Below are 70,871 nucleotides of genomic sequence, written 5' to 3'. Positions count from 1 at the left end.
AGAACCCCAAGATCCATGTCAGCACTGGAGAGGAATCCTCAGGTTCTGGCCCCGACTCCACACAAGGTCTTAGGCCCCGGAATCGATGGGAGCGGAATCCCGAGAGGCCCCCGAGGAACTCGGATTGGGACTGGCCTTTCCTGAGGACTCCAGAGCGGGTCCCTGAGGTCCCCGTCGTAAGTCAAGCGCACCTGCCGCAACTCGAGAAAATCCAGGAGGTTTTGCCCTCCAGGCGAGATGAGGCCCATTTCCGCTGAGGCTTCTCGAGGCTAATCACGTCTAACCACTGCAACTTCCAAAGGGTCCTTCACACCCTTTCTGCAACTCAAGCAGTTCCCCGACATACCCGTCTCCACTCGAGAGGAAGCACGTGGGGTCCCGCACACATCCAGGGGAGCCCCGTTTCCGCCTCCTAGCTCGAGATGAGGGATCCTTTCCCTGTTTCGTAGGGAAAGAATTCCCGGCGTTCCCGTCGCAACTCAAGAGGAGGCGCTCTCCACAGGAAAGGCGAGAGGAACTCCAGGGTCGTGCCACCATTCCAAGAGTCCCCCAGATGGGTCAGTCCATTCCAGAGGAACCTGTTTTCCCTGCACTGCCTTGACGTTCAAGCCGAGAATCGACTCCCACCACGTGTGCACGTGGGACAGCCCTGTGGGAAAGCCTCGTGGGAAAGCCTCGTGGGAAAGACTCGAGGGAAAACCATAGATCCTTTGATCCACGCGGCGGACTGCGTGACACTGCTGCTACCGCTCTGGAGGAAAGCGCAAGTGCATGCCCGCATTCGAGACGAGGACTGACTCCCCTGGGGAGACTCCAGAAGAACCCCAAGATCCATGTCAGCACTGGAGAGGAATCCTCAGATTCCGGCCCCGACTCCACACAAGGTCTTAGGCCCCGGAATCGACGGGAGCGGAATCCCGAGAGGCCCCCGAGGAACTCTCATGGGGACTGGCCTTTCCTGAGGCCAACAGAGCGGGTCCCTGAGGTCCCAGTCGTAAGTCGAGAGCACCTGCCGCAACTCGAGAAAATCAAGGAGGTTTTGCCCTCCAGGCGAGATGAGGCCCACTTCCGCTGAGGATTCTCGAGGCTAATCACATCTAACCACTGGAACTTCCAAAGGGTCATTCACACCCTTGCTGCAACTCAAGAAGTTCCCCGAAATAAGCATCTCCACTCGAGAGGAAGCACGTGGGGTCCCGCACACATCCAGGGGAGCCCCGTTTCCGCCTCCTAGTTCGAGATGAGGGATCCTATCCCTGTTTCGTAGGGAAAGAATTCCCGGCATTCCCGTCGCATCTCAAGAGGAGGCCCTCTCCACAGGAAAGGCGAGAGAAACTCCAGGGTCGTGCCACCATTCCAAGAGTCCCCCAGATGTGTCAGTCCATTCCAGAGGAATCTGTTTTCCCTTCACTGCCTTGACGTTCAAGCCGAGGATCGACTCCCACCACGTGTGCACGTGGGACATCCCTGGGGGAACGCCTCGTGGGAAAGCCTCGTGGGAAAGACTCGAGGGAAAACTATAGATCCTTTGATCCACGCTGTAGACTGCGTGACACTGCTCCTACCGCACTGGAGGGAAGCGCAAGTGCATGCCCGCATTCGAGACAAGGACTGACTCCCCTGGGGAGACTCCAGAAGTACCCCAAGATCCATGTCAGCACTGGAGAGGAATCCTCAGGTTCCGGCCCCGACTCCACACAAGGTCTTAGGCCCCGGCATCGACGGGAGAGGAATTCCGAGACGCCCCCGAGGAACTCGCATGGGGACTCGCCTTTCCTGAGGCCACCTGAGCGGGTCCCTGAGGTCCCCGTCGTAAGTCGAGAGCACCTGCCGCAACTCGAGAAAATCCAGGAGGTTTTGCCCTCCAGGCGAGATGAGGCCCATTTTCGCTGAGGCTTCTCGAGGCTAATCACATCTAACCACTGGAACTTCCAAAGGGTCCTTCACACCCTTGCTGCAAGTCCAGACGTTCCCCGACATACCCGTCTCCACTCGAGAGGAAGCACGTGGGGTGCCGCACACATCCAGGGGAGCCCCGTTTCCGCCTCCTAGTTCGAGATGAGGGATCCTATCCCTGTTTCGTAGGGAAAGAATTCCCGGCATTCCCGTCGCATCTCAAGAGGAGGCCCTCTCCACAAGAAAGGCGAGAGAAACTCCAGGGTCGTGCCACCATTCCAAGAGTCCCCCAGATGTGTCAGTCCATTCCAGAGGAACCTGTTTTCCCTGCACTGCCTTGACGTTCAAGCCGAGGATCGACTCCCACCACGTGTGCACGTGGGACATCCCTGGGGGAACGCCTCGTGGGAAAGCCTCGTGGGAAAGACTCGAGGGAAAACTATAGATCCTTTGATCCACGCTGTAGACTGCGTGACACTGCTCCTACCGCACTGGAGGGAAGCGCAAGTGCATGCCCGCATTCGAGACAAGGACTGACTCCCCTGGGGAGACTCCAGAAGTACCCCAAGATCCATGTCAGCACTGGAGAGGAATCCTCAGGTTCCGGCCCCGACTCCACACAAGGTCTTAGGCCCCGGCATCGACGGGAGAGGAATCCCGAGAGGCCCCCGAGGAACTCGCATGGGGACTGGCCTTTCCTGAGGCCGTCAGAGCGGTCCCTGAGGTCCCCCTCGTTTGTCGAGAGCACCTGCCGCAACTCGAGGAAATCCAGGAGGTTTTGCCCTCCAGGCGACATGAGGCCCATTTCCGCTGAGGCTTCTCGAGGCTAATCACATCTAACCACTGGAACTTCCAAAGGGTCCTTCACACCCTTGCTGCAACTCAAGAAGTTCCCCGACATACCCGTCTCCACTCGAGAGGAAGCACGTGGGGTCCCGCACACATCTAGGGGAGCCCCGTTTCCGCCTCCTAGCTCGAGATGAGGGATCCTTTCCCTGTTTCGTAGGGAAAGAATTCCCGGCGTTCCCGTCGCATCTCAAGAGGAGGCGCTCTCCACAGGAAAGGGGAGAGGAACTCCAGGGTCGTGGCACCATTCCAAGAGTCCCCCAGATGTGTCAGTCCATTCCAGAGGAACCTGTTTTCCCTGCACTGCCTTGACGTTCAAGCCGAGGATCGACTCCCACCACGTGTGCACGTGGGACAGCCCTGTGGGAAAGCCTCGTGGGAAAGCCTCGTGGGAAAGACTCGAGGGAAAACCATAGATCCTTTGATCCACGCCTCGGACTGCGTGACACTGCTGCTACTGCTCTGGAGGAAAGCGCAAGTGCATGCCCGCATTCGACACGAGGACTGACTCCCCTGGGGAGACTGCAGAAGTACCCCTAGATCCATGTCAGCACTGGAGAGGAATCCTCAGGTTCCGGCCCCGACTCCACACAAGGTCTTAGGCCCCGGCATCGACGGGAGAGGAATCCCGAGAGGCCCCCGAGGAACTCGCATGGGGACTGGCCTTTCCTGAGGCCACCAGAGCGAGTCCCTGAGGTTCCCGTCGTAAGTTGAGAGTACCTGCCGCAACTCGAGAAAATCCAGGAGGTTTTGCCCTCCAGGCGAGATGAGGCCCATTTCCGCTGAGGCTTCTTGAGGCTAATAACATCTAACCACTGGAACTTCCAAAGGGTCCTTCACACACTTGCTGCAACTCAAGAAGTTCCCCGACATACCCGTCTCCACTCGAGAGGAAGAACGTGGGGTCCTGCACACATCCAGGGGAGCCCCGTTTCCGCCTCCTAGCTCGAGATGAGGGATCCTTTCCCTGTTTCGTAGGGAAAGAATCCCCGGCGTTCCCGTCGCATCTCAAGAGGAGGCGCTCTCCACAGGAAAGGCGAGAGGAACTCCAGGGTCGTGCCATCATTCCAAGAGACCCCCAGATGTGTCAGTCCATTCCAGAGGAACCTGTTTTCGCTGCACTGCCTTGACGTTCAAGCCGAGGATCGACTCCCACCACGTGTGCACGTGGGACAGCCCTGTGGGAAAGCCTCGTGGGAAAGACTCGAGGGAAAACCATAGATCCTTTGATCCGCGCGGCGGACTGCGTGACACTGCTGCTACCGCTCTGGAGGAAAGCGCAAGTGCATGCCCGCATTCGAAACGAGCACTGACTCCCCTGGGGAGACTCCAGAAGTACCCCAAGATCCATGTCAGCACTGGAGAGGAATCCTCAGGTTCCGGCCCCGACTCCACACAAGGTCTTAGGACCCGGCATCGACGGGAGAGGAATCCCGAGAGGCCCCCAGGGAACTGGCATGGGGACTGGCCTTTCCTGAGGCCACCAGAGCGGGTCCCTGAGGTCCCCGTCGTAAGTCGAGAGCACCTGCCGCAACTCGAGAAAATCCAGGAGGTTTTGCCCTCCAGGCGAGATGAGGCCCATTTCCGGTGAGGCTTCTCGAGGCTAATGACATCTAACCACTGGAACTTCCAAACGGTCCTTCACACCCTTGCTGCAAGTCCAGAAGTTCCCCGACATACCCGTCTCCACTCGAGAGGAAGCACGAGGGTCCCGCACACATCCAGGGGAGACCGGTTTCCGCCTCCTAGCTCGAGATGAGGGATCCTTTCCCTGTTTCGTAGGGAAAGAATTCCCGGCGTTCCCGTCGCATCTCAAGAGGAGGCGCTCTCCACAGGAAAGGCGAGAGGAACTCCAGGGTCATGCCACCATTCCAAGATACCCCAGATGTGTCAGTCCATTCCAGAGGAACCTGTTTTCCCTGTACTGCCTTGACGTTCAAGCCGGGGATCGACTCCCACCACGTGTGCACGTGGGACAGCCCTGTGAGAAAGCCTCGTGGGAAAGCCTCGTGGGAAAGACTCGAGGGAAAACCATAGATCCTTTGATCCACGCGGCGGACTGCGTGACACTGTTGCTACCGCTCTGGAGGATAGCGCAAGTGCATGCCCGCATTCGAGACCAGGACTGACTCCCCTGGGGTGACTCCAGAAGTACCCCAAGATCCATGTCAGCACTGGAGAGGAATCCTCAGGTTCCGGCCCCTACTCCACACAAGGTCTTAGGCCCCGGCATCAACGGGAGAGGAATCCCGAGAGGCCTCGACGAACTCGCATGCGGACTGGCCGTTCCTGAGGCCTGCAGAGCGGGTCCCTGAGGTCCGCGTCGTAAGTCGAGAGCACCTTCCGCAACTCGAGAAAATCAAGGAGGTTTTGCCCTCCAGGCGAGATGAGGCCCATTTCCGCTGAGGCTTCTCGAGGCTAATCACATCTACCAACTGGAATTTCCAAAGGGTCCTTCACACACTTGCTGCAACTCAAGCAGTTCCGCGACATACCCGTCTCCACTAGAGAGGAAGCACGTGGGGTCCCGCACTCATACAGGGGAGCCCCGTTTCCGCCTCTTAGCTCGAGATGAGGGATCCTTTCCCTGTTTAGTAGGGAAAGAATCCCCGGCGTTCCCGTCGCATCTCAAGAGGAGGCGCTCTAAACAGGAAAGGCGAGAGGAACTCCAGGGTCGTGCCACCATTCCAAGAGACCCACAGATGTGTCAGTCCATTCCAGAGGAACCTGTTTTCGCTGCACTGCCTTGACGTTCAAGCCGAGGATCGACTCCCACCACGTGTGCACGTGGGACAGCCCTGTGGGAAAGCCTCGTGGAAAAGCCTCGTGGGAAAAACTCGAGGGAAAACCATAGATCCTTTGATCCGCGCGGCGGACTGCGTGACACTGCTGCTACCGCTCTGGAGGAAAGCACAATGCATGCCCGCATTCGAGACGAGGACTGACTCCCCTGGGGAGACTCCAGAAGTACCCCAAGATCCATGTCAGCACTGGAGAGGAATCCTCAGGTTCCGGCCCCGACTCCACACAAGGTCTTAGGCCCCGGCATCGACGGGAGAGGAATCCCGAGAGGCCCCCGAGGAACTCGCATGGGGACTCGCCTTTCCTGAGGCCACCTGAGCGGTTCCCTGAGGTCCCCGTCGTAAGTCGAGAGCACCTGCCGCAACTCGAGAAAATCCAGGAGGTTTTGCCCTCCAGGCGAGATGAGGCCCATTTCCGCTGAGGCTTCTCGAGGCTAATCACATCTAACCACTGGAACTTCCAAAGGGTCCTTCACACCCTTCCTGCAAGTCCAGACGTTCCCCTACATACCCGTCTCCACTCGAGAGGAAGCACGTGGGGTGCCGCACACATCCAGGGGAGCCCCGTTTCCGCCTCCTAGTTCGAGATGAGGGATCCTATCCCTGTTTCGTAGGGAAAGAATTCCCGGCGTTCCCGTCGCATCTCAAGAGGAGGCCATCTCCACAGGAAAGGCGAGAGGAACTCCAGGGTCGTGCCACCATTCCAAGAGTCCCCCAGATGTGTCAGTCCATTCCAGAGGAACCTGTTTTCCCTGCACTTCCTTGACGTTCAAGCCGAGGATCGACTCCCACCACGTGTGCACGTGGGACATCCCTGGGGGAACGCCTCGTGGGAAAGCCTCGTGGGAAAGACTCGAGGGAAAAACATAGATCCTTTGATCCACGCGGCGGAGTGCGTGACACTGCTGCTACCGCTCTGGAGGAAAGCGCAAGTGCATGCCCGCATTCGAGACGAGGACTGACTCCCCTGGGGAGACTCCAGAAGTACCCCTAGATCCATGTCAGCACTGGAGAGGAATCCTCAGGTTCCGGCCCCGACTCCACACAAGGTCTTAGGCCCCGGCATCGACGGGAGAGGAATCCCGAGAGGCCCCCGAGGAACTCACATGGGGACTGGCCTTTCCTGAGGCCACCAGAGCGAGTCCCTGAGGTCCCCGTCGTAAGTTGAGAGTACCTGCCGCAACTCGAGAAAATCCAGGAGGTTTTGCCCTCCAGGCGAGATGAGGCCCATTTCCGGTGAGGCTTCTCGAGGCTAATGACATCTAACCACTGGAACTTCCAAAGGGTCCTTCACACCCTTGCTGCAAGACCAGAAGTTCCCCGACATACCCGTCTGCACTCGAGAGGAAGCACGAGGGTCCCGCACACATCCAGGGGAGCCCGGTTTCCGCCTCCTAGCTCGAGATGAGGGATCCTTTCCCTGTTTCGTAGGGAAAGAATTCCCGGCGTTCCCGTCGCATCTCAAGAGGAGGCGCTCTCCACAGGAAAGGCGAGAGGAACTCCAGGGTCATGCCACCATTCCAAGATACCCCAGATGTGTCAGTCCATTCCAGAGGAACCTGTTTTCCCTGTACTGCCTAGACGTTCAAGCCGGGGATCGACTCCCACCACGTGTGCACGTGGGACAGCCCTGTGAGAAAGCCTCGTGGGAAAGCCTCGTGGGAAAGACTCGAGGGAAAAGCATAGATCCTTTGATCCATGCGGCGGACTGCGTGACACCGCTGCTACCGCTCTGGAGGAAAGCGCAAGTGCATGCCCGCATTCGAGACGAGGACTGACTCCCCTGGGGAGACTCCAGAAGTACCCCAAGATCCATGTCAGCACTGGAGAGGAATCCTCAGGTTCCGGCCCCGACTCCACACAAGGCCTTAGGCCCCGGCATCGACGGGAGAGGAATCCCGAGAGGCGCCCGAGGAACTCGCATGGGGACTGGCCTTTCCTGAGGCCACCAGAGCGGGTCCCTGAGGTCCCCGTCGTAAGTCGAGAACACCTGCCGCAACTCGAGAAAATCCAGGAGGTTTTGCCTTCCAGGCGAGATGAGGCCCATTTCCGCTGAGGCTTCTCGAGGTTAATCACATCTAGCCACTGGAACTTCCAAAGGGTCCTTCACACCCTTGCTGCAACTCAAGAAGTTCCCCGACATACCCGTCTCCAATCGAGAGGAAGCACGTGGTGTCCCGCACACATCCAGGGGAGCCCTGTTTCCGCCTCCTAGCTCGAGATGAGGGATCTTTTCCCTGTTTCGAAGGGAAAGAATTCCCGGCGTTCCCGTCGCATCTCAAGAGGAGGCGCTCTCCACAGGAAAGGCGAGAGGAACTCCAGGGTCGTGCCACCATTCCAAGAGTCCCCCAGATGTGTCAGTCCATTCCAGAGGAACCTGTTTTCCCTGCACTGCCTTGACGTTCAAGCCGAGGATCGACTCCAACCACGTGTGCACGTGGGACAGCCCTGTGGGAAAGCCTCGTTGGAAAGCCTCGTGGGAAAGACTCGAGGGAAAACCTTAGATCCTTTGATGCACGCGGCGGACTGCGTGACACTGCTGCTACTGCTCTGGAGGAAAGCGCAAGTGCATGCCCGCATTCGAGACGAGGACTGACTCCCCTGGGGTGACTCCAGAAGTACCCAAAGATCCATGTCAGCACTGGAGAGGAATCCTCAGTTTCCGGCCCCGACTCCACACAAGGTCTTAGGCCCCGGCATCGACGGGAGAGGAATCCCGAGAGGCCCCCGAGGAACTCGCATGGGGACTGGCCTTTCCTGAGGCCGTCAGAGCGGTCCCTGAGGTCCCCCTCGTTTGTCGAGAGCACCTGCCGCAACTCGAGGAAATCCAGGAGGTTTTGCCCTCCAGGCGACATGAGGCCCATTTCCGCTGAGGCTTCTCGAGGCTAATCACATCTAACCACTGGAACTTCCAAAGGGTCCTTCACACCCTTGCTGCAACTCAAGAAGTTCCCCGACATACCCGTCTCCACTCGAGAGGAAGCACGTGGGGTCCCGCACACATCTAGGGGAGCCCCGTTTCCGCCTCCTAGCTCGAGATGAGGGATCCTTTCCCTGTTTCGTAGGGAAAGAATTCCCGGCGTTCCCGTCGCATCTCAAGAGGAGGCGCTCTCCACAGGAAAGGGGAGAGGAACTCCAGGGTCGTGGCACCATTCCAAGAGTCCCCCAGATGTGTCAGTCCATTCCAGAGGAACCTGTTTTCCCTGCACTGCCTTGACGTTCAAGCCGAGGATCGACTCCCACCACGTGTGCACGTGGGACAGCCCTGTGGGAAAGCCTCGTGGGAAAGCCTCGTGGGAAAGACTCGAGGGAAAACCATAGATCCTTTGATCCACGCCTCGGACTGCGTGACACTGCTGCTACTGCTCTGGAGGAAAGCGCAAGTGCATGCCCGCATTCGACACGAGGACTGACTCCCCTGGGGAGACTGCAGAAGTACCCCTAGATCCATGTCAGCACTGGAGGGGAATCCTCAGGTTCCGGCCCCGACTCCACACAAGGTCTTAGGCCCCGGCATGGACGGGAGAGGAATCCCGAGAGGCCCCCGAGGAACTCGCATGGGGACTGGCCTTTCCTGAGGCCACCAGAGCGAGTCCCTGAGGTTCCCGTCGTAAGTTGAGAGTACCTGCCGCAACTCGAGAAAATCCAGGAGGTTTTGCCCTCCAGGCGAGATGAGGCCCATTTCCGCTGAGGCTTCTTGAGGCTAATAACATCTAACCACTGGAACTTCCAAAGGGTCCTTCACACACTTGCTGCAACTCAAGAAGTTCCCCGACATACCCGTCTCCACTCGAGAGGAAGAACGTGGGGTCCTGCACACATCCAGGGGAGCCCCGTTTCCGCCTCCTAGCTCGAGATGAGGGATCCTTTCCCTGTTTCGTAGGGAAAGAATCCCCGGCGTTCCCGTCGCATCTCAAGAGGAGGCGCTCTCCACAGGAAAGGCGAGAGGAACTCCAGGGTCGTGCCATCATTCCAAGAGACCCCCAGATGTGTCAGTCCATTCCAGAGGAACCTGTTTTCGCTGCACTGCCTTGACGTTCAAGCCGAGGATCGACTCCCACCACGTGTGCACGTGGGACAGCCCTGTGGGAAAGCCTCGTGGGAAAGACTCGAGGGAAAACCATAGATCCTTTGATCCGCGCGGCGGACTGCGTGACACTGCTGCTACCGCTCTGGAGGAAAGCGCAAGTGCATGCCCGCATTCGAAACGAGCACTGACTCCCCTGGGGAGACTCCAGAAGTACCCCAAGATCCATGTCAGCACTGGAGAGGAATCCTCAGGTTCCGGCCCCGACTCCACACAAGGTCTTAGGACCCGGCATCGACGGGAGAGGAATCCCGAGAGGCCCCCAGGGAACTGGCATGGGGACTGGCCTTTCCTGAGGCCACCAGAGCGGGTCCCTGAGGTCCCCGTCGTAAGTCGAGAGCACCTGCCGCAACTCGAGAAAATCCAGGAGGTTTTGCCCTCCAGGCGAGATGAGGCCCATTTCCGGTGAGGCTTCTCGAGGCTAATGACATCTAACCACTGGAACTTCCAAACGGTCCTTCACACCCTTGCTGCAAGTCCAGAAGTTCCCCGACATACCCGTCTCCACTCGAGAGGAAGCACGAGGGTCCCGCACACATCCAGGGGAGACCGGTTTCCGCCTCCTAGCTCGAGATGAGGGATCCTTTCCCTGTTTCGTAGGGAAAGAATTCCCGGCGTTCCCGTCGCATCTCAAGAGGAGGCGCTCTCCACAGGAAAGGCGAGAGGAACTCCAGGGTCATGCCACCATTCCAAGATACCCCAGATGTGTCAGTCCATTCCAGAGGAACCTGTTTTCCCTGTACTGCCTTGACGTTCAAGCCGGGGATCGACTCCCACCACGTGTGCACGTGGGACAGCCCTGTGAGAAAGCCTCGTGGGAAAGCCTCGTGGGAAAGACTCGAGGGAAAACCATAGATCCTTTGATCCACGCGGCGGACTGCGTGACACTGTTGCTACCGCTCTGGAGGATAGCGCAAGTGCATGCCCGCATTCGAGACCAGGACTGACTCCCCTGGGGTGACTCCAGAAGTACCCCAAGATCCATGTCAGCACTGGAGAGGAATCCTCAGGTTCCGGCCCCTACTCCACACAAGGTCTTAGGCCCCGGCATCAACGGGAGAGGAATCCCGAGAGGCCTCGACGAACTCGCATGCGGACTGGCCGTTCCTGAGGCCTGCAGAGCGGGTCCCTGAGGTCCGCGTCGTAAGTCGAGAGCACCTTCCGCAACTCGAGAAAATCAAGGAGGTTTTGCCCTCCAGGCGAGATGAGGCCCATTTCCGCTGAGGCTTCTCGAGGCTAATCACATCTACCAACTGGAATTTCCAAAGGGTCCTTCACACACTTGCTGCAACTCAAGCAGTTCCGCGACATACCCGTCTCCACTAGAGAGGAAGCACGTGGGGTCCCGCACTCATACAGGGGAGCCCCGTTTCCGCCTCTTAGCTCGAGATGAGGGATCCTTTCCCTGTTTAGTAGGGAAAGAATCCCCGGCGTTCCCGTCGCATCTCAAGAGGAGGCGCTCTAAACAGGAAAGGCGAGAGGAACTCCAGGGTCGTGCCACCATTCCAAGAGACCCACAGATGTGTCAGTCCATTCCAGAGGAACCTGTTTTCGCTGCACTGCCTTGACGTTCAAGCCGAGGATAGACTCCCACCACGTGTGCACGTGGGACAGCCCTGTGGGAAAGCCTCGTGGAAAAGCCTCGTGGGAAAAACTCGAGGGAAAACCATAGATCCTTTGATCCGCGCGGCGGACTGCGTGACACTGCTGCTACCGCTCTGGAGGAAAGCACAATGCATGCCCGCATTCGAGACGAGGACTGACTCCCCTGGGGAGACTCCAGAAGTACCCCAAGATCCATGTCAGCACTGGAGAGGAATCCTCAGGTTCCGGCCCCGACTCCACACAAGGTCTTAGGCCCCGGCATCGACGGGAGAGGAATCCCGAGAGGCCCCCGAGGAACTCGCATGGGGACTCGCCTTTCCTGAGGCCACCTGAGCGGTTCCCTGAGGTCCCCGTCGTAAGTCGAGAGCACCTGCCGCAACTCGAGAAAATCCAGGAGGTTTTGCCCTCCAGGCGAGATGAGGCCCATTTCCGCTGAGGCTTCTCGAGGCTAATCACATCTAACCACTGGAACTTCCAAAGGGTCCTTCACACCCTTCCTGCAAGTCCAGACGTTCCCCTACATACCCGTCTCCACTCGAGAGGAAGCACGTGGGGTGCCGCACACATCCAGGGGAGCCCCGTTTCCGCCTCCTAGTTCGAGATGAGGGATCCTATCCCTGTTTCGTAGGGAAAGAATTCCCGGCGTTCCCGTCGCATCTCAAGAGGAGGCCATCTCCACAGGAAAGGCGAGAGGAACTCCAGGGTCGTGCCACCATTCCAAGAGTCCCCCAGATGTGTCAGTCCATTCCAGAGGAACCTGTTTTCCCTGCACTTCCTTGACGTTCAAGCCGAGGATCGACTCCCACCACGTGTGCACGTGGGACATCCCTGGGGGAACGCCTCGTGGGAAAGCCTCGTGGGAAAGACTCGAGGGAAAAACATAGATCCTTTGATCCACGCGGCGGAGTGCGTGACACTGCTGCTACCGCTCTGGAGGAAAGCGCAAGTGCATGCCCGCATTCGAGACGAGGACTGACTCCCCTGGGGAGACTCCAGAAGTACCCCTAGATCCATGTCAGCACTGGAGAGGAATCCTCAGGTTCCGGCCCCGACTCCACACAAGGTCTTAGGCCCCGGCATCGACGGGAGAGGAATCCCGAGAGGCCCCCGAGGAACTCACATGGGGACTGGCCTTTCCTGAGGCCACCAGAGCGAGTCCCTGAGGTCCCCGTCGTAAGTTGAGAGTACCTGCCGCAACTCGAGAAAATCCAGGAGGTTTTGCCCTCCAGGCGAGATGAGGCCCATTTCCGGTGAGGCTTCTCGAGGCTAATGACATCTAACCACTGGAACTTCCAAAGGGTCCTTCACACCCTTGCTGCAAGACCAGAAGTTCCCCGACATACCCGTCTGCACTCGAGAGGAAGCACGAGGGTCCCGCACACATCCAGGGGAGCCCGGTTTCCGCCTCCTAGCTCGAGATGAGGGATCCTTTCCCTGTTTCGTAGGGAAAGAATTCCCGGCGTTCCCGTCGCATCTCAAGAGGAGGCGCTCTCCACAGGAAAGGCGAGAGGAACTCCAGGGTCATGCCACCATTCCAAGATACCCCAGATGTGTCAGTCCATTCCAGAGGAACCTGTTTTCCCTGTACTGCCTAGACGTTCAAGCCGGGGATCGACTCCCACCACGTGTGCACGTGGGACAGCCCTGTGAGAAAGCCTCGTGGGAAAGCCTCGTGGGAAAGACTCGAGGGAAAAGCATAGATCCTTTGATCCATGCGGCGGACTGCGTGACACCGCTGCTACCGCTCTGGAGGAAAGCGCAAGTGCATGCCCGCATTCGAGACGAGGACTGACTCCCCTGGGGAGACTCCAGAAGTACCCCAAGATCCATGTCAGCACTGGAGAGGAATCCTCAGGTTCCGGCCCCGACTCCACACAAGGCCTTAGGCCCCGGCATCGACGGGAGAGGAATCCCGAGAGGCGCCCGAGGAACTCGCATGGGGACTGGCCTTTCCTGAGGCCACCAGAGCGGGTCCCTGAGGTCCCCGTCGTAAGTCGAGAACACCTGCCGCAACTCGAGAAAATCCAGGAGGTTTTGCCTTCCAGGCGAGATGAGGCCCATTTCCGCTGAGGCTTCTCGAGGTTAATCACATCTAGCCACTGGAACTTCCAAAGGGTCCTTCACACCCTTGCTGCAACTCAAGAAGTTCCCCGACATACCCGTCTCCAATCGAGAGGAAGCACGTGGTGTCCCGCACACATCCAGGGGAGCCCTGTTTCCGCCTCCTAGCTCGAGATGAGGGATCTTTTCCCTGTTTCGAAGGGAAAGAATTCCCGGCGTTCCCGTCGCATCTCAAGAGGAGGCGCTCTCCACAGGAAAGGCGAGAGGAACTCCAGGGTCGTGCCACCATTCCAAGAGTCCCCCAGATGTGTCAGTCCATTCCAGAGGAACCTGTTTTCCCTGCACTGCCTTGACGTTCAAGCCGAGGATCGACTCCAACCACGTGTGCACGTGGGACAGCCCTGTGGGAAAGCCTCGTTGGAAAGCCTCGTGGGAAAGACTCGAGGGAAAACCTTAGATCCTTTGATGCACGCGGCGGACTGCGTGACACTGCTGCTACTGCTCTGGAGGAAAGCGCAAGTGCATGCCCGCATTCGAGACGAGGACTGACTCCCCTGGGGTGACTCCAGAAGTACCCAAAGATCCATGTCAGCACTGGAGAGGAATCCTCAGTTTCCGGCCCCGACTCCACACAAGGTCTTAGGCCCCGGCATCGACGGGAGAGGAATGCCGAGGGGCCCCCGAGGAACTCGCATGGGGACTGGCCTTTCCTGAGGCCACCAGAGCGGGTCCCTGAGGTCCCCGTCGTAAGTCGAGAGCACCTGCCGCAACTCGAGAAAATCCAGGAGGTTTTGCCCTCCAGGCGAGATGAGGCCCATTTCCGCTGAGGCTTTTCAAGGCTAATCACATCTAACCACTGGAACTTCCAAAGGGTCCTTCACACCCTTGCTGCAACTCAACAAGTTCCCCGACATACCCGTCTCCACTCGAGAGGAAGCACGAGGGTCCCGCACACATCCAGGGGAGCCCCGTTTCCGCCTCCTAGCTCGAAATAAGGGATCCTTTCCCTGTTTCGTAGGGAAAGAATTCCCGGCGTTCCCGTCGCATCTCAAGAGGAGTCGCTCTCCACAGGAAAGGCGAGAGGAACTCCAGGGTCGTGCCACCTTTCAAAGAGTCCCCCAGATGTGTCAGTCCATTCCAGAGGAACCTTTTTTCCCTGCACTGCCTTGACGTTGAAGCCGAGGATCGACTCCCTCCACGTATGCACATGGGACAGCCCTGTGGGAAAGCCTCGTGGGAAAGACTGGTGTGAAAGACTCGAGGGAAAACCATAGATCCTTTGATTCACGCGGCGGACTGCGTGACACTGCTGCTACCGCTCTGGAGGAAAGCGCAAGGGCATGCCCGCTTTCGAGACGAGGACAGACTCCCCTGGGGAGACTCCAGAAGTACCCCAAGATCCATGTCAGCACTGGAGAGGAATCCTCAGGTTCCGGCCCCGACTCCACACAAGGCCTTAGGCCCCAGCATCGACGGGAGAGGAATCCCGAGAGGTCCCAAAGGAACTCGCATGGGGACTGGCCTTTCCTGAGGCCACCAGAGCGGGTCCCTGAGGTCCCCGTCGTAAGTCGAAAGGACCTGCCGCAACTCGAGAAAATCCAGGAGGTTTTGCCCTCCAGGCGAGATGAGGCCCATTTCCGCTGAGGCTTCTCGAGGCTAATCACATCTAACCACTGGAACTTCCAAAGGGTCCTTCACACCCTTGCTGCAACTCAAGAAGTTCCCCGACATACCCGACTCCACTCGAGAGGAAGCACGTGGGTCCCGCACACATCCAGGGGAGCCCCGTTTCCGCCTCCTAGCTCGAGATGAGGGATCCTTTCCCTGTTTCGTAGGGAAAGAATTCCCGGCGTTCCCGTCGCATCTCAAGAGGAGGCGCTCTCCACAGGAAAGGCGAGAGGAACTCCAGGGTCGAGACACCATTCCAAGAGTCCCCCAGATGTGTCAGTCCATTCCAGAGGAACCTGTTTTCCCTGCACTGCCTTGACGTTCAAGCCGAGGATCGACTCCCACCACGTGTGCACGTGGGACAGCCCTGTGGGAAAGCCTCGTGGGAAAGCCTCGTGGGAAAGACTCGAGGGAAAACCATAGATCCTTTGATCCACGCGGCGGACTGCGTGACACTGCTGCTACCGCTCTGGAGGAAAGCGCAAGTGCATGCCCGCATTCGAGACGAGGATTGACTCCCCTGGGGAGACTCCTCAAGTAGCCCAAGATCCATGTCCGCACTGGAGAGGAATCCTCAGGTTCCGGCCCCGACTCCACACAAGGTCTTAGGCCCCGGCATCGAAGGGAGAGGAATCCCGAGAGGCTCCCGTGGAACTCGCATGGGGACTGGTTTTTCCTGAGGCCACCAGAGCGGTTCCCTGAGGTCCCCGTCGTAAGTCGAGAGCACCTGCCGCAACTCGAGAAAATCCAGGAGGTTTTGCCCTCCAGGCGAGATATGGCCCATTTCCGCTGAGGCTTCTCGAGGCCAATCACATCTAACCACTGGAACTTCCAAAGGGTCCTTCACACCATTGCTGCAACCCAAGAAGTTCCGCGACATACACGTCTCCACTAGAGAGGAAGCACGTGGGGTCCCGCACACATCCAGGGGAGCTCCGTTTCCGCCCCCTAGTTAGAGATGAGGGATCCTTTCCCTGTTTCGTAGGGAAAGAATTCCCGGCGTCCCCGTCGCATCTCAAGAGGAGGCGTTCTCCACAGGAAAGGCGAGAGGAACTCCAGGGTCGTGACACCATTCCAAGAGTCCCCCAGATGTGTCAGTCCATTCCAGAGGAACCAGTTTTCCCTGCACTGCCTTGACGTTAAAGCCGAGGATCGACTCCCACCACGTGTGCACGTGGGACAGCCCTGTGGGAAAGCCTCGTGGGAAAGCCTCGTGGGAAAGACTCGAGGGAAAACCATAGATCCTTTGATCCACGCGGCGGACTGCGTGACACTGCTGCTACCGCTCTGGAGGAAAGCGCAAGTGCATGCCCGCATTCGAGACGAGGACTGACTCCCCTGGGGAGACTCCAGAAGTACCCCAAGATCCATGTCAGCACTGGAGAGGAATCCTCAGGTTCCGGCTCCGACTCCACACAAGGTCTTAGGCCCAGGCATCGACGGGAGAGGAATCCCGAGAGGCCCCCGAGGAACTCGATGGGGACTGGCCTTTCCTGAGGCCACCAGAGCGGGTCCCTGAGGTCCCCGTCGTAAGTCGAGAGCACCTGCCGCAACTCGAGAACATCCAGGAGGTTTTGCCCTCCAGGCGAGATGAGGCCCATTTCCGCTGAGGCTTCTAGAGGCCAATCACATCTAACCACTGGAACTTCCAAAGGGTCCTTCACACCCTTGCTGCAACTCACGAAGTTCCCCGACATACCCGTCTCCACTCGAGAGGAAGCACGTGGTGTCCCGCTCACATCCAGGGGAGCCCCGTTTCCGCCTCCTAGCTCGAGATGAGGGATCCTTTCCCTGTTTCGTAGGGAAAGAATTCCCGGCGTTCCCATCACATCTCAAGAGGAGGCGCTCTCACAGGAAAGGCGAGAGGAACTCCAGGGTCGTGACACCATTCCAAGAGACCCCCAGATGTGTCACTCCATTCCAGAGGAACCGGTTTCCCTGCACTGCCTTGACGTTCAAGCCGAGGATCGACTCCCACCACGTGTGCACGTGGGACAGCCCTGTGGGAAAGCCTCGTGGGAAAGCCTCGTGGGAAAGACTCGAGGGAAAACCATAGATCCTTTGACCCACGCGGCGGACTGTGTGACACTGCTGCTACCGCTCTGGAGGAAAGCGCAAGTGCATGCCCGCTTTCGAGACGAGGACTGACTCCCCTGGGGAGACTCCAGAAGTACCCCAAGATCCATGTCAGCACTGGAGAGGAATCCTCAGGTTCCGGCCCCGACTCCACACAAGGTCTTAGGCCCCGGCATCGATGGGAGAGGAATCCCGAGAGGCCCCCGCGGAACTCGCATGGGGACTGGCCTTTCCTGAGGCCACCAGAGCGGGTCCCTGAGGTCCCCGTCGTAAGTCGAGAGCACCTGCCGCAACTCGAGAAAATCCAGGAGGTTTTGCCCTCCATGCAAGAGGAGGCCCATTTCCGCTGAGGCTTCTCAAGGCCAACCACATCTAACCACTGGAACTTCCAAAGGGTCCTTCACACCATTGCTGCAACTCAAGAAGTTCCCCGACATACCCGTCTCCACTCGAGAGGAAGCACGTGGGGTCCCGCACACATCCAGGGGAGCCCCGTTTCCGCCTTCTAGCTCGAGATGAGGGATCCTTTCCCTGTTTCGTAGGGAAAGAATTCCCGGCGTTCCCGTCGCATCTCAAGAGGAGGCGCTCTCCACAGGAAAGGCGAGAGGAACTCCAGGGTCGTGACACCATTCCAAGAGTCCCCCAGATGTGTCAATCCATTCCAGAGGAACCTGTTTTCCCTGCACTGCCTTGACGTTCAAGCCGAGGATCGACTCCCACCACGTGTGCACGGGGGACAGACCTGTGGGAAAGCCTCGTGGGAAAGCCTCGTGGGAAAGACTCGAGGGAAAACCATAGATCCTTTGATCCACGCGGCGGACTGCGTGACACTGCTGCTACCGCTCTGGAGGAAAGCGCAAGTGCGTGCCCGCATTCGAGACGAGGACTGACTCCCCTGGGGAGACTCCAGAAGTACCCCAAGATCCATGTCAGCACTGGAGAGGAATGCTCAGGTTCCGGCCCCGACTCCACAAAAGGTCTTAGGCCCCGGCATCGAAAGGAGAGGAATCCCGAGAGGCCCCCGAGGAACTCGCATGGGGACTGGCCTTTCCTGAGGCCACCAGAGCGGGTCCCTGAGGTCCCCGTCGTAAGTCGAGAGCACCTGCCGCAACTCGAGAAAATCCAGGAGGTTTTGCCCTCCAGGCGAGAGGAAGCCCATTTCCGCTGAGGCTTCTCGAGGCCAACCACATCTAACCACTGGAACTTCCAAAGGGACCTTCACACCATTGCTGCAACTCAAGAAGTTCCCCGACATACACGTCTCCACTAGAGAGGAAGCACGTGGTGTCCCGCAAACATCCAGGGGAGCCCCGTTTCCGCCTCCTAGCTCGAGATGAGGGATCCTTTCCCTGTTTCGTAGGGAAAGAATTCCCGGCGTTCCCGTCGCATCTCAAGAGGAGGCGCTCTCCACAGGAAAGGCGAGAGGAACTCCAGGGTCGAGACACCATTCCAAGAGTCCCCCAGATGTGTCAGTCCATTCCAGAGGAACCTGTTTTCCCTGCACTGCCTTGACGTTCAAGCCGAGGATCGACTCCCACCACGTGTGCACGTGGGCCAGCCCTGTGCGAAAGCCTCGTGGGAAAGCCTCGTGGGAAAGACTCGAGGGAAAACCATAGATCCTTTGATCCACGCGGCGGACTGCGTGACACTGCTGCTACCGCTCTGGAGGAAAGCGCAAGTGCATGCCCGCATTCGAGACGAGGATTGACTCCCCTGGGGAGACTCCTCAAGTAGCCCAAGATCCATGTCCGCACTGGAGAGGAATCCTCAGGTTCCGGCCCCGACTCCACACAAGGTCTTAGGCCCCGGCATCGAAGGGAGAGGAATCCCGAGAGGCTCCCGTGGAACTCGCATGGGGACTGGTTTTTCCTGAGGCCACCAGAGCGGTTCCCTGAGGTCCCCGTCGTAAGTCGAGAGCACCTGCCGCAACTCGAGAAAATCCAGGAGGTTTTGCCCTCCAGGCAAGATATGGCCCATTTCCGCTGAGGCTTCTCGAGGCCAATCACATCTAACAACTGGAACTTCCAAAGGGTCCTTCACACCATTGCTGCAACCCAAGAAGTTCCGCGACATACACGTCTCCACTCGAGAGGAAGCACGTGGGGTCCCGCACACATCCAGGGGAGCTCCGTTTCCGCCCCCTAGCTAGAGATGAGGGATCCTTTCCCTGTTTCGTAGGGAAAGAATTCCCGGCGTCCCCGTCGCATCTCAAGAGGAGGCGTTCTCCACAGGAAAGGCGAGAGGAACTCCAGGGTCGTGACACCATTCCAAGAGTCCCCCAGATGTGTCAGTCCATTCCAGAGGAACCAGTTTTCCCTGCACTGCCTTGACGTTAAAGCCGAGGATCGACTCCCACCACGTGTGCACGTGGGACAGCCCTGTGGGAAAGCCTCGTGGGAAAGCCTCGTGGGAAAGACTCGAGGGAAAACCATAGATCCTTTGATCCACGCGGCGGACTGCGTGACACTGCTGCTACCGCTCTGGAGGAAAGCGCAAGTGCATGCCCGCATTCGAGACGAGGACTGACTCCCCTGGGGAGACTCCAGAAGTACCCCAAGATCCATGTCAGCACTGTAGAGGAATCCTCAGGTTCCGGCTCCGACTCCACACAAGGTCTTAGGCCCAGGCATCGACGGGAGAGGAATCCCGAGAGGCCCCCGAGGAACTCGATGGGGACTGGCCTTTCCTGAGGCCACCAGAGCGGGTCCCTGAGGTCCCCGTCGTAAGTCGAGAGCACCTGCCGCAACTCGAGAACATCCAGGAGGTTTTGCCCTCCAGGCGAGATGAGGCCCATTTCCGCTGAGGCTTCTAGAGGCCAATCACATCTAACCACTGGAACTTCCAAAGGGTCCTTCACACCCTTGCTGCAACTCAAGAAGTTCCCCGACATACCCGTCTGCACTCGAGAGGAAGCACGTGGTGTCCCGCTCACATCCAGGGGAGCCCCGTTTCCGCCTCCTAGCTCGAGATGAGGGATCCTTTCCCTGTTTCGTAGGGAAAGAATTCCCGGCGTTCCCGTCGCATCTCAAGAGGAGGCGCTCTCCACAGGAAAGGCGAGAGGAACTCCAGGTTCATGACACCATTCCAAGAGTCCCCCAGATGTGTCAATCCATTCCAGAGGAACCTGTTTTCCCTGCACTGCCTTGACGTTCAAGCCGAGGATCGACTCCCACCACGTGTGCACGGGGGACAGACCTGTGGGAAAGCCTCGTGGGAAAGCCTCGTGGGAAAGACTCGAGGGAAAACCATAGATCCTTTGATCCACGCGGCGGACTGCGTGACACTGCTGCTACCGCTCTGGAGGAAAGCGCAAGTGCATGCCCGCATTCGAGACGAGGACTGACTCCCCTGGGGAGACTCCAGAAGTACCCGAAGATCCATGTCAGCACTGGAGAGGAATCCTCAGGTTCCGGCCCCGACTCCACACAAGGTCTTAGGCCCCGGCATCGATGGGAGAGGAATCCCGAGAGGCCCCCGCGGAACTCGCATGGGGACTGGCCTTTCCTGAGGCCACCAGAGCGGGTCCCTGAGGTCCCCGTCGTAAGTCGAGAGCACCTGCCGCAACTCGAGAAAATCCAGGAGGTTTTGCCCTCCAGGCGAGATGAGGCCCATTTCCGCTGAGGCTTCTCGAGGCTAATCACGTCTAACCACTGGAACTTCCAAAGGGTCCTTCACACCCTTGCTGCAACTCAAGAAGTTCCCCGACATACCCGACTCCACTCGAGAGGAAGCACGTGGGTCACGCACACATCCAGGGGAGCCCCGTTTCCTCCTCCTAGCTCGAGATGAGGGATCCTTTCCCTGTTTCGTAGGGAAAGAATTCCCGGCGTTCCCTTCGCATCTCAAGAGGAGGCGCTCTCACAGGAAAGGCGAGAGGAACTCCAGGGTCGTGACACCATTCCAAGAGTCCCCCAGATGTGTCACTCCATTCCAGAGGAACCGGTTTCCCTGCACTGCCTTGACGTTCAAGCCGAGGATCGACTCCCACCACGTGTGCACGTGGGTCAGCCCTGTGGGAAAGCCTCGTGGGAAAGCCTCGTGGGAAAGACTCGAGGGAAAACCATAGATCCTTTGACCCACGCGGCGGACTGTGTGACACTGCTGCTACCGCTCTGGAGGAAAGCGCAAGTGCATGCCCGCTTTCGAGACGAGGACTGACTCCCCTGGGGAGACTCCAGAAGTACCCCAAGATCCATGTCAGCACTGGAGAGGAATCCTCAGGTTCCGGCCCCGACTCCACACAAGGTCTTAGGCCCCGGCATCGAAGGGAGAGGAATCCCGAGAGGCCCCCGAGGAACTCGCATTGAGACTGGCCTTTCCTGAGGCCACCAGAGCGGGTCCCTGAGGTCCCCGTCGTAAGTCGAGAGCACCTGCCGCAACTCGAGAAAATCCAGGAGGTTTTGCCCTCCAGGCGAGATGAGGCCCCTTTCCGCTGAGGCTTCTCGAGGCCAATCACATCTAACCACTGGAACTTCCAAAGGGTCCTTCACACCATTGCTGCAACTCAAGAAGTTCCCCGACATACCCGTCTCCACTCGAGAGGAAGCACGTGGGGTCCCGCACACATCCAGGGGAGCCCCGTTTCCGCCTCCTAGCTCGAGATGAGGGATCCTTTCCCTGTTTCGTAGGGAAAGAATTCCCGGCGTTCCCGTCGCATCTCAAGAGGAGGCGCTCTCCACAGGAAAGGCGAGAGGAACTCCAGGGTCATGACACCATTCCAAGAGTCCCCCAGATGTGTCAGTCCATTCCAGAGGAACCTGTTTTCCCTGCACTGCCTTGACGTTCAAGCCGAGGATCGACTCCCACCACGTGTGCACGGGGGACAGACCTGTGGGAAAGCCTCGTGGGAAAGCCTCGTGGGAAAGACTCGAGGGAAAAAAATAGATCCTTTGATCCACGCGGCGGACTGCGTGACACTGCTGCTACCGCTCTGGAGGAAAGCGCAAGTGCATGCCCGCATTCGAGACGAGGACTGACTCCCCTGGGGAGACTCCAGAAGTACCCCAAGATCCATGTCAGCACTGGAGAGGAATCCTCAGGTTCCGGCCCCGACTCCACACAAGGTCTTAGGCCCCGGCATCTACGGGAGAGGAATCCCGAGAGGCCCCCGAGGAACTCGCATGGGGACTGGCCTTTCCTGAGGCCACCAGAGCAGGTCCCTGAGGTCCCCGTCGTAAGTCGAGAGCACCTGCCGCAACTCGAGAAAATCCAGGAGGTTTTGCCCTCCATGCAAGAGGAGGCCCATTTCCGCTGAGGCTTCTCGAGGCCAACCACATCTAACCACTGGAACTTCCAAAGGGTCCTTCACACCATTGCTGCAACTCAAGAAGTTCCCCGACATACCCGTCTCCACTCGAGAGGAAGCACGTGGGGTCCCGCACACATCCAGGGGAGCCCCGTTTCCGCCTCCTAGCTCGAGATGAGGGATCCTTTCCCTGTTTCGTAGGGAAAGAATTCCCGGCGTTCCCGTCGCATCTCAAGAGGAGGCGCTCTCCACAGGAAAGGCGAGAGGAACTCCAGGGTCGTGACACCATTCCAAGAGTCCCCCAGATGTGTCAATCCATTCCAGAGGAACCTGTTTTCCCTGCACTGCCTTGACGTTCAAGCCGAGGATCGACTCCCACCACGTGTGCACGGGGGACAGACCTGTGGGAAAGCCTCGTGGAAAAGCCTCGTGGGAAAGACTCGAGGGAAAACCATAGATCCTTTGATCCACGCGGCGGACTGCGTGACACTGCTGCTACCGCTCTGGAGGAAAGCGCAAGTGCGTGCCCGCATTCGAGACGAGGACTGACTCCCCTGGGGAGACTCCAGAAGTACCCCAAGATCCATGTCAGCACTGGAGAGGAATCCTCAGGTTCCGGCCCAGACTCCACACAAGGTCTTAGGCCCCGGCATCGAAGGGAGAGGAATCCCGAGAGGCCCCCGAGGAACTCGCATGGGGACTGGCCTTTCCTGAGGCCACCAGAGCGGGTCCCTGAGGTCCCCGTCGTAAGTCGAGAGCACCTGCCGCAACTCGAGAAAATCCAGGAGGTTTTGCCCTCCAGGCGAGAGGAGGCCCATTTCCGCTGAGGCTTCTCGAGGCCAACCACATCTAACCACTGGAACTTCCAAAGGGACCTTCAAACCATTGCTGCAACTCAAGAAGTTCCCCGACATACCCGTCTCCACTCGAGAGGAAGCACGTGGTGTCCCGCAAACATCCAGGGGAGCCCCGTTTCCGCCTCCTAGCTCGAGATGAGGGATCCTTTCCCTGTTTCGTAGGGAAAGAATTCCCGGCGTTCCCGTCGCATCTCAAGAGGAGGCGCTCTCCACAGGAAAGGCGAGAGAAACTCCAGGGTCCTGACACCATTCCAAGAGTACCCCAGATGTGTCAGTCCATTCCAGAGGAACCTGTTTTCCCTGCACTGCCTTGACGTTCAAGCCGAGGATCGACTCCCACCACGTGTGCACGTGGGACAGCCCTGTGGGAAAGCCTCGTGGGAAAGCCTCGTGGGAACGACTCGAGGGAAAACCATAGATCCTTTGACCCACGCGGCGGACTGTGTGACACTGCTGCTACCGCTCTGGAGGAAAGCTCAAGTGCATGCCCGCTTTCGAGACGAGGACTGACTCCCCTGGGGAGACTCCAGAAGTACCCCAAGATCCATGTCAGCACTGGAGAGGAATCCTCAGGTTCCAGCCCCGACTCCACACAAGGTCTTAGGCCCCGGCATCGAAGGGAGAGGAATCCCGAGAGGCCCCCGAGGAACTCGCATTGAGACTGGCCTTTCCTGAGGCCACCAGAGCGGGTCCCTGAGGTCCCCGTCGTAAGTCGAGAGCACCTGCCGCAACTCGAGAAAATCCAGGAGGTTTTGCCCTCCAGGCGAGATGAGGCCCATTTCCGCTTAGGCTTCTCGAGGCCAATCACATCTAACCACTGGAACTTCCAAAGGGTCCTTCACACCATTGCTGCAACTCAAGAAGTTCCCCGACATACCCGTCTCCACTCGAGAGGAAGCACGTGGGGTCCCGCACACATCCAGGGGAGCCCCGTTTCCGCCTCCTAGCTCGAGATGAGGGATCCTTTCCCTGTTTCGTAGGGAAAGAATTCCCGGCGTTCCCGTCGCATCTCAAGAGGAGGCGCTCTCCACAGGAAAGGCGAGAGGAACTCCAGGGTCATGCCACCATTCCAAGAGTCCCCCAGATGTGTCAGTCCATTCCAGAGGAACCTGTTTTCCCTGCACTGCCTTGACGTTCAAGCCGAGGATCGACTCCCACCACGTGTGCACGGGGTACAGACCTGTGGGAAAGCCTCGTGGGAAAGCCTCGTGGGAAAGACTCGAGGGAAAACCATAGATCCTTTGATCCACGCGGCGGACTGCGTGACACTGCTGCTACCGCTCTGGAGGAAAGCGCAAGTGCATGCCCGCATTCGAGACGAGGACTGACTCCCCTGGGGAGACTCCAGAAGTACCCCAAGATCCATGTCAGCACCGGAGAGGAATCCTCAGGTTCCGGCCCCGACTCCACACAAGGTCATAGGCCCCGGCATCGACGGGAGAGGAATCCCGAGAGGCCCCCGAGGAACTCGCATGGGGACTGGCCTTTCCTGAGGCCACCAGAGCGGGTCCCTGAGGTCCCCGTCGTAAGTCGAGAGCACCTGGCGCAACTCGAGAAAATCCAGGAGGTTTTGCCCTCCAGGCGAGAGGAGGCCCATTTCCGCTGAGGCTTCTCGAGGCCAACCACATCTAACCACTGGAACTTCCAAAGGGTCCTTCACACCATTGCTGCAACTAAAGAAGTTCCCCGACATACCCGTCTCCACTCGAGAGGAAGCACGTGGTGTCCCGCACACATCCAGGGGATCCCCGTTTCCGCCTCCTAGCTCGAGATGAGAGATCCTTTCCCTGTTTCGTATGGAAAGAATTCCCGGCGTTCCCGTCGCATCTCAAGAGGAGGCGCTCTCCACAGGAAAGGCGAGAGAAACTCCAGGGTCGTGACACCATTCCAAGAGTCCCCCAGATGTGTCAGTCCATTCCAGAGGAACCTGTTTTCCCTGCACTGCCTTGACGATCAAGCCGAGGATCGACTCCCACCACGTGTGAACGTGGGACAGCCCTGTGGGAAAGCCTCGTGGGAAAGCCTCGTGGGAAAGACTCGAGGGAAAACCATAGATCCTTTGATCCACGCGGCGGACTGCGTGACACTGCTGCTACCGCTCTGGAGGAAAGCGCAAGTGCATGCCCGCATTCGAGACGAGGACTGACTCCCCTGCGGAGACTCCAGAAGTACCCCAAGATCCATGTCAGCACTGGAGAGGAATCCTCAGTTTCCGGCCCCGACTCCACACAAGGTCTTAGGCCCAGGCATCGACGGGAGAGGAATCCCGAGAGGCCCCCGAGGAACTCACATGGGGACTGGCCTTTCCTGAGGCCACCAGAGCGGGTCCCTGAGGTCCCCGTCGTAAGTCGAGAGCACCTGCCGCAACTCGAGAAAATCCAGGAGGTTTTGCCCTCCAGGCGAGATGAGGCCCATTTCCGCTGAGGCTTCTCGAGGCCAATCACATCTAACCACTGGAACTTCCAAAGGGTCATTCACACCCTTGCTGCAACTCAAGAAGTTCCCCGACATACCTGTCTCCACTCGAGAGGAAGCACGTGGGGTCCCGCACACATCCAGGGGAGCCCCGTTTCCGCCTCCTAGCTCGAGATGAGGGATCCTTTCCCTGTTTCGTAGGGAAAGAATTCCCGGCGTTCCCGTCGCATCTCAAGAGGAGGCGCTCTACACAGGAAAGGCGAGAGGAACTCCAGGGTCATGCCACCATTCCAAGAGTCCCCCAGATGTGTCAGTCCATTCCAGAGGAACCTGTTTTCCCTGCACTGCCTTGACGTTCAAGCAGAGGATCGACTCCCACCACGTGTGCACGTGGGACAGCCCTGTGGGAAAGCCTCGTGGGAAAGCCTCGTGGGAAAGACTCGAGGGAAAACCATAGATCCTTTGATCCACGCGGCGGACTGCGTGACACTGCTGCTACCGCTCTGGAGGAAAGCGCAAGTGCATGCCCGCATTCGAGACGAGGACTGACTCCCCTGCGGAGACTCCAGAAGTACCCCAAGATCCATGTCAGCACTGGAGAGGAATCCTCAGTTTCCGGCCCCGACTCCACACAAGGTCTTAGGCCCCGGCATCGACGTGAGAGGAATCCCGAGAGGCCCCCGAGGAACTCGCATGGGGACTGGCCTTTCCTGAGGCCACCAGAGCGGGTCCCTGAGGTCCCCGTCGTAAGTCGAGAGCACCTGCCGCAACTCGAGAAAATCCAGGAGGTTTTGCCCTCCAGGCGAGATGAGGCCCATTTCCGCTGAGGCTTCTCGAGGCCAATCACATCTAACCACTGGAACTTCCAAAGGGTCCTTCACACCATTGCTGCAACTCAAGAAGTTCCCCGACATACCCGTCTCCACTCGAGAGGAAGCACGTGGGGTCCCGCACACAACCAGGGGAGCCCCGTTTCCGCCTCCTAACTCGAGATGAGGGATCCTTTCCCTGTTTCGTAGGGAAAGAATTCCCGGCGTTCCCGTCGCATCTCAAGAGGAGGCGCTCTCCACAGGAAAGGCGAGAGGAACTCCAGGGTCATGCCACCATTCCAAGAGTCCCCCAGATGTGTCAGTCCATTCCAGAGGAACCTGTTTTCCCTGCACTGCCTTGACGTTCAAGCAGAGGATCGACTCCCACCACGTGTGCACGTGGGACAGCCCTGTGGGAAAGCCTCGTGGGAAAGCCTCGTGGGAAAGACTCGAGGGAAAACCATAGATCCTTTGATCCACGCGGCGGACTGCATGACACTGCTGCTACCGCTCTGGAGGAAAGCGCAAGTGCATGCCCGCATTCGAGACGAGGACTGACTCCCCTGGGGAGACTCCAGAAGTACCCCAAGATCCATGTCAGCACTGGAGAGGAATCCTCAGGTTCCGGCCCCGACTCCACACAAGGTCTTAGGCCCAGGCATCGACGGGAGAGGAATCCCGAGAGGCCCCCGAGGAACTCGCATGGGGACTGGCCTTTCCTGAGGCCACCAGAGCGGGTCCCTGAGGTCCCCGTCGTAAGTCGAGAGCACCAGCCGCAACTCGAGAAAATCCAGGAGGTTTTGCCCTCCAGGCGAGATGAGGCCCATTTCCGCTGAGGCTTCTCGAGGCCAATCACATCTAACCACTGGAACTTCCAAAGGGTCCTTCACACCCTTGCTGCAACTCAAGAAGTTCCCCGACATACCCGTCTCCACTAGAGAGGAAGCACGTGGTGTCCCGCACACATCCAGGGGAGCCCCGTTTCCGCCTCCTAGCTCGAGATGAGGGATCCTTTCCCTGTTTCGTAGGGAAAGAATTCCCGGCGTTCCCGTCGCATCTCAAGAGGAGGCGCTCTCCACAGGAAAGGCGAGAGGAACTCCAGGGTCGTGCCACCATTCCAAGAGTCCCCCAGATGTGTCCGTCCATTCCAGAGGAACCTGTTTTCCCTGCACTGCTTTGACGTTCAAGCCGAGGATCGACTCCCACCACGTGTGCACGTGGGACAGCCCTGTGGGAAAGCCTCGTTGGAAAGCCTCGTGGGAAAGACTCGAGGGAAAACCATAGATCCTTTGATCCACGCGGCGGACTGCGTGACACTGCTACTACCGCTCTGGAGGAAAGCGCAAGTGCATGCCCGCATTCGAGACGAGGACTGACTCCCCTGGGGAGACTCCAGAAGTACCCCAAGATCCATGTCAGCACTGGAGAGGAATCCTCAGGTTCCGGCCCCGACTCCACACAAGGTCTTAGGCCCCGGCATCGACGGGAGAGGAATCCCGAGAGGCCCCCGAAGAACTCGCATGGGGACTGGCCTTTCCTGAGGCCACCAGAGCGGGTCCCTGAGGTCCCCGTCGTAAGTCGAGAGCACCTGCCGCAACTCGAGAAAATCCAGGAGGTTTTGCCCTCCAGGCGAGATGAGGCCCATTTCCGCTGAGGCTTCTCGAGGCCAATCACATCTAACCACTGGAACTTCCAAAGGCTCCTTCACACCATTGCTGCAACTCAAGAAGTTCCCCGACATACCCGTCTCCACTCGAGAGGAAGCACGTGGGGTCCTGCACACATCCAGGGGAGCCCCGTTTCCGCCTCCTAGCTCGAGATGAGGGATCCTTTCCCTGTTTCCTAGGGAAAGAATTCCCGGCGTTCCGGTCGCATCTCAAGAGGAGGCGCTCTCCACAGGAAAGGCGAGAGGAACTCCAGGGTCGTGACACCATTCCAAGAGTCCCCCAGATGTGTCAGTGCATTCCAGAGGAACCTGTTTTCCCTGCACTGCCTTGACGTTCAAGCCGAGGATCGACTCCCACCACGTGTGCACGGGGGACAGCCCTGTGGGAAAGCCTCGTGGGAAAGCCTCGTGGGAAAGACTCGAGGGAAAACCATAGATCCTTTGATCCACGCGGCGGACTGCGTGACACTGCTGCTACCGCTCTGGAGGAAAGCGCAAGTGCATGCCCGCATTCAAGACGAGGACTGACTCCCCTGGGGAGACTCCAGAAGTACCCCAAGATCCATGTCAGCACTGGAGAGGAATCCTCAGGTTCCGGCCCCGACTCCACACAAGGTCTTAGGCCCCGGCATCGACGGGAGAGGAATCCCGAGAGGCCCCCGAGGAACTCGAATGGGGACTGGCCTTTCCTGAGGCCACCAGAGCGGGTCCCTGAGGTCCCCGTCGTAAGTCGAGAGCACCTGCCGCAACTCGAGAAAATCCAGGATGTTTTGCCCTCCAGGCGAGATGAGCCCATTTCCCCTGAGGCTTGTCGAGGCTAATCACATCTAACCACTGGAACTTCCAAAGGGTCCTTCACACCATTGCTGCAACTCAAGCAGTTCCGCGACATACCCGTCTCCACTCTAGAGGAAGCACGTGGGGTCCCGCACACATCCAGGGGAGCCCCGTTTCCGCCTCCTAGCTCGAGATGAGGGATCCTTTCCTTGTTTCGTAGGGAAAGAATTCCCGGCGTTCCCGTCGCATCTCAAGAGGAGGCGCTCTCCACAGGAAAGGCGAGAGGAACTTCAGGGTCATTCCACCATTCCAAGAGTCCCCCAGATGTGTCAGTCCATTCCAGAGGAACCTGTTTTCCCTGCACTGCCTTGACGTTCAAGCCGAGGATCGACTCCAACCACGTGTGCACGAGGGACAGCCCTGTGGGAAAGCCTCGTGGGAAAGACTCGAGGGAAAACCACAGATCCTTTGATCCACGCGGCGGACTGCGTGACACTGCTGCTACCACTCTGGAGGAAAGCGCAAGTGCATGCCCGCATTCGAGACGAGGACTGACTCCCCTGGGGAGACTCCAGAAGTACCCCAAGATCCATGTCAGCACTGGAGAGGAATCCTCAGGTTCTGGCCCCGACTCCACACGAGGTCTTAGGCCCCGGCATCAACGGGAGAGGAATCCCGAGAGGCCCCCGAGGAACTCTCATGCGGGCTGGCCTTTCCTGAGGCCTCCAGAGCGGGTCCCTGAGGTCCCCGTCGTAAGTCGAGAGCACCTGCCGCAAGTCGAAAAAATCCACGAGGTTTGCCCTCCAGGTGAGATGAGGCCCATTTCCGCTGAGGCTTCTCGAGGCTAATCATATCTAACCACTGGAACTTCCAAAGGGTCCTTCACACCCTTGCTGCAACTCAAGAAGTTCCGCGACATACCAGTCTCCACTCGAGAGGAAGCACGTGGTGTCCCGCACACATCCAGGGAAGCCCCGTTTCCGCCTCCTAGCTCGAGATGAGGGATCCTTTCCCTGTTTCGTAGGGAAAGAATTCCCGGCGTTCCCGTCGCATCTCAAGAGGAGGCGCTCTCCACAGGAAAGGCGAGAGGAACTCCAGAGTCGTGCCACCATTCCAAGAGTCCCCCAGATGGGTCAGTCCATTCCAGAGGAACCTGTTTTCCCTGCACTGCCTTGTCGTTCAGCCGACGATCGACTCCCACCACGTGTGCACGTGGGACAGGCCTGTGGGAAAGCCTCGTGGGAAAGCCTCGTGGGAAAGTCTCGAGGTAAAACCATAGATCCTTTGATCCACGCGGCGGACTGCGTGACACTGCTGCTACTGCTCTGGAGGAAAGCGCAAGTGCATGCCCGCATTCGAGACGAGGATTGACTCCCCTGGGGAGACTCCAGAAGTACCCCAAGATCCATGTCAGCACTGGAGAGGAATCCTCAGGTTCCGGCCCCGACCCCACACAAGGTCTTAGGCCCCGGCATCGACGGGAGAGGAATCCCGAGAGGCCCCCGAGGAACTCGCATGGGGACTGGCCTTTCCTGAGGCCACCAGAGCGCGTCCCTGAGGTCCCCGTCGTAACTCGAGAGCACCTGCCGCAACTCGAGAAAATCCAGGAGGTTTTGCCCTCCAGGCGAGATGAGGCCCATTTCCGCTGAGGCTTCTCGAGGCTAATCACATCTGATCACTGGAACTTCCAAAGGGTCCTTCACACCCTTGCTGCAACTCAAGATGTTCCCCGAGATAACCGTATCCACTCGAGAGGAAGCACGTGGGGTCCCGCACATATCCAGGGGAGCCCCGTTTCAGCCTCCTAGCTCGAGATGAGGGATCCTTTCCCTGTTTCGTAGGGAAAGAATTCCCGGCGTTCCCGTCGCATCTCAAGAGGAGGCGCTCTCCACAGGAAAGGCGAGAGGAACTCCAGGGTCGTGCCACCATTCCAAGAGTCCCCCAGATGTGTCAGTCCATTCCAGAGGAACCTGTTTTCCCTGCACTGCCTTGACGTTCAAGCCGAGGATCGACTCCCACCACGTGTGCACGTGGAACAGCCCTGTGGGGAAGCCTCGTCGGAAAGCCTCGTGGGAAAGACTCGAGTGAAAACCATAGATCCTTTGATCCACGCGGCGGACTGTGTGACACTTCTGCTACCGCTCTGGAGGAAAGCACAAGTGCATGCCCGCATTCGAGACGAGGACTGACTCCCCTGGGGAGACTCCAGAAGTACCCCAAGATCCATGTCAGCACTGGAGAGGAATCCTCAGGTTCCGGCCCCGACTCCACACAAGGTCTTAGGCCCCGGCATCGACGGGAGAGGAATCCCGAGAGGCCCCCGAGGAACTCGCATGGGGACTGGCCTTTCCTGAGGCCACCAGAGCGGGTCCCTGAGGTCCCCGTCGTAAGTCGAGAGCACCTGCCTCAAATCGAGAAAATCCAGGAGGTTTTGCCCTCCAGGCGAGATGAGGCCCATTTCCGCTGAGGCTTCTCGAGGCTAATCACATCTAACCACTGGAACTTTCAAAGGGTCCTTCACACCCTTGCTGCAACTCAAGAAGTTCCCCGACATACCCGTCTCCACTCGAGAGGAAGCAAGAGGGTCCCGCACACATCCAGGGGAGCCCCGTTTCCGCCTCCTAGCTCGAGATGAGGGATCCTTTCCCTGTTTCGTAGGGAAAGAATTCCCAGCGTTCCCGTCGCATCTCAAGAGGAGGCGCTCTCCACAGGAAAGGCGAGAGGAACTCCAGGGTCGTGCCACCATTCCACGAGTCCCCCAGATGTGTCAGTCCATTCCAGAGGAACCTGTTTTCCCTGCACTGCCTTGACGTTCAAGCCGAGGATCGACTCCCACCACGTGTGCACGTGGGACAGCCCTGTGGGAAAGCCTCGTGGGAAAGCCTCGTGGGAAAGACTCGAGGGAAAACCAAGGATCCTTTGATCCACGCGGCGGACTGCGTGACACTGCTGCTACCGCTCTGTAGGGAAGCGCAAGTGCATGCCCGCATTCGAGACGAGGACTGACTCCCCTGGGGAGACTCCAGGAGTACCCCAAGATCCATGTCAGCACTGGAGAGGAATCCTCAGGTTCCGGCCCCGACTCCACACAAGGTCTTAGGCCCCGGCATCGACGGGAGAGGAATCCCGAGAGGCCCCCGAGGAACTCGCATGGGGACTGGCCTTTCCTGAGGCCACCAGAACGGGTCCCTGAGGTTCCAGTCGTAAGTCGAGAGCACCTGCCGCAACTCGAGAAAATCCAGGAGGTTTTGCCCTCCAGGCGAGATGAGGCCCATTTCCGCTGAGGCTTCTCGAGGCTAATCATATCTAACCACTGGAACTTCCAAAGGGTCCTTCACACCCTTGCTGCAACTCAGGAAGTTCCCCGACATACCCGTCTCCACTCGAGAGGAAGCACGTGGGGTCCCGCAAACATCCAGGGGAGCCCCGTTTCCGCCTCCTAGCTCGAGATGAGGGATCCTTTCCCTGTTTCGTAGGGAAAGAATTCCCAGCGTTCCCGTCGCATCTCAAGAGGAGGCGCTCTCCACAGGAAAGGCGAGAGGAACTCCAGGGTCGTGCCACCATTCCAAGAGTCCCCCAGATGTGTAGGTCCATTCCAGAGGAACCTGTTTTCCCTGCACTGCTTTGACGTTCAAGCCGAGGATCGACTCCCACCACGTGTGCACGTGGGACAGCCCTGTAGGAAAGCCTCGTGGGAAAGCCTCGTGGGAAAGACTCGAGGGAAAACCATAGATCCTTTGATCCACGCGGCGGACTGCGTGATACTGCTACTACCGCTCTGGAGGAAAACGCAAGTGCATGCCCGCATTCGAGACGAGGACTGACTCCCCTGGGGAGACTCCAGAAGTACCCCAAGATCCATGTCAGCACTGGAGAGGAATCCTCAGGTTCCGGCCCCGACTCCACACAAGGTCTTAGGCCCCGGCATCGACGGGAGAGGAATCCCGAGAGGCCCCCGAGGAACTCGCATGGGGACTGGCCTTTCCTGAGGCCACCAGAGCGGGTCCCTGAGGTCCCCGTCGTAAGTCGAGAGCACCTGCCGCAACTCGAGAAAATCCAGGAGGTTTTGCCCTCCAGGCGAGATGAGGCCCATTTCCGCTGAGGCTTCTCGAGGCGAATCACATCTAACCACTGGAACTTCCAAAGGGTCCTTCACACCATTGCTGCAACTCAAGAAGTTCCCCGACATACCCGTCTCCACTCGAGAGGAAGCACGTGGGGTCCTGCACACATCCAGTGGAGCCCCGTTTCCGCCTCCTAGCTCGAGATGAGGGATCCTTTCCCTGTTTCGTAGGGAAAGAATTCCCGGCGTTCCCGTCGCATCTCAAGAGGAGGCGCTCTCCACAGGAAAGGCGAGAGGAACTCCAGGGTCGTGACACCATTCCAAGAGTCCCCCAGATGTGTCAGTGCATTCCAGAGGAACCTGTTTTCCCTGCACTGCCTTGACGTTCAAGCCGAGGATCGACTCCCACCACGTGTGCACGGGGGACAGCCTGTGGGAAAGCCTCGTGGGAAAGCCTCGTGGGAAAGACTCGAGGGAAAACCATAGATCCTTTGATGCACGCGGCGGACTGCGTGACACTGCTGCTACCGCTCTGGAGGAAAGCGCAAGTGCATGCCCGCATTCAAGACGAGGACTGACTCCCCTGGGGAGACTCCAGAAGTACCCCAAGATCCATGTCAGCACTGGAGAGGAATCCTCAGGTTCCGGCCCCGACTCCACACAAGGTCTTAGGCCCCGGCATCGACGGGAGAGGAATCCCGAGAGGCCCCCGAGGAACTCGCATGGGGACTGGCCTTTCCTGAGGCCACCAGAGCGGGTCCCTGAGGTCCCCGTCCTAAGTCGAGAGCACCTGCCGCAACTCGAGAAAATCCAGGAGGTTTTGCCCTCCAGGCGAGATGAGGCCCATTTCCGCTGAGGCTTCTCGAGGCCAATCAAATCTAACCACTGGACCTTCCAAAGGGTCCTTCACACCCTTGCTGCAACTCAAGAAGTTCCCCGACATACCCGTCTGCACTCGAGAGGAAGCACGTGGTGTCCCGCACACATAAAGGGGAGCCCCGTTTCCACCTCCTAGCACGAGATGAGGGATCCTTTCCCTGTTTCGTAGGGACAGAATTCCCGGCGTTCCCGTCGCATCTCAAGAGGAGGCGCTCTCCACAGGAAAGGCGAGAGGAACTCCAGGGTCGTGACACCATTCCAAGAGTCCCCCAGATGTGTCAGTCCATTCCAGAGGAACCTGTTTTCCCTGCACTGCCTTGACGTTCAAGCCGAGGATCGACTCCCACCACGTGTGCACGTGGGACAGCCCTGTGGGAAAGCCTCGTGGGAAAGCCTCGTGGGAAAGACTCGAGGGAAAACCATAGATCCTTTGATCCACGCGGCGGACTGCGTGACACTGCTGCTACCGCTCTGGAGGAAAGCGCAAGTGCATGCCCGCATTCGAGACGAGGACTGACTCCCCTGCGGAGACTCCAGAAGTACCCCAAGATCCATGTCAGCACTGGAGAGGAATCCTCAGGTTCCGGCCCCGACTCCACACAAGGTCTTAGGCCCTGGCATCAACGGGAGAGGAATCCCGAGAGGCCCCCGAGGAACTCGCATGGGGACTGGCCTTTCCTGAGGCCACCAGAGCGGGTCCCTGAGGTCCCCGTCGTAAGTCGAGAGCACCTGCCGCAACTCGAGAAAATCCAGGAGGTTTTGCCCTCCAGGCGAGATGAGGCCCATTTCCGCTGAGGCTTCTCGAGGCCAATCACATCTAACCACTGGACCTTCCAAAGGATCCTTCACACCCTTGCTGCAACTCAAGAAGTTCCCCGACATACCCGTCTGCACTCGAGAGGAAGCACGTGGTGTCCCGCACACATCCAGGGGAGCCCCGTTTCCGCCTCCTAGCACGAGATGAGGGATCCTTTCCCTGTTTCGTAGGGAAAGAATTCCCAGCGTTCCCGTCGCATCTCAAGAGGAGGCGCACTCCACAGGAAAGGCGAGAGGAACTCCAGGGTCGTGCCACCATTCCAAGAGTCCCCCTGATGTGTCAGTCCATTCCAGAGGAACCTGTTTTCCCTGCACTGCCTTGACGTTCAAGCCGAGGATCGACTCCCACCACGTGTGCACGTGGGACAGCCCTGTGGGAAAGCCTCGTGGGAAAGCCTCGTGGGAAAGACTCGAGGGAAAACCATAGATCCTTTGATCCACGCGGCGGACTGCGTGACACTGCTGCTACCGCTCTGGAGGAAAGCGCAAGTGCATGCCCGCATTCGAGACGAGGACTGACTCCCCTGCGGAGACTCCAGAAGTACCCCAAGATCCATGTCAGCACTGGAGAGGAATCCTCAGGTTCCGGCCCCGACTCCACACAAGGTCTTAGGCCCCGGCATCGACGGGAGAGGAATCCCGAGAGGCCCCCGAGGAACTCGCATGGGGACTGCCCTTTCCTGAGGCCACCAGAGCGGGTCCCTGAGGTCCCCGTCGTAAGTCGAGAGCACCTGCCGCAACTCGAGAAAATCCAGGAGGTTTTGCCCTCCAGGCGAGATGAGGCCCATTTCCGCTGAGGCTTCTCGAGGCCAATCACATCTAACCACTGGACCTTCCAAAGGGTCCTTCACACCCTTGCTGCAACTCAAGAAGTTCCCCGACATACCCGTCTGCACTCGAGAGGAAGCACGTGGTGTCCCGCACACACCCAGGGGAGCCCCGTTTCCGCCTCCTAGCACGAGATGAGGGATCCTTTCCCTGTTTCGTAGGGAAAGAATTCCCGGCGTTCCCGTCGCATCTCAAGAGGAGGCGCACTCCACAGGAAAGGCGAAAGGAACTCCAGGGTCGTGCCACCATTCCAAGAGTCCCCCAGATGTGTCAGTCCATTCCAGAGGAACCTGTTTTCCCTGCACTGCCTTGACGTTCAAGCCGAGGATCGACTCCCACCACGTGTGCACGTGGGACAGCCCTGTGGGAAAGCCTCGTGGGAAAGCCTCGTGGGAAAGACTCGAGGGAAAACCATAGATCCTTTGATCCACGCGGCGGACTGCGTGACACTGCTGCTACCGCTCTGGAGGAAAGCGCAAGTGCATGCCCGCATTCGAGACGAGGACTGACTCCCCTGGGGAGACTCCAGAAGTACCCGAAGATCCATGTCAGCACTGGAGAGGAATCCTCAGGTTCCGGCCCCGACTCCACACAAGGTCTTAGGCCCCAGCATCGAAGGGATAGGGATCCTGAGAGGCCCCCGAGGAACTCACATGGGGACTGGGCTTTCCTGAGGCCACCAGAGCGGGTCCCTGAGGTCCCCGTCGTAATCGAGAGCACCTGCCGCAACTCGAGAAAATCCAGGAGGTTTTGCCCTCCAGGCGAGATGAGGCCCATTTCCGCTGAGGCTTCTCGAGGCCAATCACATCTAACCACTGGAACTTCCAAAGGGTCCTTCACACCATTGCTGCAACTCAAGAAGTTCCCCGACATACCCGTCTCCACTCGAGAGGAAGCACGTGGGGTCCCGCACACATCCAGGGGAGCCCCGTTTCCGCCTCCTAGCTCGAGATGAGGGATCCTTTCCCTGTTTCGTAGGGAAAGAATTCCCGGCGTTCCCGTCGCATCTCAAGAGGAGGCGCTCTCCACAGGAAAGGCGAGAGGAACTCCAGGGTCGTGCCACCATTCCAAGAGTCGCCCAGATGTGTCAGTCCATTCCAGAGGAACCTGTTTTCCCTGCACTGCCTTGACGTTCAAGCCGAGGATCGACTCCCACCACGTGTGCACGTGGGACAGCCCTGTGGGAAAGCCTCGTGGGAAAGCCTCGTGGGAAAGACTCGAGGGAAAACCATAGATCCTTTGATCCACGCGGCGGACTGCGTGACACTGCTGCTACCGCTCTGGAGGAAAGCGCTAGTGCATGCCCGCATTCGAGACGAGGACTGACTCCCCTGGGGAGACTCCAGAAGTACCCCAAGATCCATGTCAGCACTGGAGAGGAATCCTCAGGTTCCGGCCCCGACTCCACACAAGGTCTTAGGCCCCGGCATCGACGGGAGAGGAATCCCGAGAGGCCCCCGAGGAACTCGCATGGGGACTGGCCTTTCCTGAGGCCACCAGAGCGGGTCCCTGAGGTCCCCGTCGTAAGTCGAGAGCACCTGCCCCAACTCGAGAAAATCCAGGAGGTTTTGCCCTCCAGGCGAGATGAGGCCCATTTCCGCTGTGGCTTCTCGAGGCCAATCACATCTAACCACTGGAACTTCCAAAGGGTCCTTCACACCCTTGCTGCAACTCAAGAAGTTCCCCGACATACCCGTCTCCACTCGAGAGGAAGCACGTGGGGTCCCGCACACATCCAGGGGAGCCCCGTTTCCGCCTCCTAGCTCGAGATGAGGGATCCTATCCCTGTTTCGTAGGGAAAGAATTCCCGGCGTTCCCGTCGCATCTCAAGAGGAGGCGCTCTCCACAGGAAAGGCGAGAGGAACTCCAGGGTCATGCCACCATTCCAAGAGTCCCCCAGATGTGTCAGTCCATTCCAGAGGAACCTGTTTTCCCTGCACTGCCTTGACGTTCAAGGAGAGGATCGACTCCCACCACGTGTGCACGTGGGACAGCCCTGTGGGAAACCCTCGTGGGAAAGCCTCGTGGGAAAGACTCGAGGGAAAACCATAGATCCTTTGATCCACGCGGCGGACTGCGTGACACTGCTGCTACCGCTCTGGAGGAAAGCGCAAGTGCATGCCCGCATTCGAGACGAGGACTGACTCCCCTGCGGAGACTCCAGAAGTACCCCAAGATCCATGTCAGCACTGGAGAGGAATCCTCAGGTTCCGGCCCCGACTCCACACAAGGTCTTAGGCCCCGGCATCGACGGGAGAGCAATCCCGAGAGGCCCCCGAGGAACTGGCATGGGGACTGGCCTTTCCTGAGGCCACCAGAGCGCGTCCCTGAGGTCCCCGTCGTAAGTCTAGAGCACCTGCCGCAACTCGAGAAAATCCAGGAGGTTTTGCCCTCCAGGCGAGATGAGGCCCATTTCCGCTGAGGCTTCTCGAGGCTAATCACGTCTAACCACTGGAACTTCCAAAGGGTCCTTCACACCCTTGCTGCAACTCAAGAAGTTCCCCGACATACCCGTCTCCACTCGAGAGGAAGCCCGTGGGTCCCGCAAACATCCAGGGGAGCCCCGTTTCCGCCTCCTAGCTCGAGATGAGGGATCCTTTCCCTGTTTCGTAGGGAAAGAATTCCCGGCGTTCCCGTCGCATCTCAAGAGGAGGCGCTCTCCACAGGAAAGGCGAGAGGAACTCCAGGGTCGTGCCACCATTCCAAGAGTCCCCCAGATGTGTCAGTCCATTCCAGAGGAACCTGTTTTCCCTGCACTGCCTTGACGTTCAAGCCGAGGATCGACTCCCACCACGTGTGCACGTGGGACAGCCCTGTGGGAAAGCCTCGTAGGAAAGCCTCCTGGGAAAGTCTCGAGGGAAAACCATAGATCCTTTGATCCACGCGGCGGACTGCGTGACACTGCTGCTACCGCTCTGGAGGAAAGCGCAAGTGCATGCCCGCATTCGAGACGAGGACTGACTCCCCTGCGGAGACTCCAGAAGTACCCCAAGATCCATGTCAGCACTGGAGAGGAATCCTCAGGTTCCGGCCCTGACTCCACACAAGGTCTTAGGCCCCGGCATCGACGGGAGAGGAATCCCGAGAGGCCCCCGAAGAACTCGCATGGGGACTGGCCTTTCCTGAGGCCACCAGAGCGGGTCCCTGTGGTCCCCTCGTAAGTCGAGAGCACCTGCCGCAACTCGAGAAAATCCAGGAGGTTTTGCCCTCCAGGCGAGATGAGGCCCATTTCCGCTGAGGCTTCTCGAGGTCAATCACATCTAACCACTGGACCTTCCAAAGGGTCCTTCACACCCTTGCTGCAACTCAAGAAGTTCCCCGACATACCCGTCTGCACTCGAGAGGAAGCACGTGGTGTCCCGCACACATCCAGGGGAGCCCCGTTTCCGCCTCCTAGCACGAGATGAGGGATCCTTTCCCTGTTTCGTAGGGAAAGAATTCCCGGCGTTCCCGTCGCATCTCAAGAGGAGGCGCTCTCCACAGGAAAGGCGAGAGGAACTCCAGGGTCGTGCCACCATTCCAAGAGTCCCCCAGATGTGTCAGTCCATTCCAGAGGAACCTGTTTTCCCTGCACTGCCTTGACGTTCAAGCCGAGGATCGACTCCCACCACGTGTGCACGTGGGACAGCTCTGTGGGAAAGCCTCGTGGGAAAGCCTCGTGGGAAAGACTCGAGGGAAAACCATAGATCCTTTGATCCACGCGGCGGACTGCGTGACACTGCTGCTACCGCTCTGGAGGAAAGCGCAAGTGCATGCCCGCATTCGAGACGAGGACTGACTCCCCTGGGGAGACTCCAGAAGTACCCCAAGATCCATGTCAGCACTGGAGAGGAATCCTCAGGTTCCGGCCCCGACTCCACACAAGGTTTAGGCCCCGACATCGACGGGAGAGGAATCCCGAGAGGCCCCCGAGGAACTCGCATGGGGACTGGCCTTTCCTGAGGCCACCAGAGCGGGTCCCTGTGGTCCCCGTCGTAAGTCGAGAGCACCTGCCGCAACTCGAGAAAATCCAGGAGGTTTTGCCCTCCAGGCGAGATGAGGCCCATTTCCGCTGAGGCTTCTCGAGGCCAATCACATCTAACCACTGGAACTTCCAAAGGGTCCTTCACACCCTTGCTGCAACTCAAGAAGTTCCCCGACATACCCGTCTCCACTAGAGAGGAAGCACGTGGGGTCCCGCACACATCCAGGGGAGCCCCGTTTCCGCCTCCTAGCTCGAGATGAGGGATCCTTTCCCTGTTTCGTAGGGAAAGAATTCCCGGCGTTCCCGTCGCATCTCAAGAGGAGGCGCTCTCCACAGGAAAGGCGAGAGGAACTCCAGGGTCGTGCCACCATTCCAAGAGTCCCCCAGATGTGTCGGTCCATTCCAGAGGAACCTGTTTTCCCTGCACTGCCTTGACGTTCAAGCCGAGGATCGACTCCCACCACGTGTGCACGTGGGACAGCCCTGTGGGAAAGCCTCGTGGGAAAGCCTCGTGGGAAAGACTCGAGGGAAAACCATAGATCCTTTGATGCACGCGGCGGACTGCGTGACACTGCTGCTACCGCTCTGGAGGAAAGCGCAAGTGCATGCCCGCATTCCAGACGAGGACTGACTCCCCTGGGGAGACTCCAGAAGTACCCCAAGATCCATGTCAGCACTGGAGAGGAATCCTCAGGTTCCGGCCCCGACTCCACACAAGGTCTTAGGCCCCGGCATCGACGGGAGAGGAATCCCGAGAGGCCCCCGAGGAACTGGCATGGGGACTGGCGTTTCCTGAGGCCACCAGAGCGGGTCCCTGAGGTCCCCGTCGTAAGTCGAGAGCACCTGCCGCAACTCGAGGAAATCCAGGAGGTTTTGCCCTCCAGGCGAGATGAGGCCCATTTCCGCTGAGGCTTCTCGAGGCTAATCACGTCTAACCACTGGAACTTCCAAAGGGTCCTTCACACCCTTGCTGCAACTCAAGAAGTTCCCCGACATACCCGTCTCCACTCGAGAGGAAGCACGTGGGGTCCCGCACACATCCAGGGGAGCCCCGTTTCCGCCTCCTAGCTCGAGATGAGGGATCCTTTCCCTGTTTCGTAGGGAAAGAATTCCCGGCGTTCCCGTCGCATCTCAAGAGGAGGCGCTCTCCACAGGAAAGGCGAGAGGAACTCCAGGGTCGTGCCACCATTCCAAGAGTCCCCAGATGTGTCAGTCCATTCCAGAGGAACCTGTTTTCCCTGCACTGCCTTGACGTTCAAGCCGAGGATCGACTCCCACCACGTGTGCACGTGGGACAGCCCTGTGGGAAAGCCTCGTGGGAAAGCCTCGTGGGAAAGACTCGAGGGAAAACCATAGATCCTTTGATGCACGCGGCGGACTGCGTGTCACTGCTGCTACCGCTCTGGAGGAAAGCGCAAGTGCATGCCCGCATTCGAGACGAGGACTGACTCCCTGGGGAGACTCCAGAAGTACCCCAAGATCCATGTCAGCACTGGAGAGGAATCCTCAGGTTCCGGCCCCGACTCCACACAAGGTTTAGGCCCCGACATCGACGGGAGAGGAATCCCGAGAGGCCCCCGAGGAACTCGCATGGGGACTGGCCTTTCCTGAGGCCACCAGAGCGGGTCCCTGTGGTCCCCGTCGTAAGTCGAGAGCACCTGCCGCAACTCGAGAAAATCCAGGAGGTTTTGCCCTCCAGGCGAGATGAGGCCCATTTCCGCTGAGGCTTCTCGAGGCCAATCACATCTAACCACTGGAACTTCCAAAGGGTCCTTCACACCCTTGCTGCAACTCAAGAAGTTCCCCGACATACCCGTCTCCACTAGAGAGGAAGCACGTGGGGTCCCGCACACATCCAGGGGAGCCCCGTTTCCACCTCCTAGCTCGAGATGAGGGATCCTTTCCCTGTTTCGTAGGGAAAGAATTCCCGGCGTTCCCGTCGCATCTCAAGAGGAGGCGCTCTCCACAGGAAAGGCGAGAGGAACTCCAGGGTCGTGCCACCATTCCAAGAGTCCCCCAGATGTGTCGGTCCATTCCAGAGGAACCTGTTTTCCCTGCACTGCCTTGACGTTCAAGCCGAGGATCGACTCCCACCACGTGTGCACGTGGGACAGCCCTGTGGGAAAGCCTCGTGGGAAAGCCTCGTGGGAAAGACTCGAGGGAAAACCATAGATCCTTTGATGCACGCAGCGGACTGCGTGACACTGCTGCTACCGCTCTGGAGGAAAGCGCAAGTGCATGCCCGCATTCCAGACGAGGACTGACTCCCCTGGGGAGACTCCAGAAGTACCCCAAGATCCATGTCAGCACTGGAGAGGAATCCTCAGGTTCCGGCCCCGACTCCACACAAGGTCTTAGGCCCCGGCATCGACGGGAGAGGAATCCCGAGAGGCCCCCGAGGAACTGGCATGGGGACTGGCCTTTCCTGAGGCCACCAGAGCGGGTCCCTGAGGTCCCCGTCGTAAGTCGAGAGCACCTGCCGCAACTCGAGAAAATCCAGGAGGTTTTGCCCTCCAGGCGAGATGAGGCCCATTTCCGCTGAGGCTTCTCGAGGCTAATCACGTCTAACCACTGGAACTTCCAAAGGGTCCTTCACACCCTTGCTGCAACTCAAGAAGTTCCCCGACATACCCGTCTCCACTCGAGAGGAAGCACGTGGGGTCCCGCACACATCCAGGGGAGCCCCGTTTCCGCCTCCTAGCTCGAGATGAGGGATCCTTTCCCTGTTTCGTAGGGAAAGAATTCCCGGCGTTCCCGTCGCATCTCAAGAGGAGGCGCTCTCCACAGGAAAGGCGAGAGGAACTCCAGGGTCGTGCCACCATTCCAAGAGTCCCCCAGATATGTCAGTCCATTCCAGAGGAACCTGTTTTCCCTGCACTGCCTTGACGTTCAAGCCGAGGATCGACTCCCACCACGTGTGCACGTGGGACAGCCCTGTGGGAAAGCCTCGTGGGAAAGCCTCGTGGGAAAGACTCGAGGGAAAACCATAGATCCTTTGATGCACGCGGCGGACTGCGTGACACTGCTGCTACCGCTCTGGAGGAAAGCGCAAGTGCATGCCCGCATTCGAGACGAGGACTGACTCCCCTGGGGAGACTCCAGAAGTACCCCAAGATCCATGTGAGCACTGGAGAGGAATCCTCAGGTTCCGGCCCCGACTCCACACAAGGTCTTAGGCCCCGGCATCGACGGGATAGGGATCCCGAGAGGCCCCCGAGGAACTCGCATGGGGACTGGCCTTTCCTGAGGCCACCAGAGCGGGTCCCTGAGGTCCCCGTCGTAAGTCGAGAGCACCTGCCGCAACTCGAGAAAATCCAGGAGGTTTTGCCCTCCAGGAGAGATGAGGCCCATTTCCGCTGAGGCTTCTCGAGGCCAATCACATCTAACCACTGGAACTTCCAAAGGGTCCTTCACACCATTGCTGCAACTCAAGAAGTTCCCCGACATACCCGTCTCCACTCGAGAGGAAGCACGTGGGGTCCCGCACACATCCAGGGGAGCCCCGTTTCCGCCTCCTAGCTCGAGATGAGGGATCCTTTCCCTGTTTCGTAGGGAAAGAATTCCCGGCGTTCCCGTCGCATCTCAAGAGGAGGCGCTCTCCACAGGAAAGGCGAGAGGAACTCCAGGGTCATGCCACCATTCCAAGAGTCCCACAGATGTGTCAGTCCATTCCAGAGGAACCTGTTTTCCCTGCACTGCCTTGACGTTCAAGCCGAGGATCGACTCCCACCACGTGTGCACGTGGGACAGCCCTGTGGGAAAGCCTCGTGGGAAAGCCTCGTGGGAAAGACTCGAGGGAAAACCATAGATCCTTTGATCCACGCGGCGGACTGCGTGACACTGCTGCTCCCGCTCTGGAGGAAAGCGCAAGTGCATGCCCGCATTCGAGACGAGGACTGACTCCCCTGGGGAGACTCCAGAAGTACCCCAAGATCCATGTCCGCACTGGAGAGGAATCCTCAGGTTCCGGCCCCGACTCCACACAAGGTCTTAGGCCCCGGCATCGACGGGAGAGGAATACCGAGAGGCCCCTGAGGAACTCGCATGGGGACTGGCCTTTCCTGAGGCCACCAGAGCGGGTCCCTGAGGTCCCCGTCGTAAGTCGAGAGCACCTGCCGCAACTCGAGAAAATCCAGGAGGTTTTGCCCTCCAGGCGAGATGAGGCCCATTTCCGCTGAGGCTTCTCGAGGCCAATCACATCTAACCACTGGACCTTACAAAGGGTCCTTCACACCCTTGCTGCAACTCAAGAAGTTCCCCGACATACCCGTCTGCACTCGAGAGGAAGCACGTGGTGTCCCGCACACATCCAGGGGAGCCCCGTTTCCTCCTCCTAGCACGAGATGAGGGATCCTTTCCCTGTTTCGTAGGGAAAGAATTCCCGGCGTTCCCGTCGCATCTCAAGAGGAGGCGCTCTCCACAGGAAAGGCGAGAGGAACTCCAGGGTCGTGCCACCATTCCAAGAGTCCCCCAGATGTGTCAGTCCATTCCAGAGGAACCTGTTTTCCCTGCACTGCCTTGACGTTCAAGCCGAGGATCGACTCCCACCACGTGTGAACGTGGGACAGCCCTGTGGGAAAGCCTCGTGGGAAAGCCTCGTGGGTAAGACTCGAGGGAAAACCATAGATCCTTTGATCCACGCGGTGGACTGCGTGACACTGCTGCTACCGATCTGGAGGGAAGCGCAAGTGCATGCCCGCATTCGAGACGAGGACTGACTCCCCTGGGGAGACTCCAGAAGTACCCGAAGATCCATGTCAGCACTGGAGAGGAATCCTCAGGTTCCGGCCCCGACTCCACACAAGGTCTTAGGCCCCGGCATCGACGGGATAGGGATCCCGAGAGGCCCCCGATGAACTCGCATGGGGACTGGCCTTTCCTGAGGCCACCAGAGCGGTTCCCTGAGGTCCCCGTCGTAAGTCGAGAGCACCTGCCGCAACTCGAGAAAATCCAGGAAGTTTTGCCCTCCAGGCGAGATGAGGCCCATTTCCGCTGAGGCTTCTCGAGGCCAATCACATCTAACCACTGGAACTTCCAAAGGGTCCTTCAAACCCTTGCTGCAACTCAAGAAGTTCCCCGACATACCCGTCTCCACTCGAGAGGAAGCCCGTGGGTCCCGCACACATCCAGGGGAGCCCCGTTTCCGCCTACTAGCTCGAGATGAGGGATCCTTTCCCTGTTTCGTAGGGAAAGAATTCCCGGCGTTCCCGTCGCATCTCTAGAGGAGGTGCTCTCCACAGGAAAGGCGAGAGGAACTCCAGGGTCGTGCCACCATTCCAAGAGTCCCCCAGATGTGTCAGTCCATTCCAGAGGAACCTGTTTTCCCTGCACTGCCTTGACGTTCAAGCCGAGGATCGACTCCCACCACGTGTGCACGTGGGACAGCTCTGTGGGAAACCCTCGTGGGAAAGCCTCGTGGGAAAGACTCGAGGGAAAACCATAGATCCTTTGATCCACGCGGCGGACTGCGTGACACTGCTGCTACCGCTCTGGAGGAAAGCGCAAGTGCATGCCTGCATTCGAGACGAGGACTGACTCCCCTGGTGTGACTCCAGAAGTACCCCAAGATCCATGTCAGCACTGGAGAGGAATCCTCAGGTTCCGGCCCCGACTCCACACAAGGTCTTAGGCCCCGACATCGACGGGAGAGGAATCCCAAGAGGCCCCCGAGGAACTCGCATGGGGACTGGCCTTTCCTGAGGCCACCAGAGCGGGTCCCTGAGGTCCCCGTCGTAAGTCGAGAGCACCTGCCGCAACTCGAGAAAATCCAGGAGGTTTTGCCCTCCAGGCGAGATGAGGCCCATTTCCGCTGAGGCTTCTCGAGGCCAATCACATCTAACCACTGGAACTTCCAAAGGGTCCTTCAAACCCTTGCTGCAACTCAAGAAGTTCCCCGACATACCCGTCTCCGCTCCAAAGGAAGCCCGTGGGTCCCGCACACATCCAGGGGAGCCCCGTTTCCGCCTCCTAGCTCGAGATGAGGGATCCTTTCCCTGTTTCGTAGGGAAAGAATTCCCGGCGTTCCCGTCGCATCTCAAGAGGAGGCGCACTCCACAGGAAAGGCGAGAGGAACTCCAGGGTCGTGCCACCATTCCAAGAGTCCCCCAGATGTGTCGGTCCATTCCAGAGGAACCTGTTTTCCCTGCACTGCCTTGACGTTCAAGCCGAGGATCGACTCCCACCACGTGTGCACGTGGGACAGCCCTGTGGGAAAGCCTCGTGGGAAAGCCTCGTGGGAAAGACTCGAGGGAAAACCATAGATCCTTTGATGCACGCGGCGGACTGAGTGACACTGCTGCTACCGCTCTGGAGGAAAGCGCAAGTGCATGCCCGCATTCCAGACGAGGACTGACTCCCCTGGGGAGACTCCAGAAGTACCCCAAGATCCATGTCAGCACTGGAGAGGAATCCTCAGGTTCCGGCCCCGAATCCACACAAGGTCTTAGGCCCCGGCATCGACGGGAGAGGAATCCCGAGAGGCCCCCGAGGAACTCGCATGGGGACTGGCCTTTCCTGAGGCCACCAGAGCGGGTCCCTGAGGTCCCCGTCGTAAGTCGAGAGCACCTGCCGCAACTCGAGAAAATCCAGGAGGTTTTGCCCTCCAGGCGAGATGAGGCCCATTTCTGCTGAGGCTTCTCGAGGCTAATCACGTCTAACCACTGGAACTTCCAAAGGGTCTTTCACACCCTTGCTGCAACTCAAGAAGTTCCCCGACATACCCGTCTCCACTCGAGAGGAAGCACGTGGGGTCCCGCACACATCCAGGGGAGCCCCGTTTCCGCCTCCTAGCTCGAGATGAGGGATCCTTTCCCTGTTTCGTAGGGAAAGAATTCCCGGCGTTCCCGTCGCATCTCAAGAGGAGGCGCTCTCCACAGGAAAGGCGAGAGGAACTCCAGGGTCGTACCACCATTCCAAGAGTCCCCCAGATGTGTCAGTCCATTCCAGAGGAACCTGTTTTCCCTGCACTGCCTTGACGTTCAAGCCGAGGATCGACTCCCACCACGTGTGCACGTGGGACAGCCTTGTGGGAAAGCCTCGTGGGAAAGCCTCGTGGGAAAGACTCGAGGGAAAACCATAGATCCTTTGATCCACGCGGCGGACTGCGTGACACTGCTGCTACCGCTCTGGAGGAAAGCGCAAGTGCATGCCCGCATTCGAGACGAGGACTGACTCCCCTGGGGAGACTCCAGAAGTACCCCAAGATCCATGTCAGCACTGGAGAGGAATCCTCAGGTTCCGGCCCCGACTCCACACAAGGTCTTAGGCCCCGGCATCGACGGGAGAGGAATCCCGAGAGGCCCCCGAGGAACTCGCATGGGGACTGGCCTTTCCTGAGGCCACCAGAGCGGTTCCCTGAGGTCCCCGTCGTAAGTCGAGAGCACCTGCCGCAACTCGAGAAAATCCAGGAAGTTTTGCCCTCCAGGCGAGATGAGGCCCATTTCCTCTGAGGCTTCTCGAGGCCAATCACATCTAACCACTGGAACTTCCAAAGGGTCCTTCACACCATTGCTACAACTCAAGAATTTCCCCGACATACCCGTCTCCACTCGAGAGGAAGCACGTGGGGTTCCGCACACATCCAGAGGAGCCCTGTTTCCGCCTCCTAGCACGAGATGAGGGATCCTTTCCCTGTTTCGTAGGGAAAGAATTCCCGGCGTCCCCGTCGCATCTCAAGAGTAGGCGCTCTCCAAAGGAAAGGCGAGAGGAACTCCAGGGTCGTGACACCATTCCAAGAGTCCCCCAGATGTGTCAGTCCATTCCAGAGGAACCTGTTTTCCCTGCACTGCCTTGACGTTCAAGCCTAGGATCGACTCCCACCACGTGTGCACGTGGGACAGCCCTGTGGGAAAGCCTCGTGGGAAAGCCTCGTGGGAATGACTCGAGGGAAAACCATAGATCCTTTGATCCACGCGGCGGACTGCGTGACACTGCTGCTACCGCTCTGGAGGAAATCGCAAGTGCATGCCCGCATTCGAGACGAGGACTGACTCCCCTGGGGAGACTCCAGAAGTACCCCAAGATCCATGTCAGCACTGGAGAGGAATCCTCAGGTTCCGGCCCCGACTCCACACAAGGTCTTAGGTCCCGGCATCGACGGGAGAGGAATCCCGAGAGGGCCCCGAGGAACTCGCATGGGGACTGGCCTTTCCTGAGGCCACCAGATCGAATCCCTGAGGTCCCCGTCGTAAGTCGAGAGCACCTGCCGCAACTCGAGAAAATCCAGGAGGTTTTGCCCTCCAGGCGAGATGAGGCCCATTTCCGCTGAGGCTTCTCGAGGCCATCATATCTAACCACTGGAACTTCCAAAGGGTCCTTCACACCCTTGCTGCAACTCAAGAAGTTCCCCGACATACCCGTCTCCACTCGAGAGTAAGCACGTGGGGTCCCGCACATATCCAGGGGAGCCCCGTTTCCGCCTCCTAGCTCGAGATGAGGGATCCTTTCCCTGTTTCGTAGGGAAAGAATTCCCGGCGTTCCCGTCGCATCTCAAGAGGAGGCGCTCTCCACAGGAAAGGCGAGAGGAACTCCAGGGTCGTGCCACCATTCCAAGAGTCCCCCAGATGTGTCAGTCCATTCCAGAGGAACCTGTTTTCCCTGCACTGCCCTGACGTTCAAGCCGAGGATCGACTCCCAACACGTGTGCACGTGGGACAGCCTTGTGGGAAAGCCTCGTGGGAAAGCCTCGTGGGAAAGACTCGAGGGAAAACCATAGATCCTTTGATCCACGCGGCGGACTGCGTGACACTGCTGCTACCGCTCTGGAGGAAAGCGCAAGTGCATGCCCGCATTCGAGACGAGGACTGACTCCCCTGGGGAGACTCCAGAAGTACCCCAAGATCCATGTCAGCACTGGAGAGGAATCCTCAGGTTCCGGCCCCGACTCCACACAAGGTCTTAGGCCCCGGCATCGACGGGAGAGGAATCCCGAGAGGCCCTCGAGGAACTCGCATGGGGACTGGCCTTTCGTGAGGCCACCAGAGCGGTTCCCTGAGGTCCCCGTCGTAAGTCGAGAGCACCTGCCGCAACTCGAGAAAATCCAGGAAGTTTTGCCCTCCAGGCGAGATGAGGCCCATTTCCGCTGAGGCTTCTCGAGGCCAATCACATCTAACCACTGGAACTTCCAAAGGGTCCTTCACACCATTGCTGCAACTCAAGAATTTCCCCGACATACCCGTCTCCACTCGAGAGGAAGCACGTGGGGTTCCGCACACATCCAGAGGAGCCCTGTTTCCGCCTCCTAGCACGAGATGAGGGATCCTTTCCCTGTTTCGTAGGGAAAGAATTCCCGGCGTCCCCGTCGCATCTCAAGAGGAGGCGCTCTCCAAAGGAAAGGCGAGAGGAACTCCAGGGTCGTGACACCATTCCAAGAGTCCCCCAGATGTGTCAGTCCATTCCAGAGGAACCTGTTTTCCCTGCACTGCCTTGACGTTCAAGCCGAGGATCGACTCCCACCACGTGTGCACGTGGGACAGCCCTGTGGGAAAGCCTCGTGGGAAAGCCTCGTGGGAAAGACTCGAGGGAAAACCATAGATCCTTTGATCCACGCGGCGGACTGCGTGACACTGCTGCTACCGCTCTGGAGGAAATCGCAAGTGCATGCCCGCATTCGAGACGAGGACTGACTCCCCTGGGGAGACTCCAGAAGTACCCCAAGATCCATGTCAGCACTGGAGAGGAATCCTCAGGTTCCGGCCCCGACTCCACACAAGGTCTTAGGCCCCGGCATCGACGGGAGAGGAATCCCGAGAGGCCCCCGAGGAACTCGCATGGGGACTGGCCTTTCCTGAGGCCACCAGAGCGAATCCCTGAGGTTCCCGTCGTAAGTCGAGAGCACCTGCCGCAACTCCAGAAAATCCAGGAGGTTTTGCCCTCCAGGCGAGATGAGGCCCATTTCCGCTGAGGCTTCTCGAGGCCAATCACATCTAACCACTGGACCTTCCAAAGGGTCCTTCACACCCTTGCTGCAACTCAAGAAGTTCCCCGACATACCCGTCTGCACTCGAGAGGAAGCACGTGGGGTCCCGCACACATCCAGGGGAGCCCCGTTTCCGCCTCCTAGCTCGAGATGAGGGATCCTTTCCCTGTTTCGTAGAGAAAGAATTCCCGGCGTTCCCGTCGCATCTCAAGAGGAGGCGCTCTCCACAGGAAAGGCGAGAGGAACTCCAGGGTCGAGCCACCATTCCAAGAGTCCCCCAGATGTGTCAGTCCATTCCAGAGCAACCTGTTTTCCCTGCACTGCCTTGACGTTTAAGCCGAGGATAGACTCCCACCACGTGTGCACGTGGGACAGCCCTGTGGGAAAGCCTCGTGGGAAAGCCTCGTGGGAAAGACTCGAGGGAAAACCATAGATCCTTCGATCCACACGGCGGACTGCGTGACACTGCTGCTACCGCTCTGGAGGAAAGCGCAAGTGCATGCCCGCATTCGAGACGAGGACTGACTCCCCTGGGGAGACTCCAGAAGTACCCCAAGATCCATGTCAGCACTGGAGAGGAATGCTCAGGTTCCGGCCCCGACTCCACACAAGGTCTTAGGCCCCGGCATCACGGGAGAGGAATCCCGAGAGGCCCCCGAGGAACTCGCTTGGGGACTGGCCTTTCCTGAGGCCACCAGAGCGGGTCCCTGAAGTCCCCGTCGTAAGTCGAGAGCACCTGCCGCAACTCGAGAAAATCCAGGAGGTTTTGCCCTCCAGGCGAGATGAGGCCCATTTCCGCTGAGGCTTCTCGAGACTAATCACGTCTAACCACTGGAACGTCCAAAGGGTCCTTCACACCCTTGCTGCAACTCAAGAAGTTCCCCGACATACCCGTCTCCACTCGAGAGGAAGCACGTGGGTCCCGCACACATCCAGGGGAGCCCCGTTTCCGCCTCCTAGCTCGAGATGAGGGATCCTTTCCCTGTTTCGTAGGGAAAGAATTCCCGGCGTTCCCGTCGCATCTCAAGAGGAGGCGCTCTCCACAGGAAAGGCGAGAGGAACTCCAGGGTCGTGCCACCATTCCAAGAGACCCCAGATGTGTCAGTCCATTCCAGAGGAACCTGTTTTCCCTGCACTGCCTTGACGTTCAAGCCGAGGATCGACTCCCACCACGTGTGCACGTGGGACAGCCCTGTGGGAAAGCCTCGTGGGAAAGCCTCGTGGGAACGACTCGAGGGAAAACCATAGATCCTTTTATCCACGCGGCGGACTGCGTGACACTGCTGCTACCGCTCTGGAGGAAAGCTCAAGTGCATGCCCGCATTCGAGACGAGGACTGACTCCCCTGGGGAGACTCCAGAAGTACCCCAAGATCCATGTCAGCACTGGAGAGGAATCCTCAGGTTCCGGCAACCACTCCACACAAGGTCTTAGGCCCCGGCATGGACGGGAGAGGAATCCCGAGAGGCCCCCAAGGAACTCGCATGGGGACTGGCCTTTCCTGAGGCCACCAGAGCGGGTCCCTGAGGTCCCGGTCGTAAGTCGAGGGCACCTGCCGCAACTCGAGAAAATCCTGGAGGTTTTGCCCTCCAGGCGAGATGAGGCCCATTTCCGCTGAGGCTTCTCGAGGCCAATCACGTCTAACCACTGGAACTTCCAAAGGGTCCTTCACACCATTGCTGCAACTCAAGAAGTTCCCCGACATACCCGTCTCCACTAGAGAGGAAGCACGTGGGGTCCCGCACACATCCAGGGGAGCCCCGTTTCCGCCTCCTAGCTCGAGATGAGGGATCCTTTCCCTGTTTCGTGGGGAAAGAATTCCCGGCGTTCCCGTCGCATCTCAAGAGGAGGCGCTCTCCACAGGAAAGGCGAGAGGAACTCGAGGGTCGTGCCACCATTACAAGAGTCCCCCAGATGTGTCGGTCCATTCCAGAGGAACCTGTTTTCCCTGCACTGCCTTGACGTTCAAGCCGAGGATCGACTCCCACCACGTGTGCACGTGGGACAGCCCTGTGGGAAAGCCTCGTGGGAAAGCCTCGTGGGAAAGACTCGAGGGAAAACCATAGATCCTTTGATGCACGCGGCGGACTGCGTGACACTGCTGCTACCGCTCTGGAGGAAAGCGCAAGTGCATGCCCGCATTCCAGACGAGGACTGACTCCCCTGGGGAGACTCCAGAAGTACCCCAAGATCCATGTCAGCACTGGAGAGGAATCCTCAGGTTCCGGCCCCGACTCCACACAAGGTCTTAGGCCCCGGCATCGAAGGGAGAGGAATCCCGAGAGGCCCCCGAGGAACTGGCATGGGGACTGGCCTTTCCTGAGGCCACCAGAGCGGGTCCCTGAGGTCCCCGTCGTAAGTCGAGAGCACCTGCCGCAACTCGAGAAAATCCAGGAGGTTTTGCCCTCCAGGCGAGATGAGGCCCATTTCCGCTGAGGCTTCTCGAGGCTAATCACGTCTAACCACTGGAACTTCCAAAGGGTCCTTCACACCCTTGCTGCAACTCAAGAAGTTCCCCGACATACCCGTCTCCACTCGAGAGGAAGCACGTGGGGTCCCGCACACATCCAGGGGAGCCCCGTTTCCGCCTCCTAGCTCGAGATGAGGGATCCTTTCCCTGTTTCGTAGGGAAAGAATTCCCGGCGTTCCCGTCGCATCTCAAGAGGAGGCGCTCTACACAGGAAAGGCGAGAGGAACTCCAGGGTCGTGCCACCATTCCAAGAGTCCCCCAGATGTGTCAGTCCATTCCAGAGGAACCTGTTTTCCCTGCACTGCCTTGACGTTCAAGCCGAGGATCGACTCCCACCACGTGTGCACGTGGGACAGCCCTGTGGGAAAGCCTCGTGGGAAAGCCTCGTGGGAAAGACTCGAGGGAAAACCATAGATCCTTTGATGCACGCGGCGGACTGCGTGACACTGCTGCTACCGCTCTGGAGGAAAGCGCAAGTGCATGCCCGCATTCGAGACGAGGACTGACTCCCCTGGGGAGACTCCAGAAGTACCCCAAGATCCATGTGAGCACTGGAGAGGAATCCTCAGGTTCCGGCCCCGACTCCACACAAGGTCTTAGGCCCCGGCATCGACGGGATAGGGATCCCGAGAGGCCCCCGAGGAACTCGCATGGGGACTGGCCTTTCCTGAGGCCACCAGAGCGGGTCCCTGAGGTCCCCGTCGTAAGTCGAGAGCACCTGCCGCAACTCGAGAAAATCCAGGAGGTTTTGCCCTCCAGGAGAGATGAGGCCCATTTCCGCTGAGGCTTCTCGAGGCCAATCACATCTAACCACTGGAACTTCCAAAGGGTCCTTCACACCATTGCTGCAACTCAAGAAGTTCCCCGACATACCCGTCTCCACTCGAGAGGAAGCACGTGGGGTCCCGCACACATCCAGGGGAGCCCCGTTTCCGCCTCCTAGCTCGAGATGAGGGATCCTTTCCCTGTTTCGTAGGGAAAGAATTCCCGGCGTTCCCGTCGCATCTCAAGAGGAGGCGCTCTCCACAGGAAAGGCGAGAGGAACTCCAGGGTCATGCCACCATTCCAAGAGTCCCACAGATGTGTCAGTCCATTCCAGAGGAACCTGTTTTCCCTGCACTGCCTTGACGTTCAAGCCGAGGATCGACTCCCACCACGTGTGCACGTGGGACAGCCCTGTGGGAAAGCCTCGTGGGAAAGCCTCGTGGGAAAGACTCGAGGGAAAACCATAGATCCTTTGATCCACGCGGCGGACTGCGTGACACTGCTGCTCCCGCTCTGGAGGAAAGCGCAAGTGCATGCCCGCATTCGAGACGAGGACTGACTCCCCTGGGGAGACTCCAGAAGTACCCCAAGATCCATGTCAGCACTGGAGAGGAATCCTCAGGTTCCGGCCCCGACTCCACACAAGGTCTTAGGACCCGGCATCGACGGGAGAGGAATACCGAGAGGCCCCTGAGGAACTCGCATGGGGACTGGCCTTTCCTGAGGCCACCAGAGCGGGTCCCTGAGGTCCCCGTCGTAAGTCGAGAGCACCTGCCGCAACTCGAGAAAATCCAGGAGGTTTTGCCCTCCAGGCGAGATGAGGCCCATTTCCGCTGAGGCTTCTCGAGGCCAATCACATCTAACCACTGGACCTTACAAAGGGTCCTTCACACCCTTGCTGCAACTCAAGAAGTTCCCCGACATACCCGTCTGCACTCGAGAGGAAGCACGTGGTGTCCCGCACACATCCAGGGGAGCCCCGTTTCCTCCTCCTAGCACGAGATGAGGGATCCTTTCCCTGTTTCGTAGGGAAAGAATTCCCGGCGTTCCCGTCGCATCTCAAGAGGAGGCGCTCTCCACAGGAAAGGCGAGAGGAACTCCAGGGTCGTGCCACCATTCCAAGAGTCCCCCAGATGTGTCAGTCCATTCCGGAGGAACCTGTTTTCCCTGCACTGCCTTGACGTTCAAGCCGAGGATCGACTCCCACCACGTGTGAACGTGGGACAGCCCTGTGGGAAAGCCTCGTGGGAAAGCCTCGTGGGTAAGACTCGAGGGAAAACCATAGATCCTTTGATCCACGCGGTGGACTGCGTGACACTGCTGCTACCGATCTGGAGGGAAGCGCAAGTGCATGCCCGCATTCGAGACGAGGACTGACTCCCCTGGGGAGACTCCAGAAGTACCCGAAGATCCATGTCAGCACTGGAGAGGAATCCTCAGGTTCCGGCCCCGACTCCACACAAGGTCTTAGGCCCCGGCATCGACGGGATAGGGATCCCGAGAGGCCCCCGATGAACTCGCATGGGGACTGGCCTTTCCTGAGGCCACCAGAGCGGTTCCCTGAGGTCCCCGTCGTAAGTCGAGAGCACCTGCCGCAACTCGAGAAAATCCAGGAAGTTTTGCCCTCCAGGCGAGATGAGGCCCATTTCCGCTGAGGCTTCTCGAGGCCAATCACATCTAACCACTGGAACTTCCAAAGGGTCCTTCAAACCCTTGCTGCAACTCAAGAAGTTCCCCGACATACCCGTCTCCACTCGAGAGGAAGCCCGTGGGTCCCGCACACATCCAGGGGAGCCCCGTTTCCGCCTCCTAGCTCGAGATGAGGGATCCTTTCCCTGTTTCATAGGGAAAGAATTCCCGGCGTTCCCGTCGCATCTCTAGAGGAGGTGCTCTCCACAGGAAAGGCGAGAGGAACTCCAGGGTCGTGCCACCATTCCAAGAGTCCCCCAGATGTGTCAGTCCATTCCAGAGGAACCTGTTTTCCCTGCACTGCCTTGACGTTCAAGCCGAGGATCGACTCCCACCACGTGTGCACGTGGGACAGCTCTGTGGGAAACCCTCGTGGGAAAGCCTCGTGGGAAAGACTCGAGGGAAAACCATAGATCCTTTGATCCACGCGGCGGACTGCGTGACACTGCTGCTACCGCTCTGGAGGAAAGCGCAAGTGCATGCCTGCATTCGAGACGAGGACTGACTCCCCTGGGGTGACTCCAGAAGTACCCCAAGATCCATGTCAGCACTGGAGAGGAATCCTCAGGTTCCGGCCCCGACTCCACACAAGGTCTTAGGCCCCGACATCGACGGGAGAGGAATCCCGAGAGGCCCCCGAGGAACTCGCATGGGGACTGGCCTTTCCTGAGGCCACCAGAGCGGGTCCCTGAGGTCCCCGTCGTAAGTCGAGAGCACCTGCCGCAACTCGAGAAAATCCAGGAGGTTTTGCCCTCCAGGCGAGATGAGGCCCATTTCCGCTGAGGCTTCTCGAGGCCCATCACATCTAACCACTGGAACTTCCAAAGGGTCCTTCAAACCCTTGCTGCAACTCAAGAAGTTCCCCGACATACCCGTCTCCACTCGAGAGGAAGCACGTGGGGTCCCGCACACATCCAGGGGAGCCCCGTTTCCGCCTCCTAGCTCGAGATGAGGGATCCTTTCCCTGTTTCGTAGGGAAAGAATTCCCGGCGTTCCCGTCGCATCTCAAGAGGAGGCGCTCTCCACAGGAAAGGCGAGAGGAACTCCAGGGTCGTACCACCATTCCAAGAGTCCCCCAGATGTGTCAGTCCATTCCAGAGGAACCTGTTTTCCCTGCACTGCCTTGACGTTCAAGCCGAGGATCGACTCCCACCACGTGTGCACGTGGGACAGCCTTGTGGGAAAGCCTCGTGGGAAAGCCTCGTGGGAAAGACTCGAGGGAAAACCATAGATCCTTTGATCCACGCGGCGGACTGCGTGACACTGCTGCTACCGCTCTGGAGGAAAGCGCAAGTGCATGCCCGCATTCGAGACGAGGACTGACTCCCCTGGGGAGACTCCAGAAGTACCCCAAGATCCATGTCAGCACTGGAGAGGAATCCTCAGGTTCCGGCCCCGACTCCACACAAGGTCTTAGGCCCCGGCATCGACGGGAGAGGAATCCCGAGAGGCCCCCGAGGAACTCGCATGGGGACTGGCCTTTCCTGAGGCCACCAGAGCGGTTCCCTGAGGTCCCCGTCGTAAGTCGAGAGCACCTGCCGCAACTCGAGAAAATCCAGGAAGTTTTGCCCTCCAGGCGAGATGAGGCCCATTTCCGCTGAGGCTTCTCGAGGCCAATCACATCTAACCACTGGAACTTCCAAAGGGTCCTTCACACCATTGCTGCAACTCAAGAATTTCCCCGACATACCCGTCTCCACTCGAGAGGAAGCACGTGGGGTTCCGCACACATCCAGAGGAGCCCTGTTTCCGCCTCCAAGCACGAGATGAGGGATCCTTTCCCTGTTTCGTAGGGAAAGAATTCCCGGCGTCCCCGTCGCATCTCAAGAGGAGGCGCTCTCCAAAGGAAAGGCGAGAGGAACTCCAGGGTCGTGACACCATTCCAAGAGTCCCCCAGATGTGTCAGTCCATTCCAGAGGAACCTGTTTTCCCTGCACTGCCTTGACGTTCAAGCCGAGGATCGACTCCCACCACGTGTGCACGTGGGACAGCCCTGTGGGAAAGCCTCGTGGGAAAGCCTCGTGGGAATGACTCGAGGGAAAACCATAGATCCTTTGATCCACGCGGCGGACTGCGTGACACTGCTGCTACCGCTCTGGAGGAAATCGCAAGTGCATGCCCGCATTCGAGACGAGGACTGACTCCCCTGGGGAGACTCCAGAAGTACCCCAAGATCCATGTCAGCACTGGAGAGGAATCCTCAGGTTCCGGCCCCGACTCCACACAAGGTCTTAGGTCCCGGCATCGACGGGAGAGGAATCCCGAGAGGCCCCCGAGGAACTCGCATGGGGACTGGCCTTTCCTGAGGCCACCAGATCGAATCCCTGAGGTCCCCGTCGTAAGTCGAGAGCACCTGCCGCAACTCGAGAAAATCCAGGAGGTTTTGCCCTCCAGGCGAGATGAGGCCCATTTCCGCTGAGGCTTCTCGAGGCCATCATATCTAACCACTGGAACTTCCAAAGGGTCCTTCACACCCTTGCTGCAACTCAAGAAGTTCCCCGACATACCCGTCTCCACTCGAGAGTAAGCACGTGGGGTCCCGCACATATCCAGGGGAGACCCGTTTCCGCCTCCTAGCTCGAGATGAGGGATCCTTTCCCTGTTTCGTAGGGAAAGAATTCCCGGCGTTCCCGTCGCATCTCAAGAGGAGGCGCTCTCCACAGGAAAGGCGAGAGGAACTCCAGGGTCGTGCCACCATTCCAAGAGTCCCCCAGATGTGTCAGTCCATTCCAGAGGAACCTGTTTTCCCTGCACTGCCCTGACGTTCAAGCCGAGGATCGACTCCCAACACGTGTGCACGTGGGACAGCCTTGTGGGAAAGCCTCGTGGGAAAGCCTCGTGGGAAAGACTCGAGGGAAAACCATAGATCCTTTGATCCACGCGGCGGACTGCGTGACACTGCTGCTACCGCTCTGGAGGAAAGCGCAAGTGCATGCCCGCATTCGAGACGAGGACTGACTCCCCTGGGGAGACTCCAGAAGTACCCCAAGATCCATGTCAGCACTGGAGAGGAATCCTCAGGTTCCGGCCCCGACTCCACACAAGGTCTTAGGCCCCGGCATCGACGGGAGAGGAATCCCGAGAGGCCCCCGAGGAACTCGCATGGGGACTGGCCTTTCGTGAGGCCACCAGAGCGGTTCCCTGAGGTCCCCGTCGTAAGTCGAGAGCACCTGCCGCAACTCGAGAAAATCCAGGAAGTTTTGCCCTCCAGGCGAGATGAGGCCCATTTCCGCTGAGGCTTCTCGAGGCCAATCACATCTAACCACTGGAACTTCCAAAGGGTCCTTCACACCATTGCTGCAACTCAAGAATTTCCCCGACATACCCGTCTCCACTCGAGAGGAAGCACGTGGGGTTCCGCACACATCCAGAGGAGCCCTGTTTCCGCCTCCTAGCACGAGATGAGGGATCCTTTCCCTGTTTCGTAGGGAAAGAATTCCCGGCGTCCCCGTCGCATCTCAAGAGGAGGCGCTCTCCAAAGGAAAGGCGAGAGGAACTCCAGGGTCGTGACACCATTCCAAGAGTCCCCCAGATGTGTCAGTCCATTCCAGAGGAACCTGTTTTCCCTGCACTGCCTTGACGTTCAAGCCGAGGATCGACTCCCACCACGTGTGCACGTGGGACAGCCCTGTGGGAAAGCCTCGTGGGAAAGCCTCGTGGGAAAGACTCGAGGGAAAACCATAGATCCTTTGATCCACGCGGCGGACTGCGTGACACTGCTGCTACCGCTCTGGAGGAAATCGCAAGTGCATGCCCGCATTCGAGACGAGGACTGACTCCCCTGGGGAGACTCCAGAAGTACCCCAAGATCCATGTCAGCACTGGAGAGGAATCCTCAGGTTCCGGCCCCGACTCCACACAAGGTCTTAGGCCCCGGCATCGACGGGAGAGGAATCCCGAGAGGCCCCCGAGGAACTCGCATGGGGACTGGCCTTTCCTGAGGCCACCAGAGCGAATCCCTGAGGTCCCCGTCGTAAGTCGAGAGCACCTGCAGCAACTCGAGAAAATCCAGGAGGTTTTGCCCTCCAGGCGAGATGAGGCCCATTTCCGCTGAGGCTTCTCGAGGCCAATCACATCTAACCACTGGACCTTCCAAAGGGTCCTTCACACCCTTGCTGCAACTCAAGAAGTTCCCCGACATACCCGTCTGCACTCGAGAGGAAGCACGTGGGGTCCCGCACACATCCAGGGGAGCCCCGTTTCCGCCTCCTAGCTCGAGATGAGGGATCCTTTCCCTGTTTCGTAGAGAAAGAATTCCCGGCGTTCCCGTCGCATCTCAAGAGGAGGCGCTCTCCACAGGAAAGGCGAGAGGAACTCCAGGGTCGAGCCACCATTCCAAGAGTCCCCCAGATGTGTCAGTCCATTCCAGAGCAACCTGTTTTCCCTGCACTGCCTTGACGTTTAAGCCGAGGATAGACTCCCACCACGTGTGCACGTGGGACAGCCCTGTGGGAAAGCCTCGTGGGAAAGCCTCGTGGGAAAGACTCGAGGGAAAACCATAGATCCTTCGATCCACACGGCGGACTGCGTGACACTGCTGCTACCGCTCTGGAGGAAAGCGCAAGTGCATGCCCGCATTCGAGACGAGGACTGACTCCCCTGGGGAGACTCCAGAAGTACCCCAAGATCCATGTCAGCACTGGAGAGGAATGCTCAGGTTCCGGCCCCGACTCCACACAAGGTCTTAGGCCCCGGCATCGACGGGAGAGGAATCCCGAGATTCCCCCGAGGAACTCGCATGGGGACTGGCCTTTCCTGAGGCCACCAGAGCGGGTCCCTGAAGTCCCCGTCGTAAGTCGAGAGCACCTGCCGCAACTCGAGAAAATCCAGGAGGTTTTGCCCTCCAGGCGAGATGAGGCCCATTTCCGCTGAGGCTTCTCGAGACTAATCACGTCTAACCACTGGAACGTCCAAAGGGTCCTTCACACCCTTGCTGCAACTCAAGAAGTTCCCCGACATACCCGTCTCCACTCGAGAGGAAGCACGTGGGTCCCGCACACATCCAGGGGAGCCCCGTTTCCGCCTCCTAGCTCGAGATGAGGGATCCTTTCCCTGTTTCGTAGGGAAAGAATTCCCGGCGTTCCCGTCGCATCTCAAGAGGAGGCGCTCTCCACAGGAAAGGCGAGAGGAACTCCAGGGTCGTGCCACCATTCCAAGAGACCCCAGATGTGTCAGTCCATTCCAGAGGAACCTGTTTTCCCTGCACTGCCTTGACGTTCAAGCCGAGGATCGACTCCCACCACGTGTGCACGTGGGACAGCCCTGTGGGAAAGCCTCGTGGGAAAGCCTCGTGGGAACGACTCGAGGGAAAACCATAGATCCTTTGATCCACGCGGCGGACTGCGTGACACTGCTGCTACCGCTCTGGAGGAAAGCTCAAGTGCATGCCCGCATTCGAGACGAGGACTGACTCCCCTGGGGAGACTCCAGAAGTACCCCAAGATCCATGTCAGCACTGGAGAGGAATCCTCAGGTTCCGGCAACCACTCCACACAAGGTCTTAGGCCCCGGCATGGACGGGAGAGGAATCCCGAGAGGCCCCCAAGGAACTCGCATGGGGACTGGCCTTTCCTGAGGCCACCAGAGCGGGTCCCTGAGGTCCCGGTCGTAAGTCGAGGGCACCTGCCGCAACTCGAGAAAATCCTGGAGGTTTTGCCCTCCAGGCGAGATGAGGCCCATTTCCGCTGAGGCTTCTCGAGGCCAATCACGTCTAACCACTGGAACTTCCAAAGGGTCCTTCACACCATTGCTGCAACTCAAGAAGTTCCCCGACATACCCGTCTCCACTCGAGAGGAAGCACGTGGTGTCCCGCACACATCCAGGGGAGCCCCGTTTCCGCCTCCTAGCTCGAGATGAGGGATCCTTTCCCTGTTTCGTAGGGAAAGAATTCCCGGCGTTCCCGTCGCATCTCAAGAGGAGGCGCTCTCCACAAGAAAGGCGAGAGGAACTCCAGGGTCATGCCACCATTCCAAGAGTCCCCCAGATGTGTCAGTCCATTCCAGAGGAACCTGTTTTCCCTGCACTGCCTTGACGTTCAAGCCGAGGATCGACTCCCACCACGTGTGCACGTGGGACAGCCCTGTGGGAAAGCCTCGTGGGAAAGCCTCGTGGGAACGACTCGAGGGAAAACCATAGATCCTTTGATCCACGCGGCGGACTGCGTGACACTGCTGCTACCGCTCTGGAGGAAAGCGCAAGTGCATGCCCGCATTCGAGACGAGGACTGACTCCCCTGGGGAGACTCCAGAAGTACCCCAAGATCCATGTCAGCACTGGAGAGGAATCCTCAGGTTCCGGCCCCGACTCCACACAAGGTCTTAGGCCCCGGCATCGACGGGAGAGGAATCCCAAGAGGCCCCCGAGGAACTCGCATGGGGACTGGCCTTTCCTGAGGCCACCAGAGCGGGTCCCTGAGGTCCCCGTCGTAAGTCGAGAGCACCTGCCGCAACTCGAGAAAATCCAGGAGGTTTTGCCCTCCAGGCGAGATGAGGCCCATTTCCGCTGAGGCTTCTTGAGGCTAATCACGTCTAACCACTGGAACTTCCAAAGGGTCCTTCACACCCTTGCTGCAACTCAAGAAGTTCCCCGACATACCCGTCTCCACTCGAGTGGAAGCACGTGGGGTCCCGCACACATCCAGGGGAGCCCCGTTTCCGCCTCCTAGCTCGAGATGAGGGATCCTTTCCCTGTTTCGTAGGGAAAGAATTCCCGGCGTTCCCGTCGCATCTCAAGAGGAGGCGCTCTCCACAGGAAAGGCGAGAGGAACTCCAGGGTCGTGCCACCATTCCAAGAGTCCCCCAGATGTGTCAGTCCATTCCAGAGGAACCTGTTTTCCCTGCACTGCCTTGACGTTCAAGCCGAGGATCGACTCCCACCACGTGTGCACGTGGGACAGCCCTGTGGGAAAGCCTCGTGGGAAAGCCTCGTGGGAAAGACTCGAGGGAAAACCATAGATCCTTTGATCCACGCGGCGGACTGCGTGACACTGCTGCTACCGCTCTGGAGGAAAGCGCAAGTGCATGCCCGCATTCGAGACGAGGACTGACTCCCCTGCGGAGACTCCAGAAGTACCCCAAGATCGATGTCAGCACTGGAGAGGAATCCTCAGGTTCCGGCCCCGACTCCACACAAGGTCTTAGGCCCCGGCATCGACGGGATAGGGATCCCGAGAGGCCCCCGAGGAACTCGCATGGGGACTGGCCTTTCCTGAGGCCACCAGAGCGGGTCCCTGAGGTCCCCGTCGTAAGTCGAGAGCACCTGCCGCAACTCGAGAAAATCCAGGAGGTTTTGCCCTCCAGGCGAGATGAGGCCCATTTCCGCTGAGGCTTCTCGAGGCCAATCACATCTAACCACTGGAACTTCCAAAGGGTCCTTCACACCATTGCTGCAACTCAAGAAGTTCCCCGACATACCCGTCTCCACTCGAGAGGAAGCACGTGGGGTCCCGCACACATCCAGGGGAGCCCCGTTTCCGCCTCCTAGCTCGAGATGAGGGATCCTTTCCCTGTTTCGTAGGGAAAGAATTCCCTGCGTTCCCGTCGCATCTCAAGAGGAGGCGCTCTCCACAGGAAAGGCGAGAGGAACTCCAGGGTCATGCCACCATTCCAAGAGTCCCCCAGATGTGTCAGTCCATTCCAGAGGAACCTGTTTTCCCTGCACTGCCTTGCCGTTCAAGCAGAGGATCGACTCCCACCACGTGTGCACGTGGGACAGCCCTGTGGGAAAGCCTCGTGGGAAAGCCTCGTGGGAAAGACTCGAGGGAAAACCATAGATCCTTTGATCCACGAGGCGGACTGCGTGACACTGCTGCTACCGCTCTGGAGGAAAGCGCAAGTGCATGCCCGCATTCGAGACGAGAACTGACTCCCCTGGGGAGACTCCAGAAGTACCCCAAGATCCATGTCAGCACTGGAGAGGAATCCTCAGGTTCCGGCCCCGACTCCACACAAGGTCTTAGGCCCTGGCATCGACGGGATAGGGATCCCGAGAGGCCCCCGAGGAACTCGCATGGGGACTGGCCTTTCCTGAGGCCACCAGAGCGGTTCCCTGAGGTCCCCGTCGTAAGTCGAGAGCACCTGCCGCAACTCGAGAAAATCCAGGAAGTTTTGCCCTCCAGGCGAGATGAGGCCCATTTCCGCTGAGGCTTCTCGAGGCCAATCACATCTAACCACTGGAACTTCCAAAGGGTCCTTCACACCCTTGCTGCAACTCAAGAAGTTCCCCGACATACCCGTCTCCACTCGAGAGGAAGCACGTGGGGTCCCGCACACATCCAGGGGAGCCCCGTTTCCGCCTCCTAGCACGAGATGAGGGATCCTTTCCCTGTTTCGTAGGGAAAGAATTCCCGGCGTCCCCGTCGCATCTCAAGAGGAGGCGCTCTCCAAAGGAAAGGCGAGAGGAACTCCAGGGTCGTGACACCATTCCAAGAGTCCCCCAGATGTGTCAGTCCATTCCAGAGGAACCTGTTTTCCCTGCACTGCCTTGACGTTCAAGCCGAGGATCGACTCCCACCACGTGTGCACGTGGGACAGCCCTGTGGGAAAGCCTCGTGGGAAAGCCTCGTGGGAAAGACTCGAGGGAAAACCATAGATCCTTTGATCCACGCGGCGGACTGCGTGACACTGCTGCTACCGCTCTGTAGGAAAGCGCAAGTGCATGCCCGCATTCGAGACGAGGACTGACTCCCCTGGGGAGACTCCAGAAGTACCCCAAGATCCATGTCAGCACTGGAGAGGAATCCTCAGGTTCCGGCCCCGACTCCACACAAGGTCTTAGGCCCCGGCATCGACGGGAGAGGAATCCCGAGAGGCCCCCGAGGAACTCGCATGGGGACTGGCGTTTCCTGAGGCCACCAGAGCGAATCCCTGAGGTCCCCGTCGTAAGTCGAGAGCACCTGCCGCAACTCGAGAAAATCCAGGAGGTTTTGCCCTCCAGGCGAGATGAGGCCCATTTCCGCTGAGGCTTCTCGAGGCCAATCACATCTAACCACTGGAACTTCCAAAAGGTCCTTCACACCATTCCTGCAACTCAAGAAGTTCCCCGACATACCCGTCTCCACTCAAGAGGAAGCACGTGGGGTCCCGCACACATCCAGGGGAGCCCCGTTTCCGCCTCCTAGCTCGAGATGAGGGATCCTTTCCCTGTTTCGTAGGGAAAGAATTCCCGGCGTTCCCGTCGCATCTCAAGAGGAGGCGCTCTCCACAGGAAAGGCGAGAGGAACTCCAGGGTCGTGACACCATTCCAAGAGAGCCCAGATGTGTCAGTCCATTCCAGAGGAACCTGTTTTCCCTGCACTGCCTTGACGTTCAAGCCGAGGATCGACTCCCACCACCTGTGCACGTGGGACAGAACTGTGGGAAAGCCTCGTGGGAAAGCCTCGTGGGAAAGACTCGAGGGAAAACCATAGATCCTTTGATCCACGCGGCGGACTGCGTGACACTGCTGCTACCGCTCTGGAGGAAAGCGCAAGTGCATGCCCGCATTCGAGACGAGGACTGACTCCCCTGGGGAGACTCCAGAAGTACCCCAAGATCCATGTCAGCACTGGAGAGGAATCCTCAGGTTCCGGCCCCGACTCCACACAAGTTCTTAGGCCACGGCATCAATGGGAGAGGAATCCCGAGAGGCCCCCGAGGAAATCGCATGGGGACTGGCCTTTCCTGAGGCCACCAGAGCGGGTCCCTGAGGTCCCCGTCGTAAGTCGAGAGCACCTGCCGCAACTCGAGAAAATCCAGGAGGTTTTGCCCTCCAGGCAAGATGAGGCCCATTTCCGCTGAGGCTTCTCGAGGCCAATCACATCTAACCACTGGACCTTCCAAAGGGTCCTTCACACCCTTGCTGCAACTCAAGAAGTTCCCCGACATACCCGTCTCCACTCGAGAGGAAGCACGTGGGGTCCCGCACACATCCAGGGGAGCCCCGTTTCCGCCTCCTAGCTCGAGATGAGGGATCCTTTCCCTGTTTCGTAGAGAAAGAATTCCCGGCGTTCCCGTCGCATCTCAAGAGGAGGCGCTCTCCACAGGAAAGGCGAGAGGAACTCCAGGGTCGAGCCACCATTCAAAGAGTCCCCCAGATGTGTCAGTCCATTCCAGAGGAACCTGTTTTCCCTGCACTGCCTTGACGTTCAAGCCGAGGATCGACTCCCACCACGTGTGCACGTGGGACAGCCCTGTGGGAAAGCCTCGTGGGAAAGCCTCGTGGGAAAGACTCGAGGGAAAACCATAGATCCTTTGATCCACGCGGAGAACTGCGTGACACTGCTGCTACCGCTCTGGAGGAAAGCGCAAGTGCATGCCCGCATTCGAGACGAGGACTGACTCCCCTGGGGAGACTCCAGAAGTACCCCAAGATCCATGTCAGCACTGGAGAGGAATCCTCAGGTTCCGGCCCCGACTCCACACAAGGTCTTAGGCCCCGGCATCGACGGGAGAGGAATCCCGAGAGGCCCCCGAGGAACTCGCATGTGGACTGGCCTTTCCTGAGGCCACCAGAGCGGGTCCCAGAGGTCCCCGTCGTAAGTCGAGAGCACCTGCCGCAACTCGAGAAAATCCAGGAGCTTTTGCACTCCAGGCGAGATGAGGCCCATTTCCGCTGAGGCTTCTCGAGGCCAATCACATCTAACCACTGGAACTTCCAAAAAGTCCTTCACACCCTTGCTGCAACTCAAGAAGTTCCCCGACATACCCATCTCCACTCGAGAGGAAGCACGTGGTGTCCCGCACACATCCAGGGGAGCCCCGTTTCCGCCTCCTAGCTCGAGATGAGGGATCCTTTCCCTGTTTCGTAGGGAAAGAATTCCCGGCGTTCCCGTCGCATCTCAAGAGGAGGCGCTCTCCACAGGAAAGGCGAGAGGAACTCCAGGGTCGTGCCACCATTCCAAGAGTCCCCCAGATGTGTCAGTCCATTCCAGAGGAACCTGTTTTCCCTGCACTGCCTTGACGTTCAAGCCGAGGATCGACTCCCACCACGTGTGCACGTGGGACAGCCCTGTGGGAAAGCCTCGTGGGAACGCCTCGTGGGAAAGACTCGAGGGAAAACCAAAGATCCTTTGATCCACGCGGCGGACTGCGTGACACTGCTGCAACCGCTCTGGAGGAAAGCGCAAGTGCATGCCCGCATTCGAGACGAGGACTGACTCCCCTGGGGAGACTCCAGAAGTACCCCAAGATCCATGTCAGCACTGGAGAGGAATCCTCAGGTTCCGGCCCCGACTCCACACAAGGTCTTAGGCCCCGGCATCGACGGGAGAGGAATCCCGAGACGCCCCCGAGGAACTCGCATGGGGACTGGCCTTTCCTGAGGCCACCAGAGCGGGTCCCTGAGGTCCCCGTCGTAAGTCGAGAGCACCTGCCGCAACTCGAGAAAATCCAGGAGGTTTTGCCCTCCAGGCGAGATGAGGCCCATTTCCGCTGAGGCTTCTCGAGGCCAATCTCATCTAACCACTGGAACTTCCAAAGGATCGTTCACACCCTTGCTGCAACTCAAGTAGTTCCCCGACATACCCGTCTCCACTCGAGAGGAAGCACGTGGTGTCCCGCACACATCCAGGGGAGCCCCGTTTCCTCCTCCTAACTCGAGATGAGGGATCCTTTCCCTGTTTCGTAGGGAAAGAATTCCCGGCGTTCCCGTCGCATCTCAAGAGGAGGCGCTCTCCACAGGAAAGGCGAGAGGAACTCCAGGGTCGTGCCACCATTGCAATAGTCCCCCTGATGTGTCAGTCCATTCCAGAGGAACCTGTTTTCCCTGCACTGCCTTGACGTTCAAGCCGAGGATCGACTCCCACAACGTGTCCACGTGGGACAGCCCTGTGGGAAAGCCTCGTGGGAAAGCCTCGTTGAAAAACTCGAGGGAAAACCATACATCCTTTGATCCACGCGGCGGACTGCGTGACACTGCTGCTACCGCTCTGGAGGAAAGCGCAATTGCATGCCCGCATTCGAGACGAGGACTGACTCCCCTGGGGAGACTCCAGAAGTACCCCAAGATCCATGTCAGCACTGGAGAGGAATCCTCAGGTTCCGGCCCCGACTCCACACAAGGTCTTAGGCCCCGGCATCGACGGGAGAGGAATCCCGAGAGGCCCCCGAGGAACTCGCATGGGGAATGGCCTTTCCTGAGGCCACCAGAGCGGGTCCCTGATGTCCCCGTCGTAAGTCGAGAGCACCTGCCGTAACTCGAGAAAATCCAGGAGGTTTTGCCCTCCAGGCGAGATGAGGCCCATTTCCTCTGAGGCTACTCGAGGCCAATCACATCTAACCACTGGAACTTCCAAAGGGTCCTTCACACCCTTGCTGCAACTCAAGAAGTTCCCCGACATACCCGTCTCCACTCTAGAGGAAGCACGTGGGGTCCCGAACACATCCAGGGGAGCCCCGTTTCCGCCTCCTAGCTCGAGATGAGGGATCCTTTCCCTGTTTCGTAGGGAAAGAATTCCCGGCGTTCCCGTCGCATCTCAAGAGGAGGCGCTCTCCACAGGAAAGGCGAGAGGAACTCCAGGGTCGTGACACCATTCCAAGAGTCCCCCAGATGTGTCAGTCCATTCCAGAGGAACCTGTTTTCCCTGCACTGCCTTGACATTCAAGCCGAGGATCGACTCCCACCACGTGTGCACGTGGGACAGCCCTGTGGGAAAGCCTCGTGGGAACGCCTCGTGGGAAAGTCTCGAGGGAAAACCATAGATCCTTTGATCCACACGGCGACTGCGCGACACTGCTGCTACTGCTCTGGAGGAAAGCGCAAGTGCATGCCCGCATTCGAGACGAGGACTGACTCCCCTGGGGAGACTCCAGAAGTACCCCAAGATCCATGTCAGCACTGGAGAGGAATCCTCAGGTTTCGGCCCCGACTCCACACAAGGTCTTAGGCCCCGGCATCGACGGGAGAGGAATCCCGAGACGCCCCCGAGGAACTCGCATGGGGACTGGCCTTTCCTGAGGCCACCAGAGCGGGTCCCTGAGGTCCCCGTCGTAAGTCGAGAGCACCTGCCTCAACTCGAGAAAATCCAGTAGGTTTTTCCCTCCAGGCGAGATGAGGCCCATTTCCGATGAGGCTTCTCGAGGCCAATCACATCTAACCACTGGAACTTCCAAAGGGTCCTTCACACCATTGCTGCAACTCAAGAAGTTCCCCGACATACCCGTCTCCACTCGAGAGGAAGCACGTGGTGTCCCGCACACATCCAGGGGAGCCCCGTTTCCGCCTCCTAGCTCGAGATGAGGGATCCTTTCCCTGTTTCGTAGGGAAAGAATTCCCGGCGTTCCCGGCGCATCTCAAGAGGAGGCGCTCTCCACAGGAAAGGCGAGAGGAACTCCAGGGTTGTGCCACCATTCCAAGAGTCCCCCAGATGTGTCAGTCCATTCCAGAGGAACCTGTTTTCCCTGCACTGCCTTGACGTTCAAGCCGAGGATCGACTCCCACCAAGTGTGCACGTGGGACGGCCCTGTGGGAAAGCCTCGTGGGAAAGCCTCGTGGGAACGACTCGAGGGAAAACCATAGATCCTTTGATCCACGCGGCGGACTGCGTGACACTGCTGCTACCGCTCTGGAGGAAAGCGCAAGTGCATGCCCGCATTCGAGACGAGGACTGACTCCCCTGGGGAGACTCCAGAAGTACCCCAAGATCCATGTCAGCACTGGAGAGGAATCCTCAGGTTCCGGCCCCGACTCCACACAAGGTCTTAGGCCCCGGCATCGACGGGAGAGGAATCCCGAGAGGCCCCCGAGGAACTCGCATGGGGACTGGCCTTTCCTGAGGCCACCAGAGCGGGTCCCTGAGGTCCCTGTCGTAAGTCGAGAGCACCTGCCACAACTCGAGAAAATCCAGGAGGTTTTGCCCTCCAGGCGAGATGAAGCCCATTTCCGCTGAGGCTTCTCGAGGCTAATCACGTCTAACCACTGGAACTTCCAAAGGGTCCTTCACACCCTTGCTGCTACTCTAGAAGTTCCCCGACATACCCGTCTCCACTCGAGAGGAAGCACGTGGGTCCCGCACACATCCAGGGGAGACCCGTTTCCGCCTCCTAGCTCGAGATGAGGGATCCTTTCCCTGTTTCGTAGGGAAAGAATTCCCGGCGTTCCCGTCGCATCTCAAGAGGAGGCGCTCTCCACAGGAAAGGCGAGAGGAACTCCAGGGTCGTGCCACCATTCCAAGAGTCCCCCAGATGTGTCAGTCCATTCCAGAGGAACCTGTTTTCCCTGCACTGCCTTGACGTTCAAGCCGAGGATCGACTCCCACCACGTGTGCACGTGGGACAGCCCTGTGGGAAAGCCTCGTGGGAAAGCCTCGTGGGAAAGACTCGAGGGAAAACCATAGATCCTTTGATCCACGCGGCGGACTGCGTGACACTGCTGCTACCGCTCTGGAGGAAAGCGCAAGTGCATGCCCGCATTCGAGACGAGGACTGACTCCCCTGGGGAGACTCCAGAAGTACCCCAAGATCCATGTCAGCACTGGAGAGGAATCCTCAGGTTTCGGCCCCGACTCCACACAAGGTCTTAGGCCCCGGCATCGACGGGAGAGGAATCCCGAGACGCCCCCGAGGAACTCGCATGGGGACTGGCCTTTCCTGAGGCCACCAGAGCGGGTCCCTGAGGTCCCCGTCGTAAGTCGAGAGCACCTGCCTCAACTCGAGAAAATCCAGTAGGTTTTTCCCTCCAGGCGAGATGAGGCCCATTTCCGATGAGGCTTCTCGAGGCCAATCACATCTAACCACTGGAACTTCCAAAGGGTCCTTCACACCATTGCTGCAACTCAAGAAGTTCCCCGACATACCCGTCTCCACTCGAGAGGAAGCACGTGGTGTCCCGCACACATCCAGGGGAGCCCCGTTTCCGCCTCCTAGCTCGAGATGAGGGATCCTTTCCCTGTTTCGTAGGGAAAGAATTCCCGGCGTTCCCGGCGCATCTCAAGAGGAGGCGCTCTCCACAGGAAAGGCGAGAGGAACTCCAGGGTTGTGCCACCATTCCAAGAGTCCCCCAGATGTGTCAGTCCATTCCAGAGGAACCTGTTTTCCCTGCACTGCCTTGACGTTCAAGCCGAGGATCGACTCCCACCAAGTGTGCACGTGGGACGGCCCTGTGGGAAAGCCTCGTGGGAAAGCCTCGTGGGAACGACTCGAGGGAAAACCATAGATCCTTTGATCCACGCGGCGGACTGCGTGACACTGCTGCTACCGCTCTGGAGGAAAGCGCAAGTGCATGCCCGCATTCGAGACGAGGACTGACTCCCCTGGGGAGACTCCAGAAGTACCCCAAGATCCATGTCAGCACTGGAGAGGAATCCTCAGGTTCCGGCCCCGACTCCACACAAGGTCTTAGGCCCCGGCATCGACGGGAGAGGAATCCCGAGAGGCCCCCGAGGAACTCGCATGGGGACTGGCCTTTCCTGAGGCCACCAGAGCGGGTCCCTGAGGTCCCTGTCGTAAGTCGAGAGCACCTGCCACAACTCGAGAAAATCCAGGAGGTTTTGCCCTCCAGGCGAGATGAAGCCCATTTCCGCTGAGGCTTCTCGAGGCTAATCACGTCTAACCACTGGAACTTCCAAAGGGTCCTTCACACCCTTGCTGCTACTCTAGAAGTTCCCCGACATACCCGTCTCCACTCGAGAGGAAGCACGTGGGTCCCGCACACATCCAGGGGAGACCCGTTTCCGCCTCCTAGCTCGAGATGAGGGATCCTTTCCCTGTTTCGTAGGGAAAGAATTCCCGGCGTTCCCGTCGCATCTCAAGAGGAGGCGCTCTCCACAGGAAAGGCGAGAGGAACTCCAGGGTCGTGCCACCATTCCAAGAGTCCCCCAGATGTGTCAGTCCATTCCAGAGGAACCTGTTTTCCCTGCACTGCCTTGACGTTCAAGCCGAGGATCGACTCCCACCACGTGTGCACGTGGGACAGCCCTGTGGGAAAGCCTCGTGGGAAAGCCTCGTGGGAAAGACTCGAGGGAAAACCATAGATCCTTTGATCCACGAGGCGGACTGCGTGACACTGCTGCTACCGCTCTGGAGGAAAGCGCAAGTGCATGCCCGCATTCGAGACGAGGACTGACTCCCCTGGGGAGACTCCAGAAGTACCCCAAGATCCATGTCAGCACTGGAGAGGAATCCTCAGATTCCGGCCCCGACTCCACACAAGGTCTTAGGCCCCGGCATGGACGGGAGAGGAATCCCGAGAGGCCCCCGAGGAACTGGCATGGGGACTGGCCTTTCCTGAGGCCACCAGAGCGGGTCCCTGAGGTCCCCGTCGTAAGTCGAGAGCACCTGCCGCAACTCGAGAAAATCCAGGAGCTTTTGCCCTCCAGGCGAGATGAGGCCCATTTCCGCTGAGGCTTCTCGAGGCGAATCACATCTAACCACTGGAACTTCCAAAGGGTCCTTCACACCCTTGCTGCAACTCAAGAAGTTCCCCGAGATACCCATCTCCACTCGAGAGGAAGCACGTGGTGTCCCGCACACATCCAGGGGAGCCCCGTTTCCGCCTCCTAGCTCGAGATGAGGGATCCTTTCCCTGTTTCGTAGGGAAAGAATTCCCGGCGTTCCCGTCGCATCTCAAGAGGAGGCGCTCTCCACAGGAAAGGCGAGAGGAACTCCAGGGTCGTGCCACCATTCCAAGAGTCCCCCAGATGTGTCAGTCCATTCCAGAGGAACCTGTTTTCCCTGCACTGCCTTGACGTTCAAGCCG

Source organism: Ovis canadensis, chromosome 16 (genome assembly GCF_042477335.2).
Source record: "Ovis canadensis isolate MfBH-ARS-UI-01 breed Bighorn chromosome 16, ARS-UI_OviCan_v2, whole genome shotgun sequence".
NCBI lineage: Eukaryota > Metazoa > Chordata > Mammalia > Artiodactyla > Bovidae > Ovis > Ovis canadensis.
This window is presented reverse-complemented; position numbering follows the sequence as displayed.